This window comes from Phodopus roborovskii, unplaced genomic scaffold (assembly GCF_943737965.1).
Source record: "Phodopus roborovskii unplaced genomic scaffold, PHOROB, whole genome shotgun sequence".
NCBI classification, from domain to species: Eukaryota; Metazoa; Chordata; class Mammalia; order Rodentia; family Cricetidae; genus Phodopus; species Phodopus roborovskii.
The window spans coordinates 16,804,134-16,876,222 of record NW_026126540.1 but is presented as its reverse complement, the minus strand read 5'-3'; the positions used below and the strand labels follow the sequence as shown (position 1 = coordinate 16,876,222).

At 36.8% G+C, this 72,089-nt stretch overlaps 2 protein-coding genes across 6 annotated transcripts in view; both read left to right on the top strand.

Moving 5' to 3' along the window:
- Lrat (lecithin retinol acyltransferase) overlaps positions 1–2,021 on the top strand; it is a 6,208-nt gene extending 4,187 nt beyond the window's left edge. The window contains exon 2 of the mRNA XM_051199243.1: positions 1,451–2,021. Coding sequence (XP_051055200.1) covers positions 1,451–1,606 — 156 coding nt within the window. The 3' untranslated portion in view covers positions 1,607–2,021. The remainder of the gene's footprint in view (positions 1–1,450) is intronic.
- An 18,689-nt stretch (positions 2,022–20,710) lies between these two features.
- On the top strand, positions 20,711–67,076 carry Rbm46 (RNA binding motif protein 46). 5 transcript variants are annotated; one of them, XM_051199147.1, is made up of 6 exons: positions 20,712–20,870; positions 32,671–32,832; positions 33,649–34,116; positions 34,665–35,447; positions 61,180–61,239; positions 65,223–66,394. In XM_051199147.1, the coding sequence occupies exons 2-5, from the start codon at positions 32,682–32,684 to the stop codon at positions 61,233–61,235; spliced, it is 1,458 nt and encodes a 485-aa protein (XP_051055104.1). In that variant the 5' UTR covers positions 20,712–20,870; positions 32,671–32,681; the 3' UTR covers positions 61,236–61,239; positions 65,223–66,394. The 5 variants fall into 5 exon arrangements, with proteins under 5 accessions (XP_051055101.1, XP_051055104.1, XP_051055105.1 ...); XM_051199148.1 differs by having other exon boundaries at positions 66,251–66,387; XM_051199144.1 differs by lacking the exon at positions 61,180–61,239 and having other exon boundaries at positions 20,711–20,870; positions 66,251–67,076.
- The last annotated feature ends 5,013 nt before the right edge of the window (positions 67,077–72,089 follow it).

Genomic DNA, 72,089 nt, shown 5'->3' with positions numbered 1-72,089 from the left:
AGGACTACTGCCATATACATGGTTGGTACTCAACTGAGAAGTCCTTATGAGTTCCTTGACTGTATTAAACTTGTTTATTGTATTCATTAATAACTTAGAAGTTATGTCAGGCACAATGGTGCACTTTTGACCTCACCATTCTAGCTAGGGAGAGGCAGGAGAATCTATGTAGTTCAAGGTCAGCCTGTTCTACATAGTAAGTCCCAGGCAACCAGAACATATTGAAACTCTGTTTCATAGCAAGGAAAAAAGGAATAAAAACTAGAGCTGGAGAGATGGTTCAGAAGTTAAGAGTTCATACTGTTCTTGCAGAGGACCCAAGTTTGGTTCTCAGCACCCACAACTGCCTATAACTCTAGCTCTGTGTAGGGGTGAATTTCTGATACACACACACACACACACATACACACACACACACACACACAGAGAGAATTAAAAATAATAAAAATAAATATTAGAAAGTAAGGGTTTTAGAAACCTTCCCAGCTTCAGGAGTTCTGGGTCAACTTGAACTATACAGCAAAATTTATCTCATATACAATGCCATATTCTAGAAAAGGATCCCAAAACTAGTATGAATAGCAAAACTCACATGAAAATGACAGTTGTTACATCCTAGCAATGACAATGGTAAAAAGATAACTGTCAACACATATATCAGTGGTAATAATCATTGTAATAACTTTCATTTATGTACATAGATGAATAGTAGCTATCCTTTTACATGAATGATTTCATTTATCCTCACGGGTACCCTGGTATTCACATGAAGAAGGAAGTCTAGACTGCTTGAACGTGTTTTTTTGTTTGTTTATTATAACAGGGCTCTCTGGCTATCCTGGAGCTCACTTTGTAGAATAGGTGGGCCTCGAACTCACAGAGATCCTAAACGTCTTAACTGATGTCCCAGATCAAATAAGACAGAGACAGAACACCATTTCCAAGTTAAAAAAAAATTTCCATGAAAAAAATGATATGTTAGAATGCATCCATTGGGAGTGGTGACCATATTTCATGCCTTTATTTTCAGGAACCAATTATGTGTCACATAACCAATAATGAATTTAGCTAGGAAGAGGATATGACAACCCAGTGTGACGGACTCTATGCCTTTAGACTGATATAACTGGTATAAAATTTTAGGGTAGTGAAGTAGAAGAACTGCCTAATTCTTTTTTAAACTCAAGGTTAGAAACTTCCTTCTTAGAATGGTTTTAGAATGTGTTAATTAGTATTAAGTAATTTAACGTTGTCTTTAACCTTTCATGCTGGGTAACTTTTATGTGGCTCATTCTATAGTCTTTTGTAACACTCTGTATATCATTTCATAGGTCACTGGGAACATAAGCATTCCCGGTAGAAACAAAACAACTGGAAAGCCTACTTAGTCTATGGTGTAAGTGCTTCCTTTTAGCCATGGTTCCTAATATTCTTAACTTTTGTTTTCCAGTTTCATGAGACAGTGAAGATAATCATTCGTGATCAGAGAAGTTGTCTTGCTTCAGCTGTCTTGGGATTAGTGTCCATTGTCTACACAGGCCTGGCATCATATATGACCCTTCCTGCAATCTGCATCCCATTCTGCTTGTGGATGATGTCTGGCTAGCTTCCAATCCCAATATGGATGTATTTTGTTTGGGACTATGTTTGTATTTATAGAACACAAAACTTCAAAAGCTTGTTGAGAAAATGGGGCCTTCAACACTGTGTTCTAGATTTTAAGAAAAGTGATTAAGAATTGTACAAAGTGCTTACCATGTAAGCCAGAACGAAGCCTTTCCGTATCCTCTCGGGCAGTTCTGCCACAGAGCACCATGAGCCCCCAGAAGCACCACAGCCTGTCAGGACTCAGCAGCCAGAAAAGCAGACCCTGAGGTGACAGCCACAGGAGATTATTTGGGTTATTCTTGCCTTCCTGTAATCATATACTGCTGTTAGGCTCATCAACTGAGACCACTAACTTTACTGTAAATGTATTCTGCTTATTGAATGACTGACATTAAAGGGAACATTTTCCCTCATTTAAATGAATATATTTGATAATTAGCCAAAAAAGAAACCAAATCTCACATTCTGTTTTGCCTTTGTTTATTTAATATTATAATTTCAAGTCAGCCAAGAATAGTATTTTCATGTTCTAAGATCAGTGTTGACAGAGTTTACTGAATGAAAGTAATTGGCCAGGAAGCATAGAAATGTTTTCTCCTGCAGAAACAGTGGCAATAGCTATTTATATTGACTTTTGAATAATCTCTGATATTGTGTTTTCCTTCTTTTCTTTTCATATGCCTGCATGACTACTTTAAAAAAGGTAAATGGATATAAGATTGAAGTAATTTCAGTATTTGGTGTACATACATACTAAATAAATACACCAATGTCTGCATACACATAGATTGATAGGCAAACTTATTTCTTGTTACTTTATTATACTAGTATGATTATTAATGAGGATCTACAAAGGTGAACATAAAATAAAATCTGATTTTTTCCTATGTCCTTAAATCTGTATTTATGTCATTGGTTAGCTATTTTTTAAAGCTAAATTTACTAGTGTCTTTAAAAATTACCTCAGATTTTTTTTTACTATCAATTTTCAAATTTAAGTGTAGTTTATGAACTTATTAGAGGTGTATCAGAGCAGTATATAAAGCCTAAATAAGAAGAGACAAAGGAAATTACTCTTTGAAAAAATTAACAATTCCAACCAAGAAAGGTGATTTTACTGAATCCACTGGATCAGTAAACATAGCAGTGTTAAAAACATGCCTTCAAGACTTTAGCCAATTCACTAAAAATTATAGCACAGGTTGGAGTTGCATTTCAGGTACTGGAACTGTTTTGTCAGAGGTGGTCTATAATACCTGCACATAGAAGGCTGAAGCAGCAGATGGAGAGATCCAGGCCTGTGTAGGCTGGAGGACAATACTTTTCTGTTAAATGTCAAGCATTACAAAACAGACGCTGAAGAGATGACTCAGCTATTGCTGCTCTTTCAGAGGACCATGGTTCAGTTGCCAGCAAGCCCTGGGGGCTTCAAATCTGTAACTCCAATTCCTGAAGATACAACACTCTCTTCTGGTCTCCATGAGCACAGCACACACTTAGTAGACATACACACAAGCAAAGCACAAACACACAAAAAAATAAAGTTTTTAAAAAATGAATCACAAAATAGCCAAGCATACTGGCAAGTCTTTAATTCCAGCTCTTGGGATGTGGAGGCAGGAGGATTGGGAGTTTAAGACCAGCCTGTGACACAGGCAGGGGGTTTAAGACTTGCTTGCATCACACAGGGGGTTTCAAGACCAACTTGAACTACACAAGCAGTTTAAGGCCAATCTGGGTTATTTGAGACCCAATCTCAAACTAACAGCAAAGGAATCACAAAATGGTGATTCTTATGGAGAAAAGAGGGAACTGTTTTAGTCAGTGATCCAACTGGAACAAGATTCAAGAGCAGATCTTAGTTCAACTGAGGTTTTATTTCCCCGAGTTTTCCTTCAACAGATTCAGCTGGGGTATAATGATGATTACAACTTATGTTTAATATTCAAATTAAACAGTTAACTCCTTAACATGTTTTATATCATTAAAATATTACAGGGAAAGATCAAAGAATATAGTGTCCTATGGGCAAGTTGCAAACACTTGCACTACCTTAAGCATCTGTGCATGCTGACAGCCATTCACTATGTCTGTGCCATTTCCTTTCACTCCGGGAGTACTTGTTTAAGTGAACTCATTATGCACTTGTTTTCAGACATCAGATTGTAGTTAGCAGAAAATACTGTTTGACATTAAATCTGTATTCATACATGGGTTCCTCCTTACATACTATGGATGTTTTCTGGGCTGGAATTTACATAATTAATCTTGAGTCTCTTCAAATCGTTAGACCAAGAGTGAATTCACTGTTCATTGGATGTTCACTTTGTGCTAAGCACTGTGCTGCAACTTTGTGTACTAGTTTACTCCCTTTTTTTTTTTTCCAGACAGGATCTCACTCAGTAGACCACATTTGCCTCAAATTCAACTCATAGAGCTCTGTGGGCCTCTGCTTCCCAAGTACTGGGATTAAAGGTGTGCTGCACCACTCCTAGCCACTTTTTAGCCACCTGCAACAGCCTGTATATAGTGTGGTGAATATAGAGAAGAGTAAGTAAGTAATTCTGCCTCAAGAGTCTGGCATTTAATTGAAGGAGGCAATAACAAGTAGGAACCTGAGAGACTGAGAGGTTATTTTGTTACACTGACATCATCTGCTTTTGGCAAGAGATGGATTTGGTAAATGTTCTTCAGCACCAGAATTGCTGAACTTGTGGGTAAGAGGGACTCTTTTGCTGTTTCAGTTTGATTAGTTAACTAATGTCAGTTATCCTGAAGCAATAATTTCTTTCCTAACTGAAGTAGGCAGGTCATAAATTTCTCTGGACTTCATCATCAAGGCTCATCTTTATGATCCAAGTTCCTCATATCATATAGTATTTCTATTCTATCTTATACAATGATAGCCAAGTCATATCTGATGAACTTTTTCACCTCTTGTTTTGTTCTTTGCATAAATGAAAGCCAAATGGACTTACTGGATTTGAGATGAGCTAATGCAAGTGTCAGGGAGTAGGTTGTGTATGGAATGAAAAGACATGAAACATGGGCTAAAATATATGGCCCAATAGACATAGTTGCACTGAGTTGTCAGTGATTGGTATCTGAAAAGAGATAACTGAAGGCACATACAGAGAAGGAACTAATTGTAGCTGCTGAAACCAAAATCAGACAGTGGGTACTGAGACTTGAAAAATGAGACAGATTATGGACAGGACATTGCACACATGGATGGGAACAGCACGGGGAATGCATGGAAACTTCTTATAACATGCACCATGAATAGATATGAGGTATTCTATGTCAGGCAAACGAAAGTGATTTAGGGGCTATTAGGGCAAGGGTTGTGACTAGACACATACAGAAAACAATGCTGAGATAGTGTAAATCTTTTGTAGATTAAGAAGCTTTGACTTTATGGATAGGCAGTAGAGAACGAGTATAGAAAAGTAACTTCCAAGAATAAAGTAGAAGGATAGGGTGAGGATTGGATGAAAAGTTCTGAGAGGTTTTGCTAAGGTCTTTTGGAGTGCCAAGTAAGGGTCTAGGGCAGTGGTTCTCAACCTTCCAAATGTGACTCTTTAATACAGATCCTCATGTTGTGACCATAAAATTATTTTCATTGTTACTTCACAACAGTAATTTTGCTACTGTTATGAATTGTAATGTAAATATATCTGATATGTAGGATATTTCATATGTGACCCCTGTGAAAGCATTGCTTGACTGCCCTTCCCCACAAAGGGTCATGACTCATAGGTTGAGAACCACTGGTCTAGGTGGTGAGATGGCTCTGTAAAGTGTACCTTCTGTAAGGCCTGATGACCTGAGCTCAAATAAGAGTCTGTAGTTGCGAGGCTAGAAACTAAATGTGTCAAAGTAGTGCCAATCAACTTGACCCACACCCTTTGACTTGACTGATGAACAACTCTTAATGGAGTTGTTCTTTGCTTTTCCTAAGAAAGAGCTGATTCCTACAAATAAATTAATTTGGCATACATACATACATACATACATACATACATACATACATATATATGTTGGATACTCCTGTTTTGCTAAGCATGCTCATTTTTAAGGAAAAAGAAGGAAGCATGGGTTGATTGTTTTAATTTTTGTCAGAACGTATTTCTTGCTTTCTCATTTTCTATTTCATATTGTTCATGTCTAAGACCAATAGCTGCTTTCCAGGAACATGTAGTTGCTGTAATGGCAAAGTCTTTTGTTATGGATAAGAAGCATATGGGCAGTCTTTGTCTTATATAATTTAGCTGGATCTTTCATTAGCCTAGAGTTTTTTAGTTGAACTAATTTTATATTTTTAGTTGAACTAATTTTATATTGATATACATGTTTTGAATAAAATCAATTCTACATATCATTTTCTTGTCTTTCAATTTTAAATATCTAAGAGTAACCAGTGAATATGTTTGAACTCAGTAACCTGAAGACTATTACATGTCTAAGCTAATTTACTATTTATTGAATGTAGCCTTCTATAGTTGAAATGAAGTTGATGTAATGTGCCTGTAGACTGATAGGATCTTTGTTACCCACATTTTTATGACTACCTTAATTATGAGGGACTAATCTGCAAATTATTCATCTACTTGACAAAATTAACTTTTTGTTTTGTTTTTTGCCTACTTTAATTTCAATTATGCAGAGAGGTAGGAAGGCTAGAATTAGTAATACACACACTTTTCAGCAGATATTTTATCATATTCGCTGTTCATGTCTGTCGTTTCAAAATGAAATCTTTGAAAAGAACTTGCATTACCAAAGTTGTTAGGATGATAACCTGGGTTCTGGCAGTCCCTAACAAGCTAGGCTCAGTAAGCATCCTCAATTGGCCAATTAAAGATCAATACGAGCACTTTGGGAAGAGGTCCGGTGATCCTGCTTCTCAAGTCCATTTCCAGGGTTCTGACATGAGATTCAGGTCTAGAGGAAGGATGAAAGTTATATCACTAAGTAATTGGGAAGGTATGGTTCTCCTCATCACTGGCTGTCATTGTCTTGGCTCTAGCCTTCCTTGTAAGGTGACAAGGTGACAAGTGAGAACCAGATGGAGTATCTTCAGGGAGACAAGCTCCTCCAACTGAGACAAAGCTCCAGCCTTTTTTTCTTTTCAGCATAAGATTCCTGGGGAAGTTCCAATAGCTTGGAGTCCATTATTTTAATATTCTGATCACCCAGTGGAGAAACCCATTCATCCTCCTTTAGATTTTCTTCCCAAGGCAGAGAGGCATAAAATATCTGCTGATATCTGCTGGGAAGTTGAAGGAGTTTATTTACTCCATGGATTTTTTTCATATCAGAGTATAAAACGGGAGAGATTAAAAAGGCCTTCTTATCCCTAAGTTACAAAGGAACCAGAAGGGGAGGCTAAACTAAAGAAGGAGATGACATCTCAATAGAGACATCACTGTAGCACGTGTAGGTGGCAGATGTGCACGGATCAAGACTTTGAAGATAAGGATCAATGCCAGTGGTCCATGGGAAAGATGATGGAGATATGACCAGCCAAAGCAATGTCAGAGGAAATGGGGGTAAAGGAGAATGCCTTTGAATGGCCAAGGAAAATCCAGCACTTGGCCCCACCTCTAAAGGCCCCACCAACTCCCAACAGCACCTCTGCAGAGACCAAGACTTTAACACAGGCTCTGAGGGACATTTCCCCAAACCACAGCAAAGGTGCACACCCGGGAAAAGAGGGCTTCAAGACTGTCATTGGTCTCTTGGCTTCCAACTGTATTGAGAGTACAGAGTTAGAAATGAAGGCAATCAAGAGAAAGGGGAACAAACTGACCAGGCCAGGAAGAGCCCAAGGTGAGACCATCCATGTCTATGGATGGGAGGATTAATATCATCAGCTATGAGCCCTAAACATGTCAAGGGCAGCTTTACAGGGACAGAGTGACCACACTGATGGACATTGTGGCCTATGTGCCTTGTATGACTAGTTCTAAGGCCTTTCACACCTGCCTCTGAACTCACTCAACCACAACAACTTATTAGGGCTATTCAATGAGATTTTTTAATGCTATGAAAGCAACCTGTACTCTGGCTGTGAGTGAGAGCAGAATGGGGTTTGAAGCATGTGTGTGTTGGGGGTGGCAAATATCAGTTTTAAAATACACTTATAGTCAAGGATGTAGTTATAATCTTAGTCTCAGCTTTTGAGTCTGGTGAGAAAGAATGGTATGAAAACAGGGTTTAAAACACCATTTTCCTGACTCCTGAGTGCCAGGGAAGGAGGACATTAAAGAATATAGTTACTTGGAGTACTGACTAAGTACATTTCTGTACTCTTCTACTCAGTGTTATCTTTGAGAGTAGGAGGCTTATAGGATAGAAGTCTCTCATCATATCAGCTGGTCAAAACCAAGATTTACTGGAGTAATCCACACCCCACATCAAACTTTATTATAATCTCATTAATACACTAAATGACACACTCTAGTAGTAACACAGCTAGCAAAGGAGGTAGTGCCCAAGTTCCCAGAAAATTTCCATATTCCCAGAAAGAAATAACCTCTCCCCTTTATTAGCCCACACTTCCCTCTCCTCTTACCCTATTATCTATAATCTTCCAACTCCCTCCCCATGGGACGAAGATGGCTCCAAGTTTACATCTCACTTGTCATTTTGTTGGTGAAAAATAAAATCCTCCTTACTGCTCAATTGCTAATGGCATTATTAGTTCCACAATTCTGCAAGGAGAAAAAACATTCTGTTTGAGGGCAATATGGGTTGCAATACTGATAAGCTTTCTAGTTAAAAATCAGAAAGCCAGGGACTGCAGAAATGTCTCTGCAGTCAAGAGCACCTGCTGGCCTTGCAAAGGACCTGGGTTCTGTTCCCAGCATCCACACAGATGCTCATAACTGCTGATATTTCCAATACCAGGACATGTGATATCCTTTTCTGATCTCATTTGGCAGGCATGCATGTGTTACGCATTCATACAAGTAGATACACACATAAAAAATAAATCTTAATAAAAATTAGAAGCCTTGAAGGTTACTGAGGATTAATGTCTCCCTCATAAAGAGTTTTGGACCCCAACCTCTGGTGTCTCTGGCAGCATATTGATTCTAAGAAAAGAGAAAGTACAAATACCTTTAGACAGAATTTGAAGCACTATTTAAAATAAATGTGGATGCAGCAAGGCTTTGTTGAAGCCCCCAGGGAAGTCTACTTTCTCCTGGTAAAGCATGGGTTATTTTATTTTATTTGTCTTTAGTTAAAAAAAAAAAACTACTTTGTTATATGGTTTCTTTTTTTTATTTTTTTTACAAGATTGAGATATAAGTTATCTCTCTGGCTTTGATAAAGAACAAAGACTAATATTGTCACTTTCCCAAGAGTTAATTTGAAAGAACAAAGAATTAATTCTAGAGGGCCTGTCAATGATCGGGATAGAAAAAAATGTTATAGAGACTTTTGAAAACTGTATTAATACCTACCTAAACCTGTAGGCCTGTAAGATGATCTGTAGCTATTGTCCACCCTCAATTTGTCAGAGAGTTCCCTTTGCAATGGCTGCTTTGGGCTATGCCTACTCTCATTTCCTTTTGCTCTATAATTAATACTGCCCATCTTCTGTGTATCATCTGAATCTATCCAACAAGGAACACAAGAATAGAAGTTCAAGGGGAGGCCAGAAGGAGATCTATGTAACACTATCAATATTGAAGTCCAAAGATCTCCCTTTTCTAGGCCATTCTACATACAGGGCACATTACACATACAGTCACACAACCATGTACGAGCACTTAACACAATGGAGTCCAAACAAACAATAGGAGTAATGTTTTTTCATGTTTAAGTTGTCCTTTAAGAAAGAGAAGTTCTCTGTCAAAATGGCTAAGATCAATAAAACAAATGACAGCATACTCTGTGAGGATGTGGAACAAGGGCAACACCAGTCCATATCTCATTGGAGGCAAACTTGTACAGCCACTATAGAAATCAGTAAGAGGATGGGATCTATCTACCTCAAGATCCAGCTATACCATATATATAACCATATATATAAAGGATGCTTCATTCTTCCACAGAGACACTTGTCCAACCATATTCATGTGGCTCTAGTCACAATACCTAAAATTGGAAACAGACTAGATGTTCTTCAACAAAAGAATGAATAAGAAAAGGTGGTAGGTACATTTACACATGGAGTGTTACTCTGATATTAAAAAGAATGAAATCATGAAATTTACAGGTAAATGGATGGAGCCAGAAAAGAAAATCATCCTTGGTGAGGTATTTCAGACCCTGTACCTTATCAGATCACCATGCATTAAAGTTGGAAATCAACAACAACACAAATTACAGAAACCCAAAAAACTCATGGAAAGTGAACAATGCCAAACTGCACCATCCCTGGGTCAAGGAAGAAATAAAAAAAAAATTAAAGACTTCCTAGAATCCAACGAGAATGAAGACATAACTTTGAAAGCACTGCTAAGAGGAAAGTTCATAGCACTAAGTGCTCACAACTGAAAGTTGTAGAACAAAAAGAAGCAACATCACCCCAGAAGAGTAGACTCCAGTAAATAATCAAATTGAGGGCTGAAAAAATAAAGTAGAAACTAGGAAAACAATACAAAGAATCAGTGTAACAAAGAGTTGTTTCTTTGAGAAAATCAACAAGATAGAACAACCATTATACAAACTAACATAAAGTCAGAGAGAGAACATGCAAATTAACAACATCAGAAATGAAAAGGGGGACATAACAACGGATACTGATCTTCAGACCACACTTTGAAAACCTGTACTCCATAAAATTCAAAAATTTAAAGGAAATGGTCAATTTTCTGGATAGACATAACTTACCAAAATTAAATCAAGAACAAATAAGCAATTTAAATAGACCTATAACTCCTAATACTAAAGAAGCAGTCATTAAAAGTCTCCCAACCAAATGAAAGCCCAGAGCCAGATACTATCAGTGCAGAATTCTACCAGAAATTTAAAGAACAACTAATACTAAAATGCCTCAAATTGTTCCATACAATAGAAACAGAAGGTTTATTGCCAAACTCTTTTTACGAGGCTACAATTACCTGGGTACTCAAGCCACGCAAAGATACAACTAAGAAAGAGAACTACAGACCAATATCCCTCATGAACATTGATGCAAAAATACTCAATAAAATACTGAAAAATCGAATCAAGAAAACATCAGAGAAATCATCCACCATGACCAAGTAGGCTTCATCCCAGGATTGCAGGGAAGGTTCAACATATGAAAATCCATCAATGTAATCCACCATATAAACAAACTGAAAAAGAAAAACCACATGATCATCTCATAGATGCTGAAAAAGCCTTTGACCCCTTCATTGTAAAGGTCTTGAAGAGATCAGGGATAACAGGAATATACTTAACATAATAAAAACAATATACAGCAAACCAACAGCCAACATCAAACTAAATGGAGAGAAACTTAATGTGATTCTTCTAAAATAAGGAACAAGATAAGGCTGCCCACTCTCTCCATATCTCTTCAATATTGTACTTGAAGTTCTAGCTAAAGCAATAGGAAAACAAAAGAAGATGAAGGGGATACAAATTGGAAAGGAAGAAGTCAAACTTTCATTATTTGCAGATGATATGATAGTTTGCATAAGTGACCCAAAAATCTCTACCAGGGAGCTCCAACAGCACCTTCAGCAAAGTGGCAGGATACAAGATTAACGCAAAAAATCAGTAGCCCTACAATATACAAATGATAAAGGGGATGAGAAAGAAATCAGAGAAATATCACCCTTTATAACAGCCACAAACAACATAAAATATCTTGGAATAATGGTAACCAAACAACCGAAAGATCTACATAATAAGAACTTCGAGTCTTTAAAGAAATTAAAGAAGATACCAGAAAATAGAAAGATCTCCCATGCTTTTGGGATGGTAGGATCAACATAGTAAAAATGGCAATCTTTCCAAAAGCAATGTACAGATTCAATACAATCCCTATCAAAATCCCAGCACAATTCTTCATAGACCTTGAAAAAGCAATACTCAACTTTATATGGAAAAACAAAAGATCCAAAACAACCCTGTACAATAAAGGAACTTCCAGAGGCATCACTATCCCTGACTTCAAGCTCTATTATGGAGCTATAGTCCTGAAAACAGCTTGATATCGTCACAAAAATAGACAGGTAGACCAATGGAATTGAATTGAAAACCCTGATTAACTCACACACCTAAGAATACCTGATTTTTGACAAAGAAGCTAAAATTATACAAGGGAAAAAAGAAAACACCTTCAACAAATGGTGCTGGCATAACTGGATGCTGTTGTGTAGAAGAGGGCAGACAGATCCATATCTATCATCATGCACAAAACTTATATCCAAATGGATCAAAGACTTCAACATAAATTCAGCCACACTGAACTTCTTAGAAGTAAAAGTGGGAGGTACCCTTGAACGAATTGGTACAGGAGACTACTTCCTAAACATAACACCAATAGCACAGACAATGAAATTGACAATTAATAAATGAGATCTCCAGAAACAGAAAAACTTCTATAAGGCAAAGGACCCAGTCAGAAAGACAAAATGCATCACACAGAGTGGGAAAAGATATCACCAACCCAACATCTGGTATTTCAAAATATACAAAGAACTCAAGAAGCTCTTTACCAAAATACAAAATAATCCAATTACTGTTACAAATAATCCAATTACAGTTACAAATAATCCAATTTAGTTACAGAACTGAATAGAGAATTCTCAATAGAGGAATCTAAAATGGCTGAAAGACACTTAAGAAAGTGTTCAATACCCTTAGCCATGAAAGAAATGGAAATCAAAACAACTCTGAGTTACCATCTTACTCCTTTCAGAAAGGCTAAAATCAAAAACACCAAAAATTTATGCTGGAGAGGATGTTGAGAAAGGGAAACACTCCTCCACTGCTGGTGGGAGTGCAAACTCATACAGCCACTTTGGAAATCAGTATGGCAGTTCCTCAGGAAAATGGGAGTATCCCACAAGATCCAGTAATTCCACTGTTAGGCATATACCTAAAAGATGCATATTCATACTGCAAGGACATCTGTTCAACTATGTTTATAGAAGCATTATTTGTAATAGCCAGAACCTAGAAGCAACCTAAATGCCCCTCAAATGAAGAATGGATGGAGAAAATGTGGTACATTTACACAATGGAGTACTACTGGGGGGGGGGGAACCAATGGAATCTTGAAATTCACAGGCCAATGGATGAACTAGAATAAACCATCTTGAGTGAGGTAACCCAGTCCCCAAAAGACAAACTGGGTATGTACTCACTCATATATGGATTTTAGATGTAGAGAAAAGGATTACCAGCCTACAATCCACACTGCAAGAAAAGCTAGGAAACAAGGAATACCCTCAGAGAGACATACATGGCCCCTTACAGAAGTGGAAAGGAACAAGATCTCCTAGGCAAGTTGGGAGCATGGGGGGAGGGGAAAGGGAGTTAGGAGATAGAGAAAAGGTGAAGAGGAGGGGAGAGGAGGACATGAGGGAGCAGGAAGATTGAATCAGGGTAAAAATAGAGGAGAGCAAGAAAAGTGATACTATAGAAGAGGGAGCCATTATAGGGCTAAAGAGAAATCTAGGACTAGGGAAATGTCCAGAGATCTACAAGGGTGACCCCAACTAACAATCTAAGTAATAGTGGAGAGGCTACCTTAAATGTCCTTCCCCGATAATGAGATTGATGAGTACCTTATATGCCATCCTAGAGCCTTCATCCAGTAGCTGATGGAAGCAGAAGCAGACATCCACAGCTAAACACTGAGTTGAACTCCAGGAATCCAGTTGCAGAGAGGGAGAAGTGATGAGCAGCAAAGGGTCAAGACAATGCTGGAGAAACCCACAGAAACAGCTGACCTGAATAAGAGGGAGCTCATGGACCCCAGTTTGATAGCTGGTTAACTAGCATAGGACCAACCCAGACCCCCTGAATGTGAGTGTTAATTAGGAGGACTGGGCAGTCTATGGGGTCTCTGGTAGTGGATCAGTAGTATTTATTCCTAGTACACGAATGGACTCTGGGAGTCCATTCCACATAGAGGGATACTCTCTCAGCCTAGACACATGGGAGTGGGCCTAGACCCTGCTCCAAATGATATGACAGACTGAATATACCCCATGGAAGACCCCACTCTCCCTGGGGAGCAGAAAGGGGATGGCATGGGGCTTGGGAGGCAGGGAGGAGAGGAGGGAGAGAGAACTGGGAATGACATGTAAAACAAGCTTGTTTCAAATTTAAATAAATAAAAAATGCTTAATTGTGAGGAAAAAAAGAGTACTTATGTTTCATATGAGGTGTGCACAGAAAACAAACTGTTGTAGCTATAGTCTGGTTGCATGTGAACATGTATTTGTATTAATTTCCTGGTTTCTCATTTCCTCTTACTGTCCAGTCTTCTCACACTGGCTAGTAACTCAAAATAACTGGCTCAGTAGCCTGAGAATAAGCTTTCCAGAAAAGGCAGAAACATATACTTGAAGGATATTAAGTCATACGGAAGTAGCTGTATTGGGAGTTGGGAACTAATTTAGGTTATTTTAGGGGAAATGTGCCTCAGGAGATAAGGGATAAACCTGATTTGGACTGTATGAGTCATCTAAAGTCTCACAGAAACACAGAAGAGGCAACTGGAAACTGGCATCTTACATTCAAGGCTGGGGATATATTTACAAGTTACTATATCGGTAGGCTAGGGATGTGACCATCTAGGGGGGCCTTATGAGGGGAAGAAAAAACGAGAGTCATTTCAGAAAAAGACCGGGAGAAATAGTTTCAGAGGGAAAGTAAAGAATAATGGTATAGATTGCTAGAGAAGAAAAACCATTTGTGACATTAAAATACAGAAAAAACTTCTAAGAATTAAAAAGTATTCACACTGGACTTGAAAAATAAGGAGATCAAGAGTAATACTAACTAACAAGTACAATTCTAATGCTAGGCATGAGGGTGTTAGGAAGCTGAGGGAGAAAGAAAGGTAGATTATGAATTACAATGTAAGTGGAAAACAACTGAACTTCTGAATTAGTTTGGTAGGAAGTAGGAAAACTGAAAAAGCCAAGAGACTTTGTCTTTGTCATTGTTCTATAGGTAGGAGGAGACACCATGACCAAGGCAACTCTTAGGAAAGAAAGCACGTTACTGGGGGCTTGCTTACAGTTTCAGTGGTTTAGTCCATTATCATCAATGCAGAGAGCATAGTAGCCTGTAGTCTCTAGAGCAGTAGCTGAGAGCTACATCCTGATCTGAAGGCTTAGAATGATAGGCTCTGGGCCTGGCATAGGATTTAGAAACCTGAAAGCCCTGCCCCCACCCCAGTGATATGTTTTTGTAACAAGACACTCCTAATCCTTATAATCCTTTTAAATCAGTGGTTTTCTCGCTTTCTTTCTTTCCTTTTTTTTTTTTTTTCTCGAGACAGGGTTTCTCTGTATTGCTTTGGAGCCTGTCCTGCAACTTTCTCTGTAGACCAGACTGTCCTAGAACTCAGAGATCCTGTCTCTGCCCCCAGATTGCTGGCATTAAAGGCATTCGCCACCAATGCAAATCAATGGTTTTCAACCTGTGGATGGAGACCCATTGGAGTTTGAACTTTTCACAGGGGGTCACCTAATAAACAGTCATCAGAAAACACAGATATTTGCATTATGATTCAAAACAGTAGCAAAATTACAGTAATGAAATAGCAACTAAAATAATTTTATGGTTGTGGGTTACCATAAAAGGTATTAAAGGGTTGCAGTATTAGGAAGCTTGAGAACCACTGTTTTAAATAGTGCTACTCCCTTGTAATTAAGCACTCAAATGTATGAAACTATGAGGGTTATTCTTATTCAAACCATCATAGACTTTAAAAGTGGAGTACAGTACTGGGTATCTTTTTTTCACCCCTGCAATGTAGAATAAAATGTGATCTCTTATATTCTTCAATTAAGAAGCGTACATCAGGGGCTGGAAATATTGCCAGAGGTTAAGAAAATTCATTGCTCTTCCTGAGTTTGATTTCCAGAATCATCCATATCAGATAGCTGAGAGTTGTCCCAGGTCCGGGGATTCCATTCATATGTGCATATGCATGCACTCGTGCATGCGTACAAGTACACACACACGTACACACACACACACACACACACACACAACACACACACACACAAATTCTTAAAGAAAAAAGAAAATTGGGGTTTGAGAGATGACCCACCAGCGAAGAACACTTGTAGAGAGGACCCAGGTTTGGTTCCCAGAACCTACATGGTAGTTCATAACTGTCCATAACTTCAGTTTCAGGGAATTCAATGCTCTTTTTTGACCTTTGCTGGGACTGGACACACAGTGGTGCACAGACATACATTCCAGCAAAACACTAAAATAATCTAAACAAACAACAAAACAAAAGGAGAATGAGGAGGAGGAAGCAGCAGCAGAAGCGGTCATGGTGGTTGTGCTGGTGGTGACAGCACTCGGGAGACAAAGTTGGGAGGATCTCTGTGAGTTTAGGATGACCAGAGCTACATAGTGAGACTATGTCTCTGACTAACTAAATAAATAAATCAGAGCTGATGCTGTGGCCCAGTACTCTAGTCAATACTTAGCATCCTGAAGTCTCTAGATTCAATCCTCAGTCTGTTTACTCATGTGAACATAATCATGAGTTAATGTTCTTCTTATGAGGGGCAAATATTCAGTGATATGAAAAAAAAACTGATAAATATCAGAGGTTCAGTCGAATCAAAAAACATTCTCACTTCACCAGTTTCTTTAAAAAGAATATACTTCCTGCACCCCTTTTCATCGGGTCAGAGGGATTGGGCAATCTTGCTGCATGAGACTCTGGACTCAAGTGCTCATTTCAACACCTTGAGTTAAGTCTCTTTCATTTCTTCCCTGGCATACAGAAATCGAAATAGAAAACAACAAAAAACAAAAAACAAGACTCAGAAAGAGCTCTTCTGGAAACTTGCTGAGCAACATGATCTCATAAATATTCATAATTGCTGTAATTAAATATCCATATTTTATAAAATTTTAAAACATCTTTGGAAAACATAATGGAAGCCTAAGAAATGAAAGTGGCTACTATGTTCTCAAACTGGACAGGCTAATTGTTTTTTATCCCTTCATTCTACTATGACCCCAGTCACGTAAATTTTCTAAGTACCCTTACCTCACCTGACTGGATCACGTCTCCTTAAAGAAGAATGCGCTCATGTTCCTGACAAAATCTCTTTGTGTTGAGTCACACAGTAAGTCAAACTGCAAAATTCATGAGATCAACAACCCCTGCCCCGGTAACTGTGGTTCAGTCTGCAGCTGCCCCAGGGATCTCTACTCAGGAGAAAAGACCAGAGTCTGCTCTTTGTTGCTTATTCTGGTCCAGACACATAATGTGACCTGCTGTCTCATAGCTGGGTGGAGACCAAAAAGGGAGATGTTGCTACCTGCTCAATCAACAGTAAGGTGTCTGTTTTCCCCAAGCTTCTCCTGACACCATTCATCACACGCATCTCTTCACTTTGCCTCTGGTACATCACACATAGAAGACTGACTGCCAGGGAAACTTGATGACAAAATCTTTTCACATTTCACACACATATGCTGGATAGAGATTTATGAAGACAATAAAATTCATAATAACTTTTTCTGAAAACAAGAAAATTTAAGGCATAAGACAAGATGGGGAGAAAATAAAATAGTGTGGCTTTAAAAAATTGGATACGAATTTATAGTACCTCAGAATGTTTGAAGTCCATCTCCTCTGCTGAGTGATGCTTCACAAGACCATCAAGTGTGTCTACTGTTGACACATGTCCTTCCAATATTCTTCCAATATACAGTAAATCTTAAGAAATAGAAAAAAAAGATAGCTTCTTCTACCCTATCTAATCATAGGGTAATCAAATTTGTTTATAGTGACATTACAGAAAAATATACAGATAATGGAGACTGAACAGTACCCTGAGAGATGAATGTATCATTGAAAAAACAATCAGGAAATAAGAGTCAAAATTCCTAGAGAAGAATGAACATTAAAACACAGTATAGAAAACCTACGGGATACAAAGAAAATAGTTCCCAAATGGAAGTTACAGGCATATGATGCCTACATTAAAAACCATAACTTAACGATGTTCTTCAAAATCTTAGGAAATATCAAGTTAAACCCAAAAATAGCTGATAAAAAGAGGCCATAAAATTAGTGAAATTGGAATAAAAAGAGTACACAGAATTAATGAAACAGAGTTCCTTCTTGGAACAAGACTGACAAGCTCTTAGTCAATCTACTCAATGAGAAAGACCAAAATGAATAAAGTCAGACATGAAAAGGGAGAGATTTAAACTGATAACAATAAAATTCAGGTTATTATTAGGTCATACTTTCAAAACCTGATACTAAAAAAAAAATCAGACAATCAAAATGAACAGGATAAATTTCTGGACATTTATGACCTCTCAAAATTTAACCAAGAGGATATATACAACTCAAGCAGGTCTACAATGAGCTGTGTGACTGAAACAAAAAGGAAAAGTCTCACAGCTAGAGACCCCTGGGTCCTGGTGGATTCATTCTTCACTGTTAAATCAGACTTTTGGAAAAAAAAATGAACACCAAGTGTCCTGCAACCATCCAGATAATGAAAAAGGAAAGAATGCCACTAAACTCATTTTATGAAGTCAATATTGTCTTGATGATAAAACTGCATAAGGATACAAAAGAAAACAAACAACAAAAACAAACAAAAATTAGGGTAAGGATGCAAGAAAATTATAGTTCAATTTCACTAATCAACACGGATATTAAAATTCTTAATAAATTTGCAAACTAAATTCAACAACACATTAAAATGATCATTCACCATGACCAAGCTGACTTCATTCCAGAAATTTAAATATGATTTCCATATATAACAATCAATAAATCCAAGACAGAGCATAGACTCAAGAATAGCAATCACAGGGTCATCTTAATTGGATGTAGAAAAGGCTTTTTTTGAGGAAGTTCAACATTCCTACGTAAACAATCTTGAAACTAGTACTAAAAGAAACAGACCACAATGCATTAAAGGGTATTTATGACAAATCTATAGCCAACAATACATTAAAAGGGGAAAACTCAAAGGAAAGTATCTAACCATGGACAGGACAAGGGTATTCACCATCCCCTCACTTACTCAACACAGTATGTGAAGTCTCACCCAGAATGAGAAGGTAACAAAAGGACTGTAAATAAAGACACAACAGAAATGCCTAATTCATAAAGGCAGACAGGTAACATTGTAGTTCCACACTCTCCCACAACCTTTAGCATTGAGGACCAAGCCCTTCAGTATGCTGAAGCTTCTAAGATGTCAAGACAGAGGTTAGTGTCAGCTGTGGAGGGTGAGGCTGTACATAGGAACTATGACTGTAAATAGAAACTGTGTCAGAATGGAGAGTGGAAGATAGTACTGAACCTTTGGGGATGATCTGGTTGCAAAGCCACATGGTATAATCTATTCTTGCGAAGAGAGGTCTCTCTGCTTCATCTGGCTCCTTTAGGCATCTCTTAAATGCCAGCCTGAAGGGTAGAAGAAGTATGAGAAATCAAGACAAACCAAGACCACATCCTAAGGACACACTACTGAGAAGTCACCTGGTCAATGCAGACCCCGTACCTTTCCTCAGGCTGTGACTGTAATATAGGCTTTGAAAGGGTGGGTAACAACAGACCAAACTGACCCCCAAACACCTGTAGCTGCAAGCTGGAATTGATAATTATATTTGCTTTGTTTTGTTTTTGTTTTTCTCTCTAATAAATTACACACTTTTAAGGCATTTCAAATACTCATGTCACACACACACACACACACACACACACACACACAGAGTGAATTTTAAAACACATCTGAATGTCACTTTCTTCCAGTGTTACAATTATTTTTATGTCTATAAACATGTAGCTAGGAAAGAGTTTTCACTTATAATCCTCTAGAGACATACATTCAAACATGCACTGGAAATGTTAAATAGCCCCCCCCCCCCCCAAGATAACCGCCAAGAACTATTCCACGTCTTACAATGAAATATCGCCACCTATCGGCTCTTAAATGTTCCTACGCTTAAAAACAAGCTCAGTCAGAAAAAACTCTTTGTAGAAGTCATTATTGGTAAAGGACAAGACAGTCACATGAAAATGAAGAGTGTGGACAGCCTTTTCTTCTTGGAGAAATAAAAAGGCCTAGCAAATACTGTTTAACAAATCTTACTTTTACAGTTGTTTGGCAACAAAGCCAAACAAGTCTACTGGACCAGGCTTAAGCTTTCAACATGTTTTGAGTGTACTGAGCAGAGCGAAGTTGAAGAATACTACTTTCTGAGTTACCAATGTGCCCTGGTATTGGGCATAGTGTTCTCCAAATGGACATGTTTTGGGATAGTACAAATCACTACATGCACTTTCGGCACAAAACTGGAGTCACTTACTGCGCAAACTGTGTAACTTGTCTAGAGCTCTCTGCGTGCATTTCCGTCTGTAAAACACACTATATCTTGAATAGAGCACCGCGAGAACAGATGAGCATGCCCTGGATAGCTCCTAGCATGTAGAAATATAAAAGGGCTAAAACTGTGTTAATGTTATTTATCACCCAGGTCTCAGGGTATCCGTTTTAAGAGAAGATGGAGAAGTTAAGGACCTTTGGAAGCCACCCCTCTGGTCCTCTTTTATAAACGTCCCGGTGACTGCTCTGTGTCAAATTAGTAGTTGGGTTTCAAGACTTGCAAACTCCTTCCAATAAGACAAAGAACTTTCTCAACCTACCTACGTCTTCCCTAAGGAAAGCACACAAGTCCATACTGTAACTTGTTTTGTAACGCCTTCAAGTCTTCCACGCGCCAAACCCCACTCGCCGAGATTCGCTTTCCTCGTCCCGATTGGTCAGCGAGCCTGCCACTCTTCCTGTTGCAAGAGTCTCCTCGGGACTCAGTCCTCGGTCCCGCCCCCTCGCCTGCACAGGCGGCCGCTGATTGGCCAAGGTGGGGGACTCCGCGTGAGGCACTGAGGCGCGGAGCCCGAGGCGCGAGGACTGCACGAGCCGCGCTGGCCACGCCCTCCCCCGCCCGGTCCCGCGGCGACTCCTCCCTCCACGGCTTCCGCCCCAGGCGCAGATCCAAAGCTCTGGAGGCGGTTTTCGCTCGTTGGTCCAGGGATCTTTAGGTCTGGCCTCTGAAGACCCGACGGGGTGAGGCGGGGATGGGAGCTGCGGGGTGGCGGGCAAACCGCTGCCAACGGCCGCAGTCGGGGGTGCCCTCGCGCCGGGTGCGGGGCGACGGTGCCCGCGGGCTGGCCTGCGCGGCCGCCCCGTCGGGAGCGGCGTCGGGGCCTCGGCCTCCTGGCCGCTGCGCACGACCTCGCGGGCCTCCCGTCGTTGTTCCCTCTCTCCGAGTTCCTGGAGGGCTGGGCCTCGAACTTTGCTCTGCCCGGACTCGGAACCTGCTGGGTCGCCCAGCGCATCTGCGTGAGTGGCTGTCGGGAGCCAACTGCCCGACGCGCCCGCTAACGCACGCTGCGCAGCCAGGGGTGCGGGAGGACCACCGAGTCGCAGGTCGGGTGCTAGAGGCTCCGGGCCTCCTGCAGGGTGGGCTGCCTTCCTGGTGGATTACCAGAGGGGACCCCACTGGACTTTGCATCTGCCCCGTTTAGCCTTCCAGAGTTGAGTTAAAAGTCAGGAAGCACCTTAGGTGGCATACACGAGGCGGTAACATACCATCCTTTATCAATCTGAGCATGGAAGTTAGTACTAAATGCTAATTTAAATAACTGGAAATGTTCATTTCAAGGATCATCACAACGAGGAGTTCCAGGAACCTCCACGTGTAGTCTCTCAGAATTAAGTTTCCTTAGTGCTGAAATAGGCCTGTTTCTATCACGTGTACATATTTGAAATAGTGTTTTAATGACTGCAACTGATTGTCACTGAGGACAGAAGGATTGTTGTTAATGCTGTGTTTATCAAAGGCCAACAATGCCTTATTTCTTGTGTGTGGCATGTTTTAAATGCTAGTTTTCGTAGTAGAGTCTTGAACTTAAACGTTAATGCAAAAATTATTAGACAGCTCATGTAAAATGCAAACATCCTTACAATACCACGAATATATATGCAAGTATATTTTATAGCTGAAAGCAAGGCTTAAGTGTTGAATGGTGTAGTTTTGTTGGAGGCAAACATACCATGATAAAGGACTGCAAATAAGTAATTTATGTAAATTGAAAATTTTAATGATGAGTGCTATTTTAGTATCTGATGGTTGACAAGGTAGAAAAAAATGAGGGAAAATGTGATTTCTGTGTTCAGATTGATAAGATTTCAAATGACATAGAAGACTATGTAAGAAGTGGTAGCTAGCATATTTAAACAAACATTTGTAGATATTAATGGTAAATTCAGAGTGCACATAGCTTTTGTGTTTGGTATTTAAAAATTATTTACAATAATTTGCAACAGAATTTACATGTGTGAGAGAGTGCAGGGGCTTGCCTGAAAGTCAGAGGACAATTTTCGGGAGTTGATTCTCTCCCTGATAAAGTGCAGAGATAGACATCAAGTTCTCAGGCTTGAGAGGCAAGTGCCTTAACCCAATGTATATTGTGGCCCCCCAAGGGATTTTTCTAAATACTCTAAATAGTATTTATTTTTATTTCATGTGCATTGGTGTTTTTTTTTTTTTTTTTTTTTTTTTGGTGGTTTTTGTTTTTTGTGTTTTTGTTCTTTTGGCCTGCATGCATGTCAGTGTGAGTGTGTTGGATCCTCTGGAATCAAGGTTACAGACAGTTGGGAAATGTTACTGGGAATTGAACCTGGATCCTCTGGAGGAATGTCCAGTATTCTAAACCACTGAGACCTAAATATTTTTGTTTTCTAATCCTAGATTTGTCTGTTCTACATAAATACCTAATACTAAAACTTTTAAACATTATATTTAACTTTTGTAATTAAACACACTCTCATTACTGAATAGAAATAATTTAAAGTGGAATTGAACTGATCTACCTATGAACTTGTATTTAGAAATTGTTTTAAGTGTATAGGACCACAATTTTTATTTTTCAAACATGCTGCCTATAATATCCTGCCTAAAATCAATGTTGCTCAGAATTCCATTGTCTTCTCATGGATTCAGTATACCATGCTCAGTAACACCTAAATTAATAAATCTGAAATTTAACAGCCATAAGATATAGGGAATGTCATCAAGATATGACATAAGTGTGCTTTGTGGAAAAGGGGTTTTATGTGTCAAATTATTAAACTACACAAAAATTTAAGCCTTCAAGTTTTATAATCTAAGACATTTTTGTGATAATTCAGAAGATGAAGTTTCAGTTTGAGTTAGAATACAAATAGAATAAATTCTTTTAGACAATTTTTCTTATATTGCAAAATTTTGTTGTACTTGTCATTTTTCATTAGTATACTTGAAAATACAAATCTGAAATATACATATGCAAACCTTGTGTGGGGATGTGTGTGCATAGGAATAGTTGCCCTTGGAGGCTGTTGCCCTAGAGCTGTATTTACAGGCCATCATGAGCTGGCTAATGCCCTCAGCAAGAGCAGTATGCATGCTTTTTGGCTGAGCAGTCTCCTCATACCCTTGAAATTTACATTTCATAATTGGTTAGGATGCTGTAAGCTAATAAAATAAAATATTTCAGTACTTTAAAGATGTGTTGAGATTATTACTTTAATATTTGTTCTATAATTAGGTATGCTGTCCTGATGTTAAAGCTTAGTGTGTTTTGGGCAGTGAGTTTTTTTTTTTTTTTCTTTTGAAATTCATTTCTAGGGAAATCTTTGTAAGTTCCAAAGTTTAGGGGGTAAAAAAGATTTAAAAGTTAGGGTAAAAAATGATACAAAAACTTGCAATTTACTGTCTTTGTTGCTTTTGTTTCCCTTTTCCTCTTCCCATATATCAACATCATTCTTGCTCAGGACCCCTTCATCTTTTATTCCATTCCCAAGGTTAGTGAAGTATAATTTTGTGGGACATTTTGGAATGTGAATACATGCCTGAAAGTAGCTGAAGGCACTGAACCAGGAGACCTCAATAAGTGTGCCAGCTTACATTTCTGTGCTTCTTTGGCCATTTGAGTAACTGTGGTTATGGAATTTAAAATATAGTTTGTTTTAGATTTGTTTATGATCTTATGATTTCATGGCTAATTTTGATTCTAAAGAAATTTAGTTAATGGATATGATGTGGTAGTTAGATCTTTGATCTTTTCTATTGTCCTTCCTTCCTTCCTTCCTTCCTTCCTTCCTTCCTTCCTTCCCAAGACAAGGTTTCTCCATATTGCTTGGGATGCTGTCCTGGAACTTGCTCTGTAGACCAGGCTGGTCTTGAACTCACAGAGATCCTTCTGCCTCTGCCTCCTGAGTACTGGGATTAAAGGCATGTACCACCAATGCCCGGCTTGAATTATACATTTCTAAGTGTCATTTTTTTTTTTTAGGAAGTTTTAGGATAACACACTACACTTACCAACCAGGAGATAGGATCAGTGATATGCATGTGTTTCATATAGCTAAGATTTCAAGTTTCATATTTTAAGATCTCTTGAAATGTACACTCTTGCATATCTTTCTAGTTATTCAGTAAAAGAGTGTTCTACATGTAAACTGATTTATTATTTCAATATAAGCGTGCAAGTAGTCTTTTTATCATACACTTTAGTGACAGTATTAACCTAAAATAGTTGTCTGTAAGGTAACTGCAGGCATAGATTGGTTTGTGGAATTTTGTAACCATTTGGAGCTAGCTGTGAATTACAGTAAAAACAAAACTTATGTTTTTTGTTGTTGTTGTTGTTGTTGTTTTTTAATTTGACATGTTGTGTAAAATGAGAACAGAAGCTATATGTTGCTTTTATAGTCAGTAAGTCAGAAAGTCACCTTTGTATGATAGCAGTCTTTATTTTCTTAAAAAAAAAATCAAGTCTCACTTTCCTAATCTATGTATAGTTAAAGTATGATCTTTTGTGTTTGATGTTATAATCAATGCTGTTCTAGACTAAAATCATGGAAAACAACTGATTTTAGAACTTATGTGTTGCTATGAGTTTGAGTTCCAGGTCTTTTTAGTTGATAGTTTTGCTGTTTTAGGCAAACATATATTATTTTTCTTTTACTTTCTCACATATATTGGAGGTGGCCAAAGAGCTTCTGGTATTTTCTTTCTACAGAATCTTTACTAATGATACATAGGCAAACCCTAGAGTAAAAACCATCTTAAGTGGATAAAGGGTATTGTATAACTTTGAGTCTATCTAACCTGAAATATAAATATTCTAAAATCTTAAGATTTTGTGTACCATTGTAGAATTTCCATGTCAAAATCCACACAAGTGAATAAAAAATAATGTGTAAAATAAACTTCAGTTTCTGTGTATGGGATAGCTTTTGTATTTAGATTTCACTTCTATCTGAAAGCTATTCACTATTACCTCAAGTATCTCCAAACCCAGAATTATTTGAAATTTGAAACACTTTAGATTCTATAAATATTTCTGATAGGGGATACTAAATCTGTAGCAGTTAAAAATCTTTTAAAGAAACGAAGAAAAAAATTGTATTATTAAAGAAGCTTGAGAGTTGTTCAGTTAATCTTTATCTCATTAATGTTTTTAATTTTCAGAAATTAACAGTTATTTTATCAGAATGGTTTAAAAATATTTATTGGATTTGAAGTTACATAAACTTTTGCCCCCTAGTTATAGTGAAGAGCACATATTTAGTGCTAATACAGTTTCAAGAGCTTTTTCTTGATAACAGTTTATCCTTATTTCCTGTTTCTTAAGTTAGGAGAACCAATAATCATAAGGAGAAATAAAATGGTGCATATTATTCTGAAACAAGCAAAGGAGAAGACTACTGCTTTTACCTATGCTGTAGTTGAGCTTTTTTTTTTTAACTTCTCATATTATATCCCAACCTCATTTCCCTTCCCTCTTCTCCTCCCAGTCCCCCCCCCCCCTTTGACCCTCCCACTCTAATAGATCCTCTCCTCCTTTCTCTTCAGAAAATCCTGGTCTCCCATGGATATCAGCTAAACATTGCATGTTAAGTTATAATTAGGCACACCCCCTCATATTAAGACTGGATGAGGCAACCCAGTAGGAGGGGAAGGGTCCCTAAAGCAGGCAAATGTTAGAGACAGCCACTGCTCCCACTGTTATGACAGACATAACATATATGCAGAGGACCTATTTAGGTCAGATCGCTACAGGCTCCCTTATCTTTGGTTCAGTCTCTGAGTCCTGGGAGCCCTGGTTAGTCGATTCTGTGGGCCCTTTTCTTGTAAAGTATAGTGTTATTAGGTAAATAATTCCAGCACTTGAGAAGCTGAGGCAGTTCAAGGACAGCCTGCCTAATTAATTAGCAAGATTCTTTGCCTACAGAATTTTCATGTATACATTTAAATATGTATATTCAGACTCAAATGATGTTCATTGGGTGGATATTTTGTGTCATGATAGAACAGTGTTGAATAAAACACCAAACACTTATGTTTTTTAATCACTGCTCAGACTAGAGGGCTTTTGTGTTTGTTTGTTTGTTTGTTTTGGCCTTAGTGCTCAGGCTTAGACTTTGAGGTTATCCTCAACTCAACTTGCATTCCATGATGTCTGAAAATTCTGAAGGTTGTGTCTTCAGTTCAAATGAAACCTGTATTTAACTCTTTGCACCTCAAAGTTTGTTCTCTGCCATCCTCATCACTCCACCCATATTGTAGTAGTAGCTTTCTAATGGTCTCCACTTCTATCCTTGTAATGACTTAACAGCTAGGTAATCCTTTTAGATGTTTTATTTATTAGATTTATTTATTACATTGGTTTTCATGATAGCAGTGGCTATCTTCACACTGGAGAGGCTCCTCAGGCCATATGGCTGTATATCTCAAGTACCAATCTGGTGTGGAACTCCTGGAGGATTCCTGGGGATCCATTGATGGAAGGCCAAAGAATCTGGGTCCCAGTATTGATGGAGAGTACAGGAATGGAGAGTAAAGGAATTTGAGGACAGATTGTGGAGGCAGTCATTAAAAAGCAGTTCCCTTTTCCTCTGAGCTGCTAATATCTGAGCCACCCTTAGAAGGACAGCCCACATTAAAAGAGGGAACTCCCCCTTCAGTTAACATAATCAAGAAAATCACTCACAGGTGTGCCCAGAGATTAATGTACAAAATTCTTCACAGTGTTCCTAGAGGTCTGTCTCATCAGTGATTCTAGGACAGCAGTTCTCAACTGTCCTAATGCTGTGACCCTCTAATACAGTTCCTGTTATGTTATGGTGATCCTCAATCATAAAATTGTTTTCATTACTATTTCACAACTAATTTTGCTATTGGTATGAATCACAATGTGATGGTCTTAGGTGACCCCCAATGAAAGGGTTGTTTGACGCCCCCAAAAGGCTCTCCACCCATAGATTGAGAACTTCTGTTCTAGACACTGTCAAGTTGACAATGAGTATTAATTGTTATATGTAAGGAGTATGGTTTTTCCACCCGCCGCCCGGTCTTGTCCTTCTGCCGCACCAGTCCCAATTAACACACAGAGACTCTATATTTGATGTAATTCTGTTGGCCCGTTACTAGTTCTTTATCGGCTAGCTCTGTCTTAATTATTAATCCATTTCTATGTATTTCCACATGGTCTTACCAGCAAGAGGAGGCTGGCCGTTCTGCGTTCTCCAGACTCTCCATCTTGAACCTCCTTTCTCCTTCCTCCTTGTCTCCTAGTCCCTCCTATCTTCCTTTCCTATTGGCCAACAGTGCTTTATTCATTAACCAGTATGAGAAACATATACAGAATGACATCTCCCATCATCTCCTCTTTTCTGTCTAAGTAAAAAGAAGGGTTTTAAGCTTAACATCACAAAATAATATAACACAACAGTTATCCATTAAGAATCAGAGTTAACAATATTTAGTCCATTAACATTTAGTAAGATTTAAGAAAATATTCCATCATCTATCCTATCTTTGTGCGTTTAAAGTCCTATATGTAACTTATCTTTAAGCCTCACTAAGGAAAACTATAACCATAATTATTTGTCTTCAACTCCTTCAAAGATCACAGAAGGATAATATATAAACTCTAGAAATGACAGAGACATCTTGCCTTTTCAGTCACCTGAAGTTCTTCTGTAATCTTCCATCTTCAGCCCATAGGCCATAGTGTGTCTGGCAGACTCTTCAGCAAAGCAGGAAACTTTAAACTGTCTTCTTTTATTGGCAGCTTGTCAATAATTTTTCTCTGTGTCCTGCAGACTGTCTGGCAGACTCTTCCATGAAGCAGGAACTCTGTAGCAATGTCCATCTTGAATCAGCAGTCACTTTTCTGTGGGTCCTTTGTCCAGTTTATACAGCATAAAGTCAAACAGTCCAGATAAGAGCAGTATCTTGTCCAAATGGCTAGTCTTGCCATATTGGAAGCAAACTCTATAACGAGTTTCTTCAATGTCCATCTTCCTTTCTGACACAGGTGGTATTGCCAGGAACAGTTATGTCTCATTGTCAAGAAAAACCCTAAACCATTTTAAATGCCATATTCTATAGGTCTTTGAAAGGTTTGAAGAATGCCTATGTATCTCAAATACATCTCTGCATATGTAGAAAACCTAACTCTCCTAGATATAAGTTTTAACTATTATAGGTAACTATGTAAAATCTGTACTAAATTATACATTACATTTTTAAATGAGCTATATAAACACAATACATAAACAAGAAGAGAAATATACATATCACAATATTGACCTTAAATTGTTATCAATAAATGAAAATCCATTCCAAAACAAAGTATTCATATCTATACCATAATTTCCTTTTTACCTTTAAAAGGATATTGGTTGTGATCATTAACCCTTTATAACCAAGTCCATTTAAATGAAAACAAACATTTATATACAATATTTGGGAATTTGGGCGTCGTTCTTTCCAAACTACTTCCTGCTGGTAAAGGGCGCTGTCATGGGGGAATCCTAAGAAAACGCAGAAATCCTGGTTGTAGTCTGCGAGGCTGCTTTGTCCAAGCTGTTTTGAATGTTGGATCACCAGCGACTCTGTTGCAGGGGGCCTGGCTTGATCAAACCACATTAGTCTGGAAGGAATCCACAGCTTTTTATTTTAGAAATCCTTTTCCCCAGTAACTTGTCTTTGAACTTAAATTTTTGAATCAGAGCATTTTTAAAATATATAAATTGAATTAATCCAGCAGTATTTCCTTTAACAGTTGTTTCCTCAGCAGTCAAATGATATAAAAACAATATAATGCCATACAGTATACAGATTCTCTCCATCTTTATGTGGCTTTTTTTTTTTATTACTCTGTTTCTTTTACTTCTGTGTTTTTATTTTTTGAGACAGGGTTTCCTCTGTGTAACTCTTAATCTGTCCTGGAATTCACTCTTCATACCAGGTTTACTTTGAAATCACAAGAGTTCTGCTTGCCTCTGTCTCCTGAGTGCTGGGATTAAAGGTGTGTGCCACCACACCCAGCTCTTCTTTGTCTTTTTAAAACCCATTTCTAAGTATATTTTAAAACACTGTAAACCTTTAGTGGTTTTTCTTAATATGAATCTGTCTTTACTGTAAATCTTTATCTTTGTCTGGCCATGAGTCTATCTGTTAAACAACAACATTGCTAAAATGAAAATCATAGCTGTGTTAGTGTCAAAGATGGTGGCAGCTATTGTACAGCCAGCACTAAGAGCTGTGGTCACTGCCTTTGCCATCTCTCATACGCACCAATAAATTGTTAGCAGAGTTTTTTAAAAGCCGTGCGTTTTTTTGTTTGTTTGTTTGTTTGTTTTTTTTTTTTTTTTTTTTTTTTTTTGCTACTTATGCTGAGTCAGGAAACTTCCCTTAAAGGAGCCGCGCAAATATCTGCTTGTCTCTTGCAAAGCAGAGTCCAACTGAGAAAAATACTGCTACCAAGAAACCTTGATTGTCTCTGTTCTTTTGTTTCTAAAACCCTTTTTTAAGCTTTTGTTAAATTTTAAGTGGAAGTTCTTATTAGCCACGTGGGCTCCATCTGTAAAGGAGAACGGTTTTTCCACCAGCCGCCCGGTCTTGTCCCGCTGCCGCACAGTCCCAATTAACACACAGAGACTCTGTATTTGATGTAATTCTGTTGGCCCGTTACTAGTTCTTTATCGGCTAGCTCTGTCTTAATTATTAATCCATTTCTATGTATTTCCACGTGGTCTTACCAGCAAGAGGCAGTTGGCCGTTCTGCGTTCTCCAGACTCTCCATCTTGAACCTCCTTCCTACTTCCTCCTTCCTCCTTGTCTCCTAGTCCCTCCTATCTTCCTTTCCTATTGGCCAACAGTGCTTTATTCATTAACCAGTATGAGAAACATACAGAATGACATCTCCCATCAGTTACACCTTTCTCCTGCCAAACCTCTAACTGCCACATGTCCTTATCCTGCTCATCCCTTAGTAGTATTGTACCTTCTTATATATTACATGACTTATTTGTTTTCTGTACTAAGATACAGAGTTTTAGTGTTAATTTACTGTTATGTCCCAGAAATAAGGAACACAATTGGTGCTCAGTTGATACTTCTACTCAGTACATAAGTGAATGAAGACATTATATGTCAGAATAATTTTCTTGGCAAGGGTAGGCTTTTAGATTAAGTTGACCTGGTTTTGAATTCTGTATATACCACTTTCTGGCTATGGGATCTTGGATGTTATAGTTTCTCTTGGTCTTGCTTGCTTTCTCGCTTTCTTTCAATACTTGGAAATAATTTCATTTTATAAAGCTACATAGCTTTTATTAGTCATAGGAACTAGAGAGGTCACTTATTACTGCCCTTGTATTTATAAGAAACCTGCAAAAATTTATTCTTTGCCTGTTTCTAGCTGGCTAAATAACTAGTTTCTAATGTTATTTCCACATATATTGATATGAAACATTCCAGTATATGCATAAAATTAGCATTTCTGAATAATTGTTTTAAGATTTAAAAAAAAGTCCTGGTGCTTTTAATTAATGATCAACTGGTTTATTTATCAAACATTTTCCTTTATAAAACATTTGTGAGAATAATAAAGTGTTATCAGTATATTACAGATGAAGAAATTACTATATTAAATTACTGTATATTTAGTGAGTGAAAAGAAAGCTTATGAACCAGAGCCATCTGACTGAAGAGACATGCTTATCTGAAACACTAGTTGTGAGCTACAGTGATAGTCTCCCTTGCTCTAGGGCAGTGGTACTCAACCTTCCTAATGCTGTGACCCTTTAAACAGTTTTCTCATGTTGTGGTGACCCCCAACCATAAAGTTATTGATACTATAACACTTTTTAATAAACTTACTTTGCTACTGATATGAATTGTAATGTGGATATCTGGTTTATAGGATGTCTACAATGTGATGTTGGGGGTTTTGACCCACATGTTGAGAACCACTGTTCTGTAGCAAACTGACAGCATCCTCTCCATCCCCATCCTCTACAGAACCTGCTGTGAACTTCAGTGTTTATAGTTAGTCTGAATTTGTATCTGTTATGTCACACCTCTTCCAGTTTTGAGAAATGAAAAATGTTTCAGAAAACATAATGTGGTCTATATAAATAATGTGAGCACCTAAATGTACTGCCATTCTCATATTTATCCAGGCATTTATTTGATCTTTATGGAAATTTTTAGTAGCCCTTTTATGTACACTCTGTTAGTCATTCAAAGGAGTCTTATGAGAATTTATATTGATATGTCTGTTTAAATGAATATGGTATAAAAAATGAAGTCATCAAAGTTGTGTAGGTAGAAAGGCTAAATTTGAGGTGCACTGGCTCAACATTTTACTTCTTCCATTTTAAGTACTAACCTGGCATGACTTTGCTTAGCTGCTAAGATTACATGAGACTGGACATGTTCAGGGTGGTATGGCCATAAACAAAATGTAATTATAACAGTACTATATCATTTTATAATTAGAAGGATTATGCTTGCAGCCAAAAATAGTTTTCACAATCCATTCTTCACAATATGAATTTAAAATTTTTGTAATTATGTATACTAATACTATGTGAAAGATAAAACTGTTGATCATTAGGAAATGAAAATATGGTAATTGTTAACTGTAAAAATTAAAATACAGAGATAGAGAGAGATAGCTCAGTTGGAAAAGTACTTGCCATGTAAGTATGAGGACGTAAGTGTGATCCTAGTTTAAAACAAACAAACAAAAAAATCGGACATGGTAGCATTGGCCATTGGTCATTGGCCATATGCACACATGGCACGAGCATGTTCACTTCCATACATGAAAACATACATACATGTATACATTTTTATATAGGATGCTGAAGAAACGCTGTGGCTCTTTTGCTTTAGTTCCTATACCAACAAATAAAAGTGTTTTAAGCCAATGCTAACTGGATATCACATTAGGCCCTGTTCCTTCTCAAATGACCTGTGATTATGTATTTCTATTCTTTCTCTGGTAAGTTCTAATAGATTCAAATGATTTGTTTCTGGAAACTTGAAACTCTTGAAGATTTCTGAGAAAGTGAACAACATTGGCACCACATCATGGGTACCTCACAAGTGTGATATTTATACTCACAGGAACAATTCATTTGCTCTGTATGACAGAATGATTTAAAACTCTGGCTGTGTAGATTGGCAGTGATCATGAATTTATTGATGGAAGTATATTTTGCTACGTTGTTGCTTTTTATTTTAACTCTCACTTCTGATTTCTCATTTTTTACTTATTCCTCTTTCTTTGGATCCTTTATCCCACTTAGATCATCTAAAGGTACTGCTTAATTGATGAGTAGCTTGAAAAACAGTTTTCCCAGTTTTTACTGTAGGGAAGAGTTTTGAGACACAATCTAAAGGGAAATAATGAAAGTCAGGCACGCTGTCCTTGGCTTCAGGCAATTCAAAGAATTGCTCCCCAGAATCCTGGAGCTCTGCTGTGTGTGGGCTTACAGTTATTTGATTTTGTTTTAGGAATTTGAGCCATGAATGAAGAGAACGCCGATGGAACAAATGGATGCGGTAAAGTACGCACTGGCACTCAGAATGAAGCAGCATTGCTGGCTCTGATGGAAAAGACTGGCTACAACATGGTTCAAGAAAATGGGCAAAGGAAATTTGGTGGTCCTCCTCCAGGTGGGAGTTTGCTTATACATGTTTAAATTAAATCTTTAGCATAGTCATTTAGATTAGGCATGTATTCTCACAAACATCCCAACCAGTCTCAGCTGGTTTCTTTGAAAGAAATTATGTGTTTATTTAAAACCTTGTTCGTGTTTAAAAAGTAATTGAGAAATAACATGGTTTAGTTGAGAAATCAAGATTTAGGGTGTCAGAGAAAATTATGCTGAAGGCATTCAAAGACAAGTAAATCAGGGAGGAATTTGAAAGAGCAGTGAGTAGAGACTTAGTATCTAAGTTGAATTGCAGGATTCAAATAGGCATGGTCTCTTACCATTCCAACTATGCATTTCTTTGCTCAGAATCTCCAAATGATTAAATAACATTCTGGCTTCTAGTTTTCTCAGTTGTCAGTTGTCATATCACTTGCCACTGTTCTCCTCCATCCTAGTACACTTTAGGAAAGAAGGCATCTGTATTATAGTTTCCTTTTGATCTCTCCTCTCCCAGATAACACTTGTACTTCACTCTCTTAGTTTCATACAGGTCATTGCATCAACTTTGTGCTCAGAGATCTTACCTCTTTTAATGGTAACACCCCTTGTGTGGCTGTATTTTCCTCACAGCATTTTATCATTTACACATTTTCTCCTAGAGTTTTGTTAAAATAAGTTTTAATGGAAGGAACTTTATCTTTTGTATCCCTGGCACTTAGAATGCTGCTTGCCATATAGTAGACTTATAGCCAATTTGTTGAATGAGTAAATAATTCAGTTATGAATATAGCTTTTTAGAATTTAATTTTAGTTGTGTTTATCTTTGTTTTCTCAGGTTGGGAAGGGCCACCTCCCCCTAGAGGCTGTGAAGTTTTTGTTGGAAAAATACCTCGTGATATGTATGAAGATGAATTGGTTCCTGTATTTGAAAGAGCTGGGAAGATATATGAATTTCGACTGATGATGGAATTTAGTGGTGAAAATAGAGGTTATGCTTTTGTGATGTACACTACTAAAGAAGAAGCCCAGTTAGCCATCCGGATTCTTAACAATTATGAGATTCGACCAGGGAAGTTTATTGGTGTGTGTGTAAGCTTGGATAATTGCAGATTATTTATTGGAGCAATTCCCAAAGAAAAGAAAAAGGAAGAAATTTTGGATGAAATGAAGAAAGTTACAGAAGGTGTCGTAGATGTGATTGTTTATCCAAGTGCAACTGACAAAACCAAGAACCGTGGATTTGCGTTTGTTGAGTATGAGTCCCACAGAGCTGCTGCAATGGCCAGGAGAAAGCTGATTCCAGGTAAGGTAACCCTTTTAAAGGTTACTTTACATATTAACACTATTATTGATACAGAAAAATAACAGTAAGTGATAGAGCATTATTAGTAAGATATAATGTTACTTGGAGGAATATGTCTTAATGAGAAAGTAAATGACTATAAGGTACAAGAAGTTCCTACAAAACAAGTTACATTTTCTTATTACTGAATGTGTATATACTTTAACTGATACTTTAATGTGTGTATAACTTTGACTTTGTTAATTATGTTTAATAAAAAGCCAGAATTCATTATGTAATTCTAACAGTAATCAATCTTTAAAGTCTTCGTTTGTCTTGCCAACTCTTAAATTTTGTCATAAGTTCTATTAGGTTTGCTTTAGTAAAAACTGGTGTGAGTAAGCTTAAGTGAGTAATCAGATACATTGATACATGCTTGAGTTTCTTTGAGAAATTATTGTATGTAGCTCTTTAAACTTGTAGTCTTTGCTTTAGTTAACTTCAAATCAATTTATGCATTCTTTTCAGGGCTTTAGTTAACTTCAAATCAATTTATGCATTCTTTTCAGGAACATTTCAACTCTGGGGCCACACCATTCAGGTAGATTGGGCTGATCCAGAGAAAGAAGTTGATGAGGAAACCATGCAAAGAGTGAAAGTTCTCTATGTAAGAAATCTGATGATCTCAACTACAGAGGAAACAATTAAAGCAGAATTCAATAAATTCAAGCCTGGTGCAGTGGAGCGAGTAAAGAAACTTAGAGATTATGCATTTGTTCACTTTTTCAACCGAGAAGATGCAGTGGCCGCTATGTCTGTTATGAATGGAAAATGCATTGACGGAGCCAGTATTGAGGTAACACTGGCAAAGCCAGTGAATAAAGAAAATACTTGGAGACAGCATCTTAATGGCCAGATCAGCCCAAATTCTGAAAACCTGCTTGTATATGCTAACAAAGAAGAGAGTCACTCCAAAGCTCTAGGCAAGCCGCCAACTCTTCCCACTCGTCTCAACGGTCAGCATAGTCCAAGCCCCCCTGAAATTGAAAGATGTACTTACCCTTTTTTTCCTGGAACAAAGCTTACCCCAATTAGTATGTATTCTTTAAAATCCAATCATTTTAATTCTGCAGTGATGCATTTGGATTATTACTGCAACAAAAATAATTGGGCACCACCAGAATATTATTTATATTCAACAACCAGTCAGGATGGAAAAGTACTCTTGGTATATAAGATAGTTATTCCTGCAATTGCAAATGGATCCCAGAGTTACTTCATGCCAGATAAACTCTGCACAACGCTGGAAGATGCAAAGGAGCTGGCAGCCCAGTTCACGCTGCTTCATTTGGGTAAGTTTAGAAGTACTTGATGTTGACATTAGAGAAAACCGTGGTAGATTACACAGTAGTTGATTTGAACTCTGAACATTACTAGTGAGTCTTTAAATTTTTTATCAGACCAGAGCAGGAGAACCACAAGTTCAAAACTCATAATTAATTTCCCTGAGACTTGGCTCCTGTATAATTTTCTTTCATTTTGCTTTTCAATCAATACTTACTGAGAGGGCAGGAGAGATTTGATTAGAGTTTAGGCTCCATTTCATTACTTTATTGTTTCTTAATGACTAATCATCATTTGATGAAATTTTATTGTGTGTTACACAATTTGTTATGGGAATTAACTTTTAATTCTGTCTTTGCATCTTTGGTGAAGTCAGCACATGAATTTTTAGTGGGAAATGCTAGACATTCATAAAAACCACAGTTGCTTTGTGCAGGTCATGTATAGAGATAGCTTTATGCTCACCAATCTGGAAATTTGTCATTATGACTCATGAAAGGCAAAATGCATCACTAAGATATATTGATGACAATTCTCTTTTTAAATTTCATGTTTTTAAAGAACTCATTTTCTTAAATAGGACTCATTAAGAATTAGGATATATAAAATATGCTTGCTTGCTACTCTAAAGTAAAAGATAGTATAAGCCTCTAGGATTGTCCTTATTTGTATTATGTTTATAGCATACCTTTGTGGAGACAATGGTTTGCCTGTCTAGTTGCCACATAGAGGTCAGATTCTACAGAAGTCAGAAGCTCTTCATTAGCCTTTTAACTCCCCTCTGAGGCTTTTAAATTCAGCCCTGGGGCTATAGTACACCATCACTGATCTAAGAAAAGATAAGAGTATTCCTGATTTGTTTTGTTTAGGGATAAAATTAGCTGTGACTTAGTTGTGGTTCCTATTGCTCAGATAAAATACTAAGGCTAAAGCATCTTTGGGAAGGAAAAGTTTTATATGGATTGCACTTTCATATCACTTACAGTCTGTTGAAGGAAGTCAGTGCAGGAACGCAAGAGGATGTGAAGGAATGCTGTTTACTCACTCTGTCTCCAATGGCTTAGTCTGCTGTCTTATAGTACCTGGGACTGCCAGCAGGACCCTCCCACATCAGTCATGTATAAAAATGCACCACTTTCCCACAGGCCATTTTGGTGGGACATTTTCTCAACTGAGAGTTTCCTCTTCTGTAATGAGTCTAGCTTGTATCAAACTGACATGAAATTAGCCAGCAGTCTGGCAGATGTGTCCAATCTGTCACATTTTGATACCATATTGTCATATACAAAGTTCACACTTGGGAGCTGCACAATTGAGGTTAAAAGACTGTAAAACAAATTTCATTGTTTAGAGTTTATAGTTTTGTGTTTGGCTACATTCATAGAAATACTGAGGTGTATGCATTCCACATGCCACAGATTAGACATCTGCTAGAGTATGTGTGCAAATGGCTTAAATCACTTACTTTGGATTTTATCAGTCTTGTATCAGAACTTTTAATTTAAAAATATAAAAGTTGTATTTTTACGTATTTTTCTTGTTTCTATTCATCACTAGGGAGAAGAGTTAATAGAATATGATTAGTATGTGACTATTAAAAATAATTGGGCTGAGATGTAGCCTTAGCAGGCGCACGGCCCTATATTAAATCTTTAAGCTGTTCAAAAAAAAAAAAAAATATATATATAGTAAACACCGGAGCATATTAAGGCACAGTAACCAGGTCTGAGGCTGTAAATAGGAAATGCAATTCAACAGAGCTTACTGTGTTTGACTAAAGGGTAAAAGAAGGCAGTTGAAAATATTGTTGATTCAAGCAAAGAATAGTTGAAAATGGAAATGGAAAATTTAGACCGGGAATCTAGAAAGCCTTGGTCAGAAAGCATATGTGAGGTCTTTATTAAAGATCTTAAAGTAGGGTTAGGAAGTGTGTAGATAGGAGGTGCTGTGTACCATTTGGCAGTTTGTAGCAGTGTTGTGGCTTGATTTTTGCTTCAGTGATGTTGGATCTGAGTGGCAAATCTTAAAGGGCTGATGGCTTCCTTTTCAGGACAGCTTTCCCTTGGGTAAAAAGTGAAGTATTGTATGCCATAGTTGAGGCTTGTGGTTAGTTGGTGGCAGTGAGATCTCCTACAGAGGTGTTGGTGAGGTGACATGTGACATGTGCTCTCATTCTTCACAGTCTACATAACACTATTTTTTTTCTTGAGCTTAAAAAAAAATTATTACTGATTCCTTTTTGGTGTTTTTTTTTTTTTTTTTTGAGACAGGTCTTCTCTGGCTTTGGAGGGTATCCTGGAATTAGGTCTTGGAGACCAGGCTGGTCTTGAACTCATAGAGATCCACCTGCCTCTGCCTCCTGAGTACTGGGATGAAAGGTGTGCACCACCACTGCCCAGCTAATTGTTACTAATTCTTAAAAGTGCTTCAAATAGAGGGTTTTCTTTTTACTGTATTAATACATCTTTTGTTTCTATTTTCAAAAACCATTTCAGAGATATAATTTTGCAAATAGTGTGAGTAAAAGATATTTTCTTTGGGTATAATAATTTTTCTTACAATTTGCTTTGATACCACTTTTAACCCTGCCAATTTAGTGCTTTTGTTCAGTTATCATTATGTAGTTCTTTCTTTCCTTTCTTCCTTCCTTCCTTTCCTTTTTTTTTTTTTTAATGGCATTGCTAAGCCAGATATTTACCACCAAGCTAAACCCAGTCTGACCTAGTGAAATTTGACAATCTTGTATATGATATCTTGGATTTGCTGAGTGGAAACTAAGAGATGCTATCTGTTTAAACCACATTTGTTTCAAAGAAAAGATACAGTCCTTTAGGGACAGTAGATACCTGAATGAGTATTAGAAGCTATCTAGTCACTTCAAGTGACTCTTGATCTGAAGACCCTTGCGTAGATTTTGCCCCTTCTATAGAAAACTCTCTTCTAATTAAAATGCCTTTAGTAGAAGAAGGCCAAAAGAGAGTTAAAGGTTAATCTCTAATATAACCCTCTGTATTTTCACTTCAGAATTAGAGCCTGTCTCTTTATCTTCATGTCAGAATAACCTTCCTCATCTCAGTCATCCAATGAGATAAGCAATAATGAATTCATTTACTTATTTTTAGAAATACAATACTTAATTTTAAACAGTAAAAATATTTTCATTTTATTTCCTGTGAAGTAAGTAGTATATATTCAGTGACTTTACCTATTTATGTATGGGGTTTCTGAGACAGAATCTTTCCCTGTTAGCTCAAACTGGCCTAGACATCAGTGAGTCTAATGGGTCAGATACAGACATGTACATTAGGATCACAAGTTCTATACTTAATGTTTGGTTAGTGGGGACTCACCCCACTAATCAAATAATAATTTGAGATTATTGAGCATCACTTCTTTTTAAATGTGACCATTTTGAGCCTGGGCCTGTCAGTATTGCCATTGTTTTCTAGGTGATTTTGCTTTTTCAAAAACAAACAAAAAAACCAAAAACAAAACAAAATGAAAAAGCTGGAATATAAAGCGATGGAGGAGAAAGATAGCCTTTCTCTGTTGATATGAATTGACCTTACCAAGTAATGTCTTAATAGATCATGCCAAGCATGGTGCACCTTTCCTGTTTCCCTGTGTGATATTCACTGATAATCATGGCAGGGTTTTGTTTTTCTTGTGTGACCTCTTGGTGATTTTAAACACAGGGATGAGATTTTTTGTTTGAAAGTAGCTTGTGTCATTTCAGGTAGCTCTGGGAAGGTTTGCTTTGGTGATTTCTGGCAGATTTTAGGAATCGAGGAAATCAAAAAGATGTGGCATTAGTTAATTTAACATTGGTTGGTTTTTCTGTTTGAAACTACATTATCTGAATTGTGTGCTGTTTTTTTGGTTATGACCAATGAAGTTTATTCAAGAACAAGCCTCATGAATATCTCCTATGTGCTTTGTATCCTTTTTCAAGCATTTGGGAGTTAAAGACAAACAGCATTGTTTGTTTCTTTCCTTGAGGGGTCAGAGTGCAATAAAGAAGATAGATGCATAAATTCTGTGCATATGCTATTTGGGGATAAAGGGAACGGTTCAGCTTCTGTCTCTCTGACTTGTAACTCTTAAGGATAAGAGTTTCTGAGCAGAGCAAGGAGCGTCCAGATAAACAGGCATTTGTTTGTTTGTTTGTTTGTTTGTTTGTTTGTTTTTCCAGAAATGTAGTGGGGTAATGGCAGGTAAACTCCATAAGGTTTGCTTTAATGATTTCTGATGGGTTTAAGAAGACTTGAAGAAATTGAGATGTGGCATTAGTTAATTTAACTTTCATTCATCTTTCTGTTTAAAACAATTTACAGTATAGTTTTCTTGGCTGTACTTGCTTTTCCTCTGAGCAAGGATTTTTCTAGTTAATTGTAGTTTGTAGAAACATTTTATGTGTCATTATTCATGTTTTTAATGCCACTGCTTTTCTCAGTATTTAATCTGCAGTGGATAATTGCATTTTGCATTGATTTGAAATGACACACAGGACTTTTTGTTCAGTGGAATTTTGTAAATATTTTCTATCTTTACATGTATAGGTTTTGATTTCTTTATATCACACAAATTTAGTTAGATGCCGAGGGAAAAAATTGTCATTGCTGTAAGTTTTTTTTTGTTTTGTTTTGTTTTACCTTAACTGGTACTTTTTTTCTCATGAGCTGTTATTTCCAGATTGATGGGCAAAGTATAAGATTTTAGATTTAGAAAGTTTGTCAATAAATTGTTTTGAAATAGAAAACTTTAGTTTTTATTAAAATACTTTTTGTAGATATTTAAGCTAAATATAAAATAATGGTTATATTACAACAGAACTTTCATTATAAATAGAAGAAAATACTTTTAGAATGTATTCCTTCTAGATTTAAGTAGAGATCTTTCATATTATCTCAAGCTGATACTTACAAAATAATTGAATTTGTTTTAAAATTCACCCAAATAAGAAGTAGCCATCAGTTTTAACATTTTCAGTTTTAACATTTGACAAAATTTACTTTCACATGACCAAATGATAAGACCAAAATTCCATTAACTCAACTATGTGTCTTTGACCCTTGAAGAGGGACTAGTTCTTTTGAAATATATTCATATTTTCCAATTGAAAATTTTGGTTTTCTTTAAGATCCTTTGATGACCTCATATTCATTATAATTCTCATCTTCATAGACTTATTTTAATTATGGACCACAAATACTTTGCATTTAAGGTGAATGAAGCTGCTTAATGGAGGGCTAAAAGGAAAGTATAAGAACCTTGCTATTTAAGTATTCAGCACTGTCAGTGTAAATGGGATATGAGTCATTTGGTTATTAGACTTCAGTACCTTCACCTCTGAAGTGGCAGGGTTATTTGGTGGGCTCTAGGGATTTTTTTTTGAGACATAATCTCACTCTGTAGCCTACCAGACTGATCTTGAACTTAAAAGAAATACTCCTGCTTCTCCCTCTTGAGAACTGGGATTAAAGGAGTGTGCTACCCACATCTGATTTCTAAAGATTCCTTTTATCTCACAAATTTATAGTTTTTTAAAATTATTAAAGGACATGTTCAAGTATCTGTGTACGACTAGAAATAACATTTTCATATATTTATGTCTGCCAACATTCATATTTGGGTTCTGATAATTTAAAACCAGGAACTTCTTTTTTTAAGAATTAACCCTTTCTCATCATATTATTTATTTGTATAATGCAAAGCTTATGTATGTGTTTTAAGGCAGGTTCTCAACTGTGTATCTCTGGCTGTCCTGGAACATACTATGTAGATCAGGTTGGCCCCAGACTCACAGAGATCTGCCTGGCTCTGTCTCCTGTATTCTGTGATTTTATATATTTTTCATAGCTGTACAAGAGTGTACAAAAGTGAAGGAGTCAGTCATCCAGCTCCTTCATGATGGCACATCCTTTTGGTTATTTCCTTTTTTGAATTTTCCTGTAAATTATAGTCAAACCAAGATTATATTCCATGAAATAGTTAGAAGTTCAAAAACATTTTCGTAACAGGATCTAGAAAACTACTGATATATATTAAAATATATTAGGCCAATATTTATTCCATAATTATATTTATTAACTACTTAAAGTTAATAACTTTAAGTTAAAGTTATTAATGCATATAATTTTGCTTATAAATTAATCCTTTATGGTATAATTTCTTAGTTTCTTTGTGAGTTGGGGTCTCTGCAACCATCACAGCCATCAGTGTAGCAATCTGTAGGAGGCAAGAAAATAGTTTTGTGATACGTGATTAAGTAGCCTGTATTGGTTCAACCTTTGGGAGTCAGACTCCAAGTAGTTTTTTTAAGGCACTTTTAAGCACAGCACAGTTTCGTGAAATTTTTCCTGGTGATAATTAAACTCAATCCTATGTGAACAATAAAACTTAAGATGTGACTACATTGAAACTTTTGTGAAGTATGTGTGACATCTTGTATAACGATGGGTTCTACAGATTGATTACATGTGACATCTTCTAAAAAGATAGGTTCTATAAATCAGACAAGTTCACAGTAAGGGTCTGGCAGAGGGTGCAGACCACACAGATAGTGAAAATGTCACCAGGCTGTAAAATATGTCCACTACAAGCCTTCTGGACAGATAACAATTTTTGTATACTCCCCTTGAAGGAACAATCTTGTGTGTTTAACATCTTGTGTGTATAAGAACCTCACCCCCCCATATCATTGTCTAATAATTTCCAAAATTTGTTCTTTAATATATTCATTAATAGATATTTTATATCAATAATTGATTTTCTAATTTTGGCATTTTACTCATATTTTAAACAGTGGTTTTAAATTTTTCCCTCATTAATTATACAAGTATATTAATACATGGTAGATGTTAGTAGCAGTTCATAGCTCTGCCACATGGTGTCACCTAAATACATGAGTTAATGTGGCTTTAAGAGGAATTTATGTTTCTATATTAAGCTTCACTGCTTTCTTTTGGTTTTGAGTCAGGGAAGCTAGTATGAGACATGGAACATGGTTGTTTTTTTTTCAGCCTTTCTTGCTTTTATTTCTGGTTAATTAATATATAACATGCAACAGCAGTTTATACAGAAGCACTATAATGTAATAGAATAGTGATTAGAGACAGATGTTCACAGTAAGGATTTTGATTTACAAGAATTTATTTTGTTACTTTTTTCTTGTTGAGGCAGGGTCTTATGAATCCCAGGCTGGCCTCAAACTTGCTATTTAGTTGAGGCAGGCCTCAGACATTCTCCCCTTCTTCCTTTACCCCTCAAATGCTGGGATTGTGGGTGTTTGTTACTATGTCCATCTATTTTGTGCTTTTTAAATTATTTCATTGCCTTTGCTTATAGACATTTATTTAAAATCAGATCACCTCTTAATAGTTAATATCTTATATATCATCAGTCCCAGAGCTTATCCTTGCAGAGGTGTCCAGTTTAAAAGCTGGTATCATGTTGCCTCAAGAACAATAGGCTTTGTCTGTTGGCCTCTAGAAGGAAGCACAATTGTTTGAAACTTTAGTCGCCTTAATCAGAAGTTTTAAGAAATGAGAATATCAATAACTACTTGAGTGTATTTTCTCTTTTAAAAGGTTATTGTTGAATAGACTTGTATTAATTACATGTGGCCTTATTTGTCTCCTAGAAGGTTATACTTAAACTATAGTAACTGCAATTGGAATTTTTATTTAGGCAATAGCTCATATTTTAAGGAAATAAATTGTTGGGTAACTAAATATAACCTATTATGTATTGATTTCATCCAATAGTCATAATATTTATACCACACTGATAATATAATGACTTGTGTTATAATTCTGTCTATAATTCAGACTAGCAGGCATATAGGACAGGAACAGGAAGGATGGCTCAGAAGTGAAGAGTACTTGCTCCTTTTCCAGAGGACTCCTAGAGTTTTGTCCTCAGAACCCATGTCAGGTGGCTCACAGCAATCCTAGGGATGGGGGGGGGGGGTTCCATCATCACCCTCTTCTGACTTCCAAGGGCACTGCACTCAGACGTACAGATCCACATGTACACACATTTAAAAGTTAAAGTCTTCAAAAGCATATTAGGCTGGGGCTGTGTGCATAACTTAGTTGTAGCCTTCATTTCTAGTATTCTTGTCTGCTGCATAGTGCCCTTCTGCCCAGAAAAAAAAGTATATAGGTCCACAATCATTGCAAAACATTACCTGATTGTAATTGTATTGCCTGATAACTTGATAATTGTTCATGAAACCAGTCTTTTGTTGTGTGTTTAAAATAATGTTTGAGTGTTCTCTCAATGGAGAGATGCTAGTCTTGCAGAGGACATGGATTTGTTTCCCATGTGGAAGCTCAGCCATCTGTAGCTCCAGTTCGAAGAGAACACCTTATATAATTTTCTCTTAAATTTTTTTTGTAATCCTTCTTTGTTTGTGGATTATTTTAAGACCATTAGCCTGTTAACTTTTTTTTTCTATATTAACTTCAGCAGTACATGTTCATATCTACTTGTTTACTGGTGCAAGCCATAAGAAAAATGAATGTCATAAAATTGGCAGAATGTTTGTCATATATGTGGATAGCTTCCCTCCCTTCTACTTTTCCTTTATTTTTGGCTGGAGAAGGATCAGTTCTGTAGCTAACAATTTATTAAAATTTAGGAACACAGAATTGATAAGGTTTAGGTGAGCTGTTATGATCCTTAAATAGACAAATTTGAAATTGTGTATAACACTAAAAATTTTCAGGGAAATGTCTGTTAATTTAATTGGATCTCACCCAAGGAGAAAAAGAATTATTTGAAGAAATTTAGGTGTACTATGTGTAAACATAATGATGATGCCAAAACATGGGAAAATGACATTTTTCTTTAAACTTTAAAGGGAAAGGGAAAGACTCTTAAGCAAAACTGATTTTATGCTCTCTAAAGTACTGGTTAATAGGGGAATTACAAATATGAACAGATTTTCTTATTCTATTTTTTGTTTTGCCTGTGATTTACTTAGTATACTTTGTTTTAGTTCTTATACCTCAGCTACATACAGCTGTCACATCTCTCAATTATATACCAGCATTAAAAACAAATCTCACTTCTCTGAAGTCTGTTTGGATGACAGAGCAATATTTCAGAGGTTAAGAGTGTTTATGTCATCATGAGGACCAGAGTTGGGATGTCCAGGTAACAGCTATAAGAGATCTGATACCCTCTTTTGGCCCTGTGTATGTGCATGGGCATATGTGTACACTTCATGCTTACACACACACATAAAAATTACATAAATTACATAAATTTTAGAGGGGCTTTTTTATTTTTTGCTTGCTTCTTTTTGTGGTTTGTGCTGTAACCAGGGAGTTGCTACATTAACTAACATTGGTTGAGGCAGATGGCCTTGCATTTTCATAAATGTTCGAAGACCTAGAAAATAGCTCAGTGAAGACAAGTACTCTGTTATTGGAATAGCAGAATTAGTCCATTTTCTTAAGCTTTTGTTTAATGTTATATTGAACATTGAGATTTGTTTTCAGTTTTTTAAGCTTGAGATTCTGAAATTCTGCTAAGTATGATGAAAAATTTCTAGTCAAATCTAAAGTGTGTGTGTATAATATATATATATATATATATATATATATATATATGTATATATATATATATCTGAGGCTTGAGTATATTGAGACTACATAATCCATATATAATTGGATTCTTTAATTATATTTATTTGTCTTGGAACACATTTAAAAGCCCTGCCATTAAAATATTATAAAACAGAAAATGCACAGTTTTTAAGCTGAAAGATTAAACAAGGAGAATGTGATTAGGCAAATAAAGCCAAATAAAACTAAAAAAATATACTGTAGAGCTATATAAATATATAGTAAAAATTCTTTTAAAAACAAGAATGATTAATAGTCACAATTAAGTAGACCATGATTTTTTAAAAATAAAGATATGATTATTAGAGGGAGAATTTGAAAAATATAAAAGGAACCTAGACATTAAGATTTTTCTATTTATGAGCATGAGTTTTCATTTCCTAAATTACATAGCTTGCTCATCTTCATTGTATACATTTTTTTGTGTGTTTTTATTGTTAGATAACTAAAGTGGCAAAGAATGAAAGCCAGCAACCAAAATGCTTGTATTGCCTTTCTTTTTGTAAAGCAAATTCAAAACAACAATCCTTTGTCCTGCAAAGTTCCAAATTACTATAATTCAAAACAAAACAAGAAACTTACATAATATCCAGACTAAATCATTGTGTTCAGCTTAGAATTTTTGGAGTGTTTGCTTTTAGGTATCATGGTCTAGTTAAACCTTGACATCTAGTGAGGCTCTGGAGACTGTAATATGAAGCAGAGAATGGATAGTTGAAATATCTGGGACTTGTTCAGTCTGTAATTTCTGTATTTATATAGTTGCTCTCTTCAGATGTCTGAAGAGTTGACATGTGGAAGAAAGACTTATCTTCAAGTCCCAGGAAGTAGAAGTAAATCTAATAGAGGAATGTTTTAGGGAGGTAGATGATGGCAAGGTTCTAGAACTGTCTAAGCCTTTAAGCTATTTAAGGCAAAGACACTGCTACAACACTAACCCTCGTATTTTCAACTTGTTTGTATTTAAACTTAATGGAAGAAGGAGAGTGTGGTATATTGTTTTGCGATAAGGTCTTGCTATGTAGCTCTGTTTGGCCTTGAATTTCTGATCTGCTCTTCTCTGCTTCCCAAGTGCTGGGATTAGTGCCACTGTGCCTGACAAGGTTTTATTTTTGTCAAAAGGTTAAATAAATTTCTTGTTGTTCAGTTACTTGTAATAATTAACTCCTAGTCTTTGTAACTTTATCATACAATTCCAGTAAAAACCAGCATTTGTCTAATGTTACATCTGCTAACAGATTGAGGACTTGTGAAATTTTGCTAACCAGTTAGTACTTTTAAAAATAAAATACCTCACCCACACTTTGCCTCATTTTTAGAAATAATGTCTTTACCATTCCTACACACTCTTAACTAGACCACTTCAGTGTACTGTAGATATATTAGACATTGTTCTGTTGCTGTGAAGAAACACCATGACCAAGGCAACTTCTTCAAAAGGAAGCATTTAATTGGGGGCTTGCTTACAATTTCAGAGGCTTTGTACATTATCACAGCAGGGAACTTGGTGGCATGCCTGGTACTGGAGAAGTATCTGAGATCTACATTCTAATCTGCTGACTGAGATAAAGAAAGTGAAAGACACTGGGACCTGGTATGGGTTTGAAAACCTCAAAGCCTACCTCCAGTGTCACACTTCCTCCCACAAGGCCACACCTCCTAATCCTTTCAAATAGTACCACTTCCTGGTGATTAATCATTCAAATGTATGAAGATGTGGGGGCATTGTTATTTATGCCACCACATTCTATTCCCTGGCCCCCATAGATTTGTAGCCATATAGTGTGAAAATGTGTTTATTCCAACTTCAAAATTCCCCATAATCTATCATAGTTCCAACACTGTTTAAAACTTTGAGACAGCTGGACTATGGTGGCACACATCTTTAATCCCAGGACTCAGGTGGCAGAGGGTACTGGGATTGATATGTAAAATATATTTTTAAATATTAAAAAAGTAAAAAGAAAGAAAAGGCACACACACAAAGGGGGAAAAAACAAAACAAAATCTGAGACACTTGACAGTCTCTTAACTATAAAATCAAAATCAAAAAGCAGATCACATACTTCCAACACAATGGCACTGAATATACATAACCTTTCTAAAAGGGAGGAAAGGGAGCATAGTGAGGAAATTCTGGACCAAAGCAGGCTGAAAACCATCAGAGCAAACTCCAAACTGTATCTCCATGCTTGATGTCAGTGTGCTCTTCAGATCTTCAGCTCCTTTTATCTTTGTTGACTGCAACACATTTGTCCTTCTTGGACTTGTTCCACACCCAGACTGCAGCTTTCTGTGACAGGGATCCCATGACTCTGACATCTCTTGCCAATCTTGTGGTGTCCAAGATTCTCTAAGCTTCACCTTCACAGATCATGCAGTGGCCTCTCTGAGCCTCTATGCAGGGACATTTCCTGACACATGCTTGGTCTCAGTGACTTTCCATTGCAGTGACTTTTTTTAAGCTATGGAGGGAAGATTCCATAGCTCTTTCTTGTAGCCTTGACTCTAAAGCCAGAACCACTTGGACAAAGCTACTTTGTTCTACTGTTTGATAGGACTGGAACTTGGCCCCTTGTTCAGATACATTTGCATCAGCTTTCTGTTATTGACAAGTTTCCTTCATTGCTTGCTTGAGCTTTTCTTTAATTCCTTTTCACATGTTGGAAGCTTAGCTGGGTGGAGTCTTGCCCTAAGGTCACCACTCCCTTCAGTCCATTTAGCATGAGTAAACTTTTATCTCCTTGAGCACTGGAACTCCTGTAGTTACATTTAATTTCTTGGTGCTCCTTTTCTCCTCAAATTGCATTTTGTGCATTTATCTTTGTCCAGTTTGCTCCTTTTCATTATAGATGTACATAAGAGTGGCCACTAATAACCACTCAACACAGTCAATGCTAGGTTGTCTTGAAATCTCTGCCAAAACCATTAAATGCTTCTATTTAGCTTCAGGTAGGCTTTTAGTACAAGGGCAAAAAGTAGTCACATTCTTTGCAAAAAATATCATAAGACTGGTCTCTAGGCTAATTAATAGTAATATTATTCCCCTCTGAACTGGACCTCTATAGTTCAGATTGCCCTCAGCATTGTCTCCCATGCTGCTAGTACAATAGCTCCTTAAGCCCAACTTAAAGCATCCAACCACTTTCCTACATCAAAGTTCCAAAGTCTTCCATATTCCTCCAACAAATAGCATGGCTAGGCCTGTTTGAGAAATACATCACTCCCTGATACTAACTTCTGCTTAGTCACATAATTTATATATTATGAACATAATTTATATAGTGGAGGAATAGGAGATTATGGTCTTACTAGGTTTTTAAACATTTTTTTTTATTATTTTATATATCAATCCCAGTACCCTTTCCCCCTCTCCCTCTCTCTCATATCCTCCCAAACCTCTCTCGTCCCATTTCCCACCCTCTCCACAGTGAGGATGATTCCTTCCAGGAGGAATCAGCAAAATCTGTCAAGTCATTTGGAGTAGGGTCTGTGCCCTTCTTCCTGCCTCTAGTATAAGGTAGTATCCCTCCAGGGGAATGTGCTCCCAAAGTCCTTTTGTGTACCAGGGATACATCCTGGTTCCACTGTCAGAGGTCCCTTAGACTGCCCAGGCTTCTAACTGAGACCCATGTTCAGAGGGTCTGAGTAGGTCCAATGCTGGTTTCCCAGCTAATCAGTCTGAGGGTCCATTAGCTGCTCCTTGTTCAGGTCAGCTGTCTCTGTGGGTTTATGTAGCCTAGTCTTGACTCCTTTTATTATCACTCCTCCTTCTCTGAAACTGGATTCCAGGAGTTTGGCTCAATGTTGTTAGCTGTGGATGTCTCCTTCTGTTTCCATCAGCTACTAGATGAGGGCTCTATGATGGTGGATAAGTTGGTTATCAATCTCATTATCAGGGAAGGGCATTTAAGGTAGCCTCTCAACTGTTGCTCAGATTGTTAGTTTGGGTCATCTTTGTAGGTCTCTGGACAATTCTCTAGAGTCAGTTTTCTCTTCAAACCTAACCTATAATGGCCTCCTCTATTATGGTATATCTCTTTTTTTCTTGATCCCCTCTATTCGTCCCCCACCTCAGTCTTCCTTGTCCCACATGTTCTCCTTTCCCCTCTTCTCTTTCTCTTAACTCCCTCTCCACTCACTGCTCCCCCCTCCCAAAATGCTCAGGAGATCTTGTTCCTTTCCCTTCTGTGAGGGACCTTGCATGAATCTCTTAGGTTCCTCCTTGTATCCTAATTTCTCTGGTGGTGTGAATTATAGGCTGGTGATCTTTGCTCTATGACTAAAATCCATATATGAATGAGTACATACAGTGTTCCTCTTTTTGTGACTGTGTTAACTCACTCGGAATGGTTTCTTAAAGTTCCATCCATTTGCCTGAGAATTTCAAGATTCCATTGATTTTAACTGCTGAGCAGTATTCCATTGTGTAAAAGTGCCACATCTTGTTTATCCATTCTTCAGTTGAGGGGCATCTAGATTGCTCTCAGGTTCTTGTTATTACAAATAATGCTTCTATGAACATAGTTGAACAGATGTCTTTGTTGTGTGGATGTGGATCATTTGGTTATATGCCTAAGAGTGGAATTACCTGATCCTGTGGTAGACTGATTCCCATTTCCCTGGGGAACTGCCATACTAATGAAATAGAAGCAGCCATCAATTCTACCAGAAATTCAAAGAACAGCTAATACCAATACTTATAGAAGCAGAAGATTCATCACCAAACTCTTTTTACGAGCCTACAATTACCTTGGTTTACAAGCCACACAAAGACACAACAAAGAAAGAGAACTACAGACCAATATCCCTCATGAACATTGATGCAAAAATACTCAATAAAATATTGGCAAGTCGAATCCAAGGACACATCAGAGAAATTATCCACCATGGTTTTACTAGCTTTTAAAGCATCTGAGGAAATATAGTTTAATCTAGGTCAACAAATGTCCAGAATAGTAGGTCATTTAATATGTAGAATTATTATAAATTATTACATATCTGTGTTAGGTGTGTATATGGCTGGCTGTGTGCATGCAGCGTGAGTGTGTGTGTGTGTGTGTGTGTGTGTGTGTGTGTGTGTGTGTGTGTGTGTGTGTATGTACTTAGGTTTTCTGTCATGTTGACACAAACAAGGGGTATTTGGGAAAAGGGAGCCTCAATTAAGAAAATGCCTCTATTGTCCAGTGGGCAAGTCTGTGAGATGTTTCTTGATTAATGAAAGAGGGTTGAGTCCACTAGGTGGTACCATCCCTGGGCTGGTGGTCCTGGCTTGTATAAGAAAGCAGTCAGTAAGTAGCATTCCTCCATAGACTTTGCTTCAGTTCCTGCCTTGTGTGTTCTTTCCCCAAATTTACTTCATGATGAACTATTTTTGTTATGGTCTTTAGTATAATAGAATTCAAATTCAATATAATTGGAACAAACTAAGTATAATTAACATTTAACACCATGAACATTTGCTTAAACTTTAGAAATAATAATTGACAGTCATGTGTATATGCTGTGTGTGTGTGTGTGTGTGTGTGTGTGTGTGTGTGTGTGTGTGTAAGCAAGAGAGGGGGTTGTGTTTAAAGGCCAGGAGAACAAAACCAGAGATAATATTGAAAATAATGTTAGTTTGTTTATCTTTTTGCTGCACAGTACAAAATTAAAAAGAGCACATTTATTTGACAAAGGACAGGCCAACTTCCTGTTTTTGAATGTCTTTTACCCTATTCTTGACTTTTTGACATTCCTTTTCTTTTTTCCAGTTTCTTGTCTTGATTACTGAATATTCTCTTTAAAATAGTTCTCAGAATATCCTCATTAGCAATTGAAACTTAAAAAAGAAATGACCCCAATACATTCTGAATTTAATTGGACCAGAACACCTGTAAATAATACTCTTGTGCTTGACATTAAAGTAATACACTATTGTTTTTGGATTTCCTGTAAGAATTATCATTATCTTTTTATGTTGAAAGCATTTGCTTGTAATTGATGATTTAAATTTAAAATCTAGTATTTTTCTGTTTGACTTATTTTCACTGAAATTTAAACTAAAGATGTAAACTAAACCACAAAACTCAGTTTGAGTAGATAGGGGTGTTGCAGAGAGAAGATAGTTTCTGTATCTTATAATGTTTCCATTCCACACCTGTACAGAAAATAACCATTTGAGTTTTAATAGTGTTTATAGATGGGAATCTCTGTTACTTTGTATTATCTGGTTTTGATAACCTGTTAGAATCAGTGGTTTTATATTTCATCACAATATATGAAGAATACTTTTACATCAATAGAAGATGTTTTTGCTTTATTTTTTTTTAGTCATTATTTACTACATGTAAACTAAGTATACCAACTGTTTTCTTAGTGACAAATGTGTGTAGTTTATTGCCCACTAGAGGCTGCTTTATTGTATTTTCCTCCAGATGTTAGCCTCTTTTCTTCCATCATTTAGCCACTGTTCTAATTGGATAATTCTGTGTGTTTTTGAAATCTATGCATTTTTATATACTTGGTCTGGTTCTTTAACCTTGTGATTCTGAACATGATCCATGTGATATTTTGTAGCAGTTTTGTTCACCTGCTGTTACTTTATTTTTTTATTTGAGACAGGCAGGATCTCATGTGTTCCAGGATGTGTACATTTATATGGAGCCAAGAATTACATTGATCCTCCTGCTCCTGCATCCTTAAATGTTGAGATTTCAGGCATGTACCACTAAAGCTAGTTTATGTGGTACAAAGGTTTGACCCAAGGCATAATGAGTGGTAGGCAAATAGTCTACCACCCCAGCTTATTTGCTGTTATGAACATAAGCATTCCATTGGATTTTATATTCTGTTGTTTTTATTGATGCTGTCAGTTTTAGACTTTTTGGATAACGATGCTATGGTGATTCTTATACATAATACATTTTAGTTGTCATTTGCACTCAGCTTTGCTGAATATAGTTTTTAAAACATCAGTGGTCTGTGATGAACAGTTTTCCAAAACGACTTTTTCTAGTTTACACTTTGTTAGTGATAATGTGAATTTTAGTTGTGCAGTCTCATGGAGGGGGGAGATGGAGGGATGGAGGGAGGTGGGAAGGAGGGAGGAAGGAAGAGAAAGAGCATTTACTGGGAAATATTTTTGTAAGGATTATATGTTATTAAGTTATCCTCTTTAAGAAGTATGCTTTTGTAGACTGTCCCTTTAATCTAAAGCAGTGGTTCTCAACCTTTTTAATGCTGTGACTCTTGAATATAATTCCTCATGTTGTGGTGACCCCCACCAATAACATTGTTTTCATTGCTATGTTATAATTGTAATTTTGATAGTTATGGATTATAATAAAAGTATGTGATATGCAGGATATCTGATATGTGACCCTTGTGAAAGGTTCATTAGTCCCTCAAAGGGGTCATGACTCACAGGTTGAGAACTACTGATGTAATGTCTTATCTGCCTTTTTCTGTCACTTGTTTACATTTTGTAGGATATATATTTTATAATACCCCTTTTCACTGTGTATCTTGAGAAAACAAGTTTTTAATTTTAATGTAATTCCATTTATTACTGTTTTAAAGTTAATGACATTTGTGTCTTGTGCTAAATTATGAATAATTGCCCTTTATCTTTTTTGTTGTTGTTTGTTTTGGATTCAGAATTTTTAGCCCAAGCTGTCCTCCTACTCATGTGGCAGAGGGGAAAGAGAGGGTAATGAACTTGGTCTTATATATGCAAAACTAGCAATTTACCAAATTAAGTTCATCCTCAGCCCTCTTGATTTAACTTCTTTTAATGCTTGTTACGTGTGCATGTGTATGACATATGAGTGGGAATGAGAATGGCGTGCCGGTTTAAGACATATGACAGCTTTCTGGAGTTGGATAGTGTCTTCTACTTTGCAGAGATAAGCCTTTTGGTTGGTTCTGTTTTCTTCTAGCTATCTTGAGAGCTGCTTGGTCATGCTTTGTCTCTACCTCCCATTTCTCCATATTGTGCACTGGGATTACAGAAGTTCCTGTTACTATATAGGTCCAGCTTTTGAAGGGGGTTTTGGGTATCTGAACTCAGGTCTTCAAGTTAATTACATAGCTAATGCTTTGTCCACTAAACCAGCTCCCTATTCTATTATGGAAGAATTATGGAAGATTGCCATATCCCTGTTACTCTGTAGCGCCACACAAGCATAAATCAGCTGCATACATGCTTAAATTTACCATATGATGAACTAGTGTCACATTAGGGTGAATCAGTAGCATATATGTGCACATGTAAATGAACTAGGTGACATCAATTTTTCTTTTTAAACATTAAAAGCAAAAGCTTCTATCTGAAAACATTCAGATTTTTTGTAGCTATACCAATGAAATTATTTCAACTTCCTGTTTCATATACTTGATATTTGGAAGATTGTTTTGGCTATGTTAACAAGTTTTATTATAAGTCTTAGATTGTCTAGTAGTGTCTTCAAATACTCATTTCTCCTTTGCTTCTATTATTCTATACACACCCGTTAGACCTTTACACTTTTATTGAGTATTTTATTGAGTATTTTATGAGGGCTATTGGTCTGTAGTTCTCTTTCTTAGTTGTATCTTTGTGTGGGTTGGGTACCAAGGAATTATAGCTTTGTAAAAAGAGTTTGGCAATAAACCTTCGGCTTCTATTGTGTGGAACAATTTGGGAAGTATTGATATTACCTGTTCTTTGAATTTCTGGTAGAATTCTGCACTGAAGAATCTGGCCCTGGGATTTTGTTGTTGTTGTTGTTGGGAGACTTTTGATGACTGCTTCTATTTCATTAGGGGTTATAGGTCTATTTAAATTGTTTATCTGATCTTGATTTAATTTTGGTGATACCTATCCAGAAAATTCCATTAAATTTCGAATTTTGTGGAGTACAGGTTTTTAAAGTATGACCTGAATTGTTTCTGGATTTCCTCAGTGTCCGTTGTTATGTCCCCCCTTTCATTTCTGATTTTTTCTGATTTTCTTGTTCTCACTCTGCTCTTTGGTTAGTTTGGATAAACGTTTATCTATCTTGTTGATTTTGAAGAGCCAACCCTTTGTTACAGTGATTCTTCGTATTGTTTTCCTAGTTTATACTTTATTGATTTCAGCCCTCAAATTGATTATTTCCTGGTGTCTACTACTCTGGGGTAAGTTTGATTCTTTTTGTTCTAGGGCTTTCAGTTGTGCTGTTAATTCTCTAATGTGACTATGCTCCGTTTTCTTCATATGGGCACTTAGTGCAATGAACTTTCCTTGTAGCACTGCTTTCAAAGTGTCTCATAAATTTGGGAATTTTGTGTTTTCATTCTCATTGAATTCTAGGAAGTCTTAATTTCTTTCTTCTTTTTTTACACAGGAATGGTACAATTGCACATTGTTCAATTTCCATGAGTTTATAGGGTTTCTGCAATTTGTGTTGTTGAATTCCAACAATTATGGTGGTCTAATAAGGTACAGATGGTTATTCCTTTTTTTTTTTTTTTTTTTTTTTTTTTTTTGTATCTGTTGAGGTTTGCTATGTTGCTGAGTATGTGGTTGATTTTAGAGAAGGTTCCATGTGGAGCAGAGACGGTATATTCTTTTGTGTTTGGATAAAATGTTATATAGATGTCTGTTAAGCCCAACTGGGACATAACTTCTGTTAGTTCTTTTGTTTCTTTGTTAAGTTTCTGTCTGGTGGTCTTGTGTAGTGGTGAGAGTGGGGTGTTTAATTCTCCCACTATGAGTGTGTGAAGTATGTGAAGATTTGAGTTTTAGTATTGTTTCTTTTACGAATGTGGGTGCCTTTATATTTGGGGCATAGATGTTCAAAATTAAGACTTTGTCCTGATGGATTTCTCCTGTGATGAATATGAAACGACTTTCTTCATCTCTTTTGGTTGATTTTGGTTTGAAGTCTAACTTGTTAGATATTAGGATAGTTACACCTACTTGTTTCTTGGGTCCATTTGATTGGAAGATCTTTTCCCAACTCTTTACTCTGAGGTAATGCCTGTCTTTGAAGCTTAGGTGCATTTTTTTGTATGCAGAAGAAGGATGGGCTCTGTCATTCCATCCATTCTTTTTATATGCTAGTTAAGACCATTAATATTGTGCCCTATTTTTTAATAGGGCTATTTGGTGTTTTGGTGACTAGTTTCTTAAGTTCTTTGTATATTTTGGAGATCAGCCCTCTGTTAGATGTAGGATTGGTGAAGATATTTTCCCAGCTGTGGGCTGCCAGTTTGTCTTACAGAAGCTTCTCAGTTTGAGGAGGGTCCCATTTATTAATTGTCAGCCTCAGTGTCTGTACTACTGGAGTTATGTTCTGTAAGCAGTCTCTTGTACCAATTTGTTCAAGAGTACTTCCCACTTTCTCTTCTAAGAAGTTCAGTGTGGCTGGATTAATGTTGAGGTCTTTGATCCATTTGGACTTGAGCTTTGTGCATGTTGATAGACATGGATCAATCTGCAGTCTTCTATACACCATCATCCAATGTCCCAGCACTATTTGTTGAAGATGCTTTCCTCCTTCCATTGTATACTTTTAGCTGTTTTGTCAAAAATCACATATTCGTAGGTGTGTGGGTTAATAACAGGATTTTCAATTCGATTCCATTGGTCTACCTGTCTATTTTTGTGCCAATACCAAGCTGTTTTCATGACTATAGCTCTATAATAGAGCTTGAAGTTGGGGATGGTGATGCCTCCTGAAGTTCCTTTATGTACAGGGTTGTTTTCGTTATCCCGAGTCTTTTGTTTTTCCATATAAAGTTGATAATTATCCTTTCAAGGTCAGTGAAGAATTGTGCTGGGATTTTGATGGGGATTGCATTGAATCTGTAGGTTGGTAACCTAGTCACAAAAAGAGGAACATGGTATGTACTCACTCATATATGGATTTTAGACATAGAGCAAAGGATCACCAGCCTATAATTCACACCACCAGAGAAACTAGGATACAAGGAGGAACCTCAAAGATTCATACAAGTTCCCTAATAGAAGGGGAGAGGAACAAGATCTCCTGAGAATATTGGTATTTGGGGGGAGGGCAGTGAGTGGAGAGGGAGCTAGGAGAAAGAGAAGGGGAGGAGAGGAAAGCATGTGGAACTAGGAGGATTGAGTCAGGGGAGGAATAGATGAGAGAAAGAGAGAGAGAGATACCATAAAAGAGGGAGCCATTATAGGCTTGAAGAGAAAACTGACTCTAGAGAAATGTTCAAAGACCTACAAGACTGACCCCAACTAACAATTTGAGCAACAGTGGAAAGGCCACCATAAATGCCTTTCCCTGATAATGAGATTGATAACTAACTTATCCACCATCATAGAGCCCTCATCTAGTAGCTGATGGAAACAGAAGCAGACACCCACAGCTAAACAGTGAGCGAACTGGAATCCAGATGCAGAGAGGGAGGACAAGACCAGGCTACAGAAACCCACAGAGACAGCCGACCTGAACAAGGAGGACCTAATGGACTCCCAGGCTGATGGCTGAGAAACCAGCATTGGACCTACTCAGAGCTCCCGAACATGGGTCTTAGTTAGAAGGCCTTGGTAGTCTAAGGGACCTCTGACAGTGGAACCAGGATGTATCCCTGGTGCACAAAAGGACTTTGGGAGCACATTCCCCATGGAGGGATACTCCCTTAACCGAGAGGCTGGAGGGTAGGCCTAGTTTCTGCTCCAAATGACTTGACAGGTTTTGTTGACCCCTCCTGGAAGGCACCACCCTCCCTGTGGAGTGGGGAGAGGGGATGGAAGGGAGGGTGGTCGGGGGCATGGGAGGGAGGGAGATAGGAAGGGAGGGTGGAGAAATTGGGATCGATATATAAAATAAGAAAAAAATGTAGATACTGAGATGTGACTGCAGATGACTCAAATAATAACCAGTAAAATAAATAGGAGGGAAAATAAAGTCCATTGATATTAAAGGAAAGTAAGGACAGTTGATTTTTAATTCTTGTTGGTTTAGATATGTTGTTGGCGATGTTATTGTGAGTATATTTGCCCTACTTTTTCTTTTGGGTTCTGGTAAAGTGGGATTATCTTTTGTATATGTTTTTGTAAGCATAGTTAACTTCCTTGGGTTGGAGTTTTCCTTCTAGAACTTTTCTGTAGGGCTGAATTTGTGGGTATGTATTGTGAAAATCTGGTTTTATCATGGAATATCTTGTTTTCTCTCTCTATAGTGATTGAGAGTTTTGCTGGATATAGTAACCTGGGCTGGCATCCATGGACTCTTAGTATTTGTATAACATCTATCCAGGACCTTCTCACTTTCAGGGTTTCCTTGGAGAAGTCAGGTATAATTTTAATAGGTCTGCCTTATATATCATCTGGCCTTTTTCCTTCACTGCTTTATATATTCTTTCTCTATTCTGTATGTTAGGTGTTTTGATTTTTATGTGGCAAGAGGACTTTTTTTTGGTCCATTCTATTTGGTGTTTGTTATGCTTTTTGTTCTTTCATAAGCTTGCCCTTCTTCAGATTGGGAACATTTTCTTCAATGATTTTGTTGAATATGTTTTCTGCATGTTTGGGCTGGGCTTCTTGGCCTTCTTCTGTGACTATTGTTCTTAAGTTTGGTCTTTTCATGGTGTCTTACATTTCCTGGATGTTTTGTGTTAAGGATTTATTGGATTTAAGGTTTTCTTTGGTCGATGAATCTATTTCCTCTAGTTTATCTTCAGTGCCTGAGATTCTCTCTTCGATCTCTTGTATTCTGTTTGTTATGCTTGCATCTATAGTTCCTGATTGTTTGCCCAGTTTTTCTATTTCCAGCATTCCCCCAGTTTGTGTTTTCTTTGTTTCTCTATTTCAGTTTTCAGGTCTTGAACTGTTTGAATTATTTCCTTCATCTGTTTGATTGTTTTTTTTTTTTTTTTCTTTCTTGGCTTTCCTTGCTGTCTTTAAGAGATATGTTCATTTCTCACATTTTTTTGCTTGACATTTTCCTCTATTTCTTCCAGTTTTTTGTTTGTTTCTACTTCCATTTCTTTAAGGGGTTTTCCCATATCATCTTTGAGGGCCTCTATCATTTTCATGAAGTTATTTTTTTAAGTTGTTCTCTTCTACTTCATCTGCTTTGGTGATCAGGTCTAGTTGGTGTAGAGTCCCTAGATTCTGGTGGTGTCATACTGGTCTTTCTATTGTTGAGTGTCTTCTTGTATTGCTGTCTACCCACCACTTCTTCTAGGGGGTGCAGGTGGAGTCTCTCTCTTTATACCCTGCTGTCCCACTGGGTGTAGGTGGGTCAGGAGTTCGATGCCAGTAATTCTGGATGATCTGAGCTCACTTGGCGGTCTCTCAACCAGAGGCCACAGCAGGACCAAGGATGTTGTGAAGGTGGGCTCCGGATGGTCTCAAGCACTCAGGCAGAAGTCAGGTGAATGAGCCCAAAGGTCAGGTAAGGGCAGCCTTCAGATGTGGAGTGACGGCTCCAGTATGTGGAGAGCTAGTATTGGTGTGTTGGATCTGTGCTCTGGCCAAACACTCATCCCGGAGCAGTGGGCCCAGCAGGGCCAAGGATGAGAGGGAAAGGCTGGCTCTGGGTGAGGGATGGTCTGGAGTACCAGGACTGGACTACTCAGGCCAAGGGTATAGAGGTGAATGAGATGTGGAGCTAAGCAAGGCAGTTCCCAGGAAAGGATGTGTTTGGGGGGGGGGAGGGATGGATTTGTCCTGGGCTGGTCCCAGACTCACCTGAGGCAGAAAGCAGGCAAAGGGACCCAAAGGTCAGGTGAGGACAGGCTCAAGATGGTTTCGAGTGGAGGGGCAGGTGCAGTATATACAGAGGCAACCCAGGAAGTTCCAAAGAGAGGATGGGGTGTGTTGGACCCAAGCTCTGTCCAAATGCTTGCCCTGAGCTGTGGGCCCAGCCCCATAATCTCATTTCTATGCTCGAGTAAAACTCCTTTGTGTATATATGCCACATTCCTTTATCTGGTCATCTGTTGCTGGTCTGCTTTCATTATGTTGGTTAATGTGACTATTGCTGCAGTAAACATGGATGTACAGATATGTCTGTGATGTGCAGGCATAGACCACCTTGGGTATATCCCAGGAGTTTGCTGTAGGTGGATCATGTGATCAACCTTAATTTTTTTGAGGAACCTCCATACTGATTGATTAAGTCACACCCCTAAAGCAATGGACAAGTATCCCTACTCCTTTTAAGCATTTGCATTTCTGTAATGGCTAAGATACTGAACACATTTTCATAAATTTATTGGCTAGTTATATTTCATTTGAGAACTGTCTCTTTAATTCATTTGTTGGTTAGATGATTTGTTCTTTGGATAACAAATTCTTTGAGTTCTTAGTATTTTGGATAATAATTTCCTGTCAGTTGAGTAGCTGACAAAGATCTTCTCTCATTCTGTAAGGCTCTGTCTTCATTCACTGCTGTCTTTGCTATGCGGAGGCTTTATTTGCTGCAGTCTCAGTTGTCAGTTTTTGTCATTGTGTCCCAAGCTATTCCGAAAGTCACTTCCTATCCTCATATCTTGACATTTACCCCCTATAGTTTAGAGTTTAGATACATTACATGTTTGATTCATTTTAAGTTGATTTTTATGCAGCATGGAAGATAGAGGTTTAGTTTTATCCTATAATACAGATTCCCAGCTTATTACTGTCTTTCCTCTGATGTACACTAGTACAAACCTCTGTTAAGATGAACTTATTTCAGGTCCTCTGTTTTCTCAGTGGTCTAGTGATCTACATGTGGGTTTATGGGCCACTGTCCAGACATAATTATTTTAAGATCCAGTTTGAAATTTTATTGTCTAAATATTATAGAGACCTGTTTTGTTAACTTTAGATGATCATGTTTATTTCCTAATATACTGATTTTTTTTATTGAATGCCAGATATTTCATATAAAAATTATAGAGAATTTGAAGTCTAACATGATGTTACCTTTACTCAGAGAGGAGTTATTTCCTCATCACAAAGGTGCCAAAGGATTGAAAAGTCTAGATTATCTTATTCCCAGTGGGAAATGAGACATTTTTTAAGTTTGGTTTAGTGTACTGGCCAATTCAGTGACCTTGAATTCAGTTCACATTGCTGCTCTATTTGAGTTTAGTTTATGAGTCGGTCTACTTGAGTTGAGTATTACCAAGGTTGGTCTTGCCTTAACAGTAGCTCCTCCTCAGCTCCCAGTTTGTTACCTCTGAGCTTCACTGATTTTTTTTTCATGTATTATAGTTTCCCCTTGTTTGTCATTTCCATTTTGAGACTTGACCAGTCCTTACCAGGGACAAGACAATTCTCCAAGAAGATTATACCTTTTTGAATTTTCATTATATCTTAAGTTCATGATTCTATAATTGTTATCATCTTAGCTGTTGCCATTGTTTTTCAGATAGGTGTTTTGTGTTTAAAAATAAAATTTTTCAATAACTAGTTCATTATGTGGTAACAAGTTATTGGAACATTTTTATGCTGAATTTTCTTTAAAGTATTTAAAATGCTACAGTGCTTTTGGAGATCATTGGATATGGTTTACTTGTACATACTTGCGTGTATTTTCTTAGCATAGAGTTGGATATATATTCTTGATGGAAAGATTTATGGCATATGAAGAGATGACAACTAAAATAGATGGATGTTAAAGTGGAACTGTATTTGGTTATAGTAGTTTCCTAGGAAAATTGTCTTGTCAAGCAAGTTTTTGAAGTTTAGCATTATTTTGGCCATCCATCTCTTCTAAAGGCAGGGAAGAAATGATACTTCATGTGTAAATAACTATACCTACAGAACATTTTCTCCATTTGCTTAAATTTCTCTGCTTTTCTGAAATTATGCATCATTGTTTAATTTTTAAAATTCTTTATCTTAATAGGCAAGTATTTCCTGAATACACTGATGAGTAAGAACTTAATTAACTTAGAAGTATTTTTAGATGATGTACCATCATGATTTTCATTTAGATATCAGAATACTGTTCTTTGTTCATCTTTTCAGAATCCAAAAATGATACCTGTTTGCCAATTGTCTCTTTTTCTCCATTTTTTAATTACCAATCAGAGAGTTTTAAACTAAAGTTATCAAGGATTCCATGCACTTCCAAGATAGGGATAACACCAACCTAAAGACTCAATTCTTTTCTGTCTTCACTGCTTACAGACAGGGAACACAGTCTCTTCAGCCTGGACCTGTGTAGAAGAATTTGGAGGAAATAAGCAGGTAAGAAAACATCTCTTAGGAATATTGTGCTATATTTTGTTCTCAGAAAAAGTTTTCAGCTAGTCCTCTCCTGACCATATGAGGAAATGCCTAGAATTGTATAATGAAACCCTCTGTGGTATTTTGTTTATAAGAGCTTATTAGCTATAGACTCATTAAGAAAAAAATTAAAATTTAAATGGGTTTCCATATTTCAGATATTTTCCAAACTTTGAACCTAACAATGTTCTGATATCTAAATTGGACCGCTGAGATTGTATATAGTAGTTTAAAGCAGATATAGTTAGCTGGTATTTCTCAAAGTAAGCTTTAGAATGAGACTATTTTTCTACATTATTAAAATAATATTTTGACTCTAAATTATTTCTATAACAATTCACTGTGGATTTTTCTCACCAGGGTACAAGAAAGAGACCTTTAGGTGGGCAGGGCTGCAGCTTGAAGGCAGTTTATGAATAGCTAAAACTCACTTTTTACGTGTAAAGGGAATTAGCCCATGTAATAATTCTGTGTCCTGAGTAGGTTACTTCACCATGATGTGCCTTAATTCAGCATTACCAAAGGGCTCCATTGTCTCATATGGTTATATTTGGCATGTACTGAGTGCTAGACAAGCATTATCAGAGATTATTAATGTCTGTGAGAAATATGTTTGTTATTCTTGACACTTAAATTTTAGATCCTCAAACTTACAGATCTTAAATCTTACCGAAGTTTCAAACACACAGTATTATTTTAGAACTACCTCTTTTAAACCCATGGAGTTAAAGCTTTACTTAGAAAACATGATTGTGAGGACTGATTTACTGGCAAAAAAATGAAACCTGAGGAGAGTTGCTGTCCTTATTTAAGTCTAAGCCTTTTTTCTTCAGTCTGGCCCAGGTATTTATCTGGTGAGCTCCAGTCTGGGGCCTGTTCTGAAGCCTAGACGTACAGCTCCAGTCATAGTTCTTGCACCAAGTAGCTGCTATCTAGACAGTTGAGAAACTAGCATTACAAAGAGTCTGTCATTATGATCTTTAGTACATAGGGAACAAATAACCATCTCACAATATGGTTAGTTTGGTCTTCTTGCATCACTAAAAGGAAAGCAGCTAATTTCAGTGTCAGTGGGCACTTTCTTTATATGGTGTTCTCTTTTTTGTTTGTGTGCTATGTCTTGGTTTCTAGAGAGATTATTGTTCATGGTTTCTTATTATTTCCCAGTACTGGGGAGGTAGAGGCAAAGGGATGAGTAGTATCAAGCTCATCCCTGGTACAACTTAAAGGATAGCCTGGGATACTTGAGACACTGGAAGGAAGGGAGAGAGATCTCTTTTAGAACATTCTCATGGTTGATCTCTCACCACCAGTGCAAATGAAATTACAAATTTTTTTTAGCATGTAAGGAATTGTGTATGAAGCTGCATGCATTGAGAACAGAAGTTGTGAAAATGGATAGGTACAAGTCACACCCAGGCAGCTTAGGGAATAGCACCATTGATTTGACATTTGTTCTTCTGGTCTTTTGAAATGGAGAATTTTGGCGGTCTTTGGAGATGTTTTCTTTCAAATATTCTGTTTAAGGTTTCTTAAAAGGATGGCCAGATGGAAACAATACTTTCCTAGGAGTCAGGAGGTCTGACATTTTTAGCTCCTTCAATATCCATATACCCATGGATCTATGGATCTCCCTTACCTAGTCCACTGTTTTCTGTCTTAGTCATTCATGTGAACTGGGGTTATTTCATTTGAATTAACAACTTGCAGTTTCATTCAGTCCATTCTCCACCTTAAATTTGGAATTAGATTAGCAAAAAGTTTATTAGCATCAGTAGTCAAAAAATAAAACCAATATTGATGAACAAAAGGCTTAATATATCTGAACAAAGATATTTACATATGCAATGCTGTATTATTAGTCATAAAGGAATCTAAATTAAAACCACAGTGAAATACAGTATCACATTTATTGGCATAGCTATAGCTAAAACTACTAGACCAGGTTTGGTGGTGCATACCTATTATCACAACATTTGGGAGGCAGACGTAGGAGGGTGAATGAAAATTTGAGGCCAAACTTTTCTACAAGGTGAATTCCAGGCCAACCAAAGCCATAGTAAGATGTAGTGAGCAACACCTTCTACCCTCCGTGTGTGTGTGTGTGTGTGTGTGTGTGTGTGTGTGTGTGTGTGTGTGTGTGTGTGTATGCTGGCATACCACCTGTTGTAAAAGATGTGGTGTGACCATTTGACAACTTCATATTTTACTATTTGAACACACTGTGGTTACAGTAAAGAATTTTAGAGTATATCTCTACCCCATGCCCCAGCAACCTTGTTCCCAGGTATTTACCCCAAAGAAAAAACATCCCAAAAGATTTATATAAGAATGAGCATAGAGCATATTTGTAAGAGATCAGTGTTAGAAAAGTTCACATATTTTTCAGTAGGTGATTACACAAAATTCATGGTATATTCATGTAGCCAAGTAATAATTAACAATGAAATGGAAGAGATTGCTGAAATAGATAACATGAATTTTAGAAAGAATTTAAACAAATATAGCAAGTATTTTAAAAGTAACAAAATTCAAAACTAGATGAATTAATCCATGGTGGTAGAAGTCAGAAAGTGACTACAAATTGAAAAGAGACAAGTGACCAGGTGGATATCTTTTTAAAAATCTATTTAGTGTGGATTGCATAAGCTTATATAACTAAAAATTCAATAAATGAATACATAGAGTATGTGCCTTTTACTGTTTGTAAATTTTACTTCAATTTTAAATATCTAATAGCTGAATTACATGAAGTATAAAATTTGAACTCTGAAATTGTCTCTCTGTCATTCATAAAGAAGGAAAAACATTGTACAGTTGAGTTGGGTCTAAAACAATGGGACTGAATAGTTGAGGATATACTTCAAGGGGAATAAATGGGATAGGGTTGGGGCAAGTATGTACATGCTTGAAATTTTAAGGCATTTATTAATATTTTTGTCTGCTTTCTGTTTTATATGATACATAAAATATACCTAAGGAATATGCTTCTACTCCTATGTTTATTTAACTATATGTTTTTATTTTACATTTGTTATCTTATTTGACATATATTCTGGTTTCTAATCACCCAGATGTTTTTCTGAATACACTTAGATTCATAGTGGTGTTTGGAATAGAGTTATTTATGAAGCACTTGTGAAATTTTAACAAAGATCTAGCTAAAGTCTTTCACTTGCCCAATTCTTGGAGTAGTTTGGAGATTTGTTTTCATCTTACATGAGTAATGTTATGAATCAACTTCTAATTTTAAATTTAATGTAGTTTTCTTTAAAAATGAGAATATAGTAGGTGATCTATGTTTGTTTAAAGATTTATGATAAAGGCTGCCAGAAATGCTATTTTTTTTTTGCTCATAGCCAGCTCTCTAGTTTGGTTTTTAATCTTCCTCTACCTTCTGAGTTCACATAAGTAGGTTCCATTATGTCTTGAATGGATGGAAACTCAAAGAAAGCATATCTCCTTGGAAACATTTCCTATCTGCTGAAGTCACTTTTAAACCATGTTGTTGATGACTACATAAGTAAAATTTAGAGTTATGTGCATTAGCAGTATGTGGTTACTAAGGGACTGTGTTCAGATAGCAGTCTTCAACAGGAAAGAATCAGAACTGTAAAAGGGCAATTTATTCATCAATACATAGACCATCTAACGTTTCAGTTTATATTCAATACTTTAACCCTTGAGTAAAGTAGATTCTTTAAAGTAAATATGATGTTATAAAAGCAAATGGTTTCAAAGTAATTTCAAACTTCAAAATATCCAGAATATTTTGAACACTGTTTTAGACATTTCATAACATTTCTTAAAATAAGCTGCTTTATTGACCATGTGGTACCATTCATAAAAAGTAATTTATTAAAATAATCTAATTAGAGTTTTACAATGCTAGCATTTAAAACTAATTACAACTGATTTTCATTTTTTTATTTTTTCTTAAATAGGTCCTTTCTGATGTTGCTTGAGCTTATTCTCCTGCAGTTGGTCTCATTCCTGTTCGTTATACATTAAGTCCCATGACAACATTAAGTTGATGCTCATGTGTTATAGGCCTCATAGTGAATGATATTGGAGGGGGGAAGCTTGACCTGTACATTAAATTATCTTATTCCATTCTTCCATTCCAAAAATACCAAAATTTTTATACATGATCATTTTACAGTTGCAGTCACCACTTTGACTTACATTAAAGAGCATAGTTGAGTTTTTGGAAAGAACAGGATCTACAAATTTGGTCAATAAAATACACACATACAAAATTACTATAATTAAGGAAGCAGGAAATTATTGGTCCATAAGATGAATGTTTGTTTGAAATTAATATTTCAAATATAATTGTTTTAATAATTTGGTTAATTTTGGATATTTTCTATACTATTAAGTTGATAATGGTTTTTGAAGTTCATTTGATAGAGATGACTCATTTTCCTGTTTTGTGGTACCAGTGAGACTCTAATGTTAAATTGATGTGTTTGGTTATATGAGTGTTTGTGCCAGCATTTAAATAATGAAATTTTGGACAGTTAATACCAGAAGTCCAGGGGGCAAGTGCTTATGCTGGTTTGATGCCTAATATAGTTTCAAAAAAAGAAAGAAAGAAACTGAATTTGCTGTTCTTTTTTTTCTCTTCATAATATACTTGGTGTCAAAACCAAATTTAAAGAAGCTTCTTTGTTGATTAAAGAGAAATCAGGGTTTCTTTTTTCTGCATTAGAAAGAAAAAGATACCCAAGAATGCACTATAGTAAGACCTTTCAAGCAGTGCTGTCAGTTAAGGAAAGAGTCTTGACTTGATGTAATTGTTAGTGTTTGCACTGCAGTGATAGTAATCCACCATCATTACAGTATCATCAGGTATTTAAATGTTAGAACATTATGTTAAAATGTGATTGTTGTCTGAATGTTTTGTCTCTTGAATTAAATTTGTGTCCATGAAGATGTGCAGCATAATTGTTCATATATTTATTTACAGACTACAATTTCCGTCGCAGCTCAATAAATAGTCTTTCCCCTGTTAGTGCTACCCTCTCTTCTGGGACTCCCAGCGTGCTTCCTTATACTTCAAGGCCTTACTCTTATCCAAGTTATCCCTTGTCACCAACAATATCACTTGCTAATGGCAGCCATGTTGGACAACGACTATATATCTCCAATCAGGCCTCATTCTTCTGAAGAAAGTCTGGATACATTAGTATAACATTTCTTTGTATAAGGCATGGAAATTAAAAGTACTGTTGTATTTTAGATTTGGGTTTGCACATTTGACTTTAAAAACTATATCTTAACATATTAAACATCAACTATAATTCAGAATGACAAGAGTGGTAGGATTTGCAGAGATGCATTTAAAAGTTATTCAGTGATAGCAAACTACTACTGTCTTTGTAAACTTGGGGGGTTTCTAAATCCTGAGTTTGAAGATTCCAGTAGTTTATTTTATTTTATTTTTTTTTTGTATAACAACTTTGTAAAACATCATTTCGCAAATATTGAAGTACTTAGAGACAGTGTTTGTACTAGACTAGATTACCAAGGATCGCTATCTGTAGTAGAGTTCAGAACAGTTATGTAACCAGAAGCATCTAACTATTATGTAGAAAGAAATGATGAGACAAAAGAGATTAAGATACAGATTTTTGGAAGTCACAATAAAAAATCAGTTTACCATGTGGTCCTTGAAAGTAACTAAATATTTTAGTTAATATTTGTTACACAAATAAATTACAATTTTGCTGTTAATATATTTAAGGTTTTTATAGTTTTGATTCATTTATGTTTTGATATTCATTGCATTGTTTTGGTAAGAAGTGTTAATGTTTTTTAAATGTTGAAATCATGTGTTGTTTAATTTTTATACTTCAAATTCTTCAACATTAAATATATGATGCTACTAATGTGTGTTTTGTTTTTATTAGAATTCACACACAAATGTCTCTCTGAGAATAGTTTCACCTTCCAGATTAACAGTTTCAGGGGCTTAGGTCCCATGTCTTCATGAGATCAAAGTGTCAGATATTATGAAGAGTATTGTAAAATAGAGTAAAATCATTTCAAGTGCTAATAGAAATGTTTTCTTGGTAGAGTCATAGAAATTTCCCCCTTTTACTTAAGAATAATTAATAAATTCAGATCATTTTGACTTAATCGGTTTATTTAACATACATGGATAATTATAATAATTGTTTTCAGATATTGGTAGATATCATTAACATCTAAATATTAAAAATAACAAGTGGTAGAGCCAGGATTGCATACATAAAATTCAAAATAGTTGCAAATAATTTTCATTTCAGCTTAATTTGATTCAAAAGTTGTTAGAAGAGTAAATGAATCCCAGTTGTTTTTATTTCTTTCAGTGCAAAAGAAGGCTTATTCCCCCCAAGAGCATATGTACTACCTTTGCAGTTCAGTGCTTTAGATTTCTGATCTAAAAGAGTATAGTCATGAAATTCAGCACTGCATTTATTTCACAACAAAGCTGTCACATATATGATAGGCTCTCAGGTGAAAATCATGTATTCAGAAAACACGCAGTGAATGCTGCCAGCTGCTATGAGAGGACTACCCATGGGATACAGGTGACTCAGACTCTACACCAGAAAAAGAGACACATTTACATTTTTTTTCTTTTTCACATTTAGTTGTTCATAGAAATACTTGTAATAGCCCAAATTATGTTATTAAAAATTTCTCATGGACTTTTCACTTTAGGGAATTAAAAAAACAAAACAAAACAAACAACTCAAACAATTTAAAGTCACATAAAAATGTTTGAAGATACATGTTGATGTAATGGTAAGCGCATAAACTTTGGTATCAAGTTTGACTACTGTATCTGCCAAAAACCTCTTCTTTGATCTTGAACAGTTTTTAATCTATTTGAGTCTAGCTTAAGTTCCCTGTGATCCTTATAATATTAAAGCTAAAACATTGGTAAATGCAAGAAGTCACATAGTAGCAGATATTTTGGGGGTGTATTTATAATGGTGTAGTATTTTTTGCACATTTTAATCACTTTCCCTTTCAATCACAATTGCAGTTGTCACTGCATTTATGTTTAACACTACTTTTGTACAGTGGTATGATAATCTTCTTCATATCATATAGGACTTTACTTGACTAATGCATATAACTCATTACATGCTGCCTTAATTTCTATGGAGTAGGTTAATTATATGTGCCCCAAATTAAGGCTTCCTTAGTTGGCCACAAACTGTTGATACATTTTAGGCACAGTGTAGCTCATTGGGCCAAGAAAAAGTCCAAATGACAACCTTTTTGAAGTATTGTATGCAGCTTTTTGCAAAGAACTATTGCTAAATTTTGGGGCTGTTAATACAACGCTGTGGTCTTCAGAAAGATGGAAAACCCTAACTCTCAGAATTTGTTAGAGTGAATAAGGCTGTTTGTAGCAATGACTCAAAGTTCAGAAGCCACAATAAAAGGCTGGTAGCCAGTTTTAAAAGAGCCTGCTGGGCAACGAAGAACTATCAGCTTTATCAATATATAAATATTAACTATAATTTCATACTGAACAAAAAACTAATCTCTAATTCAGATGTGCTCTGAATATCTAAAACTCAACCTATCCATAACTTAGGTAACCCTGTGTCTTATGTCCTAAGCTAATTAATTTTATAGCCACTGATATTAACATGATCTATTAGAAATTTTTTTTTGTTGCTGTGATAAAATACCTAAAAAACCTTAAAAGGGAAATATATTTTTTGGCTCATGTTTTTAGAGCTTTCAGCGCAAATCAATGATTACTTAGGTTCCTTGTTGGGTAATGGGTAGAGCAAAGCTGCTAATCTCAACAGTTGGAGTTAAGCAGTGAGGAGGAAGAGGGTATTAGGGTATGAGGATGAATTTCACTTGGTACCAAATAAGGGAAAGTACTATGGAGAAATGGGTAAACAGTTGTTGCAGGCAGATCTGATGAAGGCTCAGCTGGCTTCTGGAAATTTCAAAGGTTCCACCTACATCATTTAAAATGATCTAACTAGCTAAATGCATTCTGTCCATTCCTGTTCAAGAACGAAGCACCACCCAACACCCTATTAAAAGCTTTACATACCATACTCACAGGGCCAGAAGGTGCTTCTCTGGATACTTCCTGCCCTGTGTTATGGGTGGGGCTCTGGCTATGTGCTATATGCTTATGCCCTGCCTTTGCTGCAATAGATCTTGTATTAGTGGAATGCAAACTTCTCATTTTGCGATTCCTTTTTTGGTGGAAAAATGGTATCTTAGTGATTGTTTCTGTTGCTGCACAAAACACCATGACTAAAAAGCAACTTGGGGAGGGAAGAGTTTCAGCTTATACTTCTACATCATAGTCCATCATCAAAGTAAGATCTGGAAAACAAGGTGGGAACTTAGAAGGAGGAATTAAAGTAGAGACTTTAATTCTTACTCATATTTCTCTACATACATACATACATACATACATACACACACACACACACACACACACACACACACACACACACACACACACACACACAAAACCCAGGACAACCTGACCAGGGGTGACATAGATTTCCACTCCCATGCCATGGACTGGGCCCACCATATCAATTATTAAATCAAGAAAATGTCCTATAGGCATGCCCACAGGCCAGTCTGGGGTGGGAGGCACTTTCTCAATTAATTACTAATTGACTAACTTTTGTCAAGTTAAACTAGTCAGGACCAATAGGCTCACATGGAAGGGGAAGGCGGGGATCTAGCAATCAACAATGGTTTAAAAAGAATGGGATCTTCACAGATATGAAATCTGAGTGTCATATCTCTATCTCCAAAGCTTTTTTTTTTCCTGTTAGTAGCTTACACTCTCCTGTATTAGAAGACTTCAGAGTCAGCTCCTGAGCAATAAGACAGCATGACCCTCCTACCATGAAGCCTTCATATACCACTGCCCCCCAAGTCTTAAATTCTAGGTGTACCCTTTAGTTTCAACACAACCACATGGGCCTGATACTGCCAATTTTAGCATATCTTGATAGGATGAATGGGGCCAGGTTCTAAAGGTCCTTAGGTGGCTAGTCTAGTAGGCTAGTCTATAAGCACTCTTTGGAGATACAAGATTTAATACCAAGTTAAGGAAACCAGAAGATGGTGTGAATTTACTATGAAGATGGCCCCTTGGCAGGTGCCAAGGGAAAATGTGCAAAACAGGTAGGTGATAGGTAGGCAAGCCACAGGACGCTGTGGGGTGGGTATACTGGGACAGGGCAGTGCTAGCAGACACCTAAACTGCTGCTGCAGCTGCTACCCAGCCATTGCTGCACAGACATTGCTTCACAGTAACCCTTAAATCTCTGTTTCCCAGACACAAGTAGGCTGGTAAGAATGTTAGGGAAACACTCCCCGACTCACAGCTTTTCCCCCAAAGTACAGAGGCCTAGTTCATTTTGACTTTACCATATGTTTCTGCAAGACTAATTTCCAGAAGGTCTCAAAGCAGATATTCTGGTGGGAACTGAGATGTCAGGTTTGAAAGGCTGTGCTCTACTTTCGATCTGTTGCTGTGACAAACACTTATGGCAAAAGCAACTCAGAGGAAAGGATGTGAAGTACTGTGGTTCAGACCACGAGAAGCTATCTGCAACCTGGAGGGCCAATTTTCCTTCTTCAACTTTGTCAGAATTCTGTCTTACCTTTATGTTCAGTTCAGATAACAACTTCTCTGAAGTTTTCTCAGTGATTGCAAGTTGGAATTGACTTGTCAAATCATCATTTGTATATGTTTTGCTATCTAACTCTGGGTGAGGAATCAGCTATGAACATGTAATGTCACCTTCTCTGTTCAAAGCAGAAATCATCTTGGCCTGAATACCCAATTTTGTTTTTTGGGTTTGTTTTTGTTTGTTTGTTTTTAAAAGGATCTCACTATGTAGTGTTGGCTTTTGTGGAACTCACTGTGTAGATCAGGCTAGCTACGATGAAAGTTGTCTACCACCACACCAGGCTTGTTTGCCAAATTTTTACCTTCTTTTACTGGGTACATTCCACAATGCCTAGAAAGTGTTTAAGAACATTTTTTAAAAAAAAAATCAGAAAGTAACTCAAACCCCAAGGTAAGCATTTACTGTCTAGTATACTTCAAAACAAACTCAAAATTGCTGGGACTCCTGGGGCTCTGTGGAGTCTGAGCACACCAGGATCATAAGATCTTTCCAAGGCTTTTTAGTAAGATGTACACGATGCTTTCTCTTCCTATGTAATTTTAATAAAATTGGCTTTTGGCAAGATTTCTTCAACTTCAGTGAAACAAGACATAAAAACAAATGACATTTGAAAACATAGCTTTTGGAAGTGACTGAATACATAGACATTTTCTAATAAACACACTAATGTGAAAAACTCCCATTAATAAAGGAAAACTCATTCGTGCTAGATTCTCCATTAACAAGGGTAGTCTTTAGGGTTGGAATGTGTTTTTCAGGAGTCCCGCAGAAGAAATACAATATAAATCCTCCCTTTCTTCCCTCTCTATGTTCCTGCCTGTAGGGAGAGTACTGGGAGATTTTTGCAGAAGTCTTGGGTTTACATGGGTTAATTTTCCCAACATATTTATGGGATTGTTGGTAATACCATATGGTGAGTTTTAGAATATTTTCCTAGCAGGAGAAAACTCATTTTGTATTTGATTGATGTTCTCTATCAGGTCCTATGCAGATGGAGAGGAGGAAGCAAGTTTAGAATAAAGTATCTGCCAGCTGCTGTGCCCTAGGTCCTATTCACAGCTGGACTACATGTATATACACTTTCTGGACTGCAGGAAAAGGGAGGAGGAGCCAAAGCAT

Excerpts from the sequence above, each read along its gene's own strand:
- Rbm46 (XM_051199144.1), top strand. The coding sequence starts at position 32,682 with ATGAATGAAGAGAACGCCGATGGAACAAATGGATGCGGTAAAGTACGC. Across the intron at positions 32,833-33,648 it reads ATTTGGTGGTCCTCCTCCAG|GTTGGGAAGGGCCACCTCCC; the intron begins GTGGGAGTTTGC and ends TTGTTTTCTCAG. Across the intron at positions 35,448-66,250 it reads GTTCACGCTGCTTCATTTGG|ACTACAATTTCCGTCGCAGC; the intron begins GTAAGTTTAGAA and ends ATTTATTTACAG.